Source organism: Papaver somniferum, chromosome 10 (genome assembly GCF_003573695.1).
Source record: "Papaver somniferum cultivar HN1 chromosome 10, ASM357369v1, whole genome shotgun sequence".
NCBI lineage: Eukaryota > Viridiplantae > Streptophyta > Magnoliopsida > Ranunculales > Papaveraceae > Papaver > Papaver somniferum.
The window spans coordinates 15,900,901-15,972,989 of NC_039367.1; the positions used below are offsets into that span (position 1 = coordinate 15,900,901).

The 72,089-nt window shown below is 36.4% G+C and overlaps 3 protein-coding genes and 1 long non-coding RNA gene across 4 annotated transcripts; 2 read left to right on the forward strand and 2 right to left on the reverse strand.

Moving 5' to 3' along the window:
- Positions 1-18,547: 18,547 nt before the first annotated feature.
- On the forward strand, positions 18,548-19,146 carry LOC113317714. Its single transcript, XR_003343892.1, has 2 exons — positions 18,548-18,579; positions 18,696-19,146. It is a non-coding gene; the product is annotated as an uncharacterized LOC113317714 (long non-coding RNA).
- A 24,978-nt stretch (positions 19,147-44,124) lies between these two features.
- Positions 44,125-44,689, forward strand: LOC113315350 (uncharacterized mitochondrial protein AtMg00240-like). The gene is made up of 2 exons (XM_026563640.1): positions 44,125-44,511; positions 44,621-44,689. Exons 1-2 carry the CDS (start codon positions 44,125-44,127, stop codon positions 44,687-44,689), a joined length of 456 nt encoding a protein of 151 aa, XP_026419425.1.
- Positions 44,690-45,080: 391 nt separating this feature from the next.
- Positions 45,081-47,089, reverse strand: LOC113315351 (protein CREG1-like). Its single transcript, XM_026563641.1, has 6 exons — positions 46,914-47,089; positions 46,452-46,487; positions 46,161-46,362; positions 45,852-45,930; positions 45,631-45,748; positions 45,081-45,421 (listed from the first exon to the last, which is right to left on the reverse strand). Exons 1-6 carry the CDS (start codon positions 47,087-47,089, stop codon positions 45,397-45,399), a joined length of 636 nt encoding a protein of 211 aa, XP_026419426.1. The 3' UTR covers positions 45,081-45,396.
- A 2,098-nt stretch (positions 47,090-49,187) lies between these two features.
- LOC113317603 (protein CREG1-like) lies at positions 49,188-52,084 on the reverse strand. The gene is made up of 6 exons (XM_026565762.1): positions 51,803-52,084; positions 51,108-51,143; positions 50,817-51,018; positions 50,041-50,119; positions 49,821-49,938; positions 49,188-49,514 (listed from the first exon to the last, which is right to left on the reverse strand). Exons 1-6 carry the CDS (start codon positions 51,973-51,975, stop codon positions 49,460-49,462), a joined length of 663 nt encoding a protein of 220 aa, XP_026421547.1. The 5' UTR covers positions 51,976-52,084; the 3' UTR covers positions 49,188-49,459.
- Positions 52,085-72,089: the final 20,005 nt, after the last annotated feature.

The window sequence follows — 72,089 nt, forward strand, 5'->3', positions numbered from 1 at the left end:
TGCTTTAGAATGACTACCCATGAAGCGAAGAAAATTACAGCGGAGAAATAATATTTGAAAATGCATGGAATATATTTTTAATGACTAGTAGAATTTGCATAATTAATTGGTGGAAACCGAAAATCCTAATAACCCGCTCTCATTTTGTTTACTGTTAGAATTATTATTATTTTATTTTGTTCGAAATTTCTGAAAATCGTTCAAACATCATCTTGTCGATTAGTTAGTTTTGATATTAATTAGTAGTAGTATTTCACACTCCTCGTGGGAACGACCTGTACTTGCGGTTGTTATGCTAGTTAGATACTGTGCACTTGCAGTATTTTATTGTAGGTTTCCGAGCCTACCAAGTTTTTGGCGCCGCTGCCGGGGAGTGGTTGCAAAATACTCTCTAGTTGATATCATTGTATATAGTTTATTTTTAGTTTTTATACATAATTTATTTTTATTTTTCTTTTAGATTTTCCTTAATTTCTTTTTACGCAGTTTGTTTGATTTTTTTTTGTTTAGGTACCTTAGTCTGAAGTGCTGCGGGCGAAAAGCAAGTATGTACTCGGCAAGCTTTTGCAATAGCCACTTGGAAGATCCGTTAGAGGTTTGCTTAGCTCATTTTGGATTTGGTTTTGATGATGATAGTGTTATTTGTGAAGACAATGCCTTTTTAGACTCCGCATCGTTGCTAGACACTAATAAATGGAACCCCAAAGTAGAACTTCTAGTTTTGTCTAAGTCTCGACTAGTTCCATCAGTCGAGAAAGATCCGACCTTGACACTTAAGCCATTAAGTTCTGAATTTTTTCGTCTTGATGATATTAATAATGAAACTGTTTTAGATGATAATGGGTCTATGAGTCGTGATATTATTGCTCCATTGAGCTCTTATTCCGCGGAAATTATTTCAGCTGATTTAGAACCTGATTTAGAGCGTGTTCCGCCAATAAAAACTATCAAACAATCTGAATTTGTTGCGTATGGGAATGATTTACTTATCCCATCGATGCATTATTTGAATATCACTTACAGTTTTCGATTGAGAATGAATTTACATACCGTTTTGGAGGTTTATAGTGTTCACAGGGACATATCTTCAGCTGATCGGATTAGTTGGGATGATCCTCAACTTTTTAGACTCTATATATATGATTGGATGTCTACTTTGGGGTACCAACCTCACCTTGTTTGAGATTACATGCTATTGGCAAGTAAGGAAACAAATACATTTCGCTTCATGGGAGTCAACCCATCAGATTTGTTCCCTCCACTCTATCTCTTATTTTTATTGTTTATTTTTGCATTTCCCATCTTAATTTCTATGTTGGATGACTGAATTACATTGAGGACAATGTAATGTTTAAGTGTGGGGGAGTAGTTAATTATCCATATTTTTGCAGGTTTTCACTTTTCTTAGAATTAAAAAGAAAAAAATCAATTGCATAGTATCTCTGTTTTGCTCGAAGACTATTAAAATATAAGTGTGGGGTTTTTGATAAGCATGTATATGCTACATTTTATACCCATATTTATATTAACTATGATACAATATTTTAGTGTTTTTTTAGAAAATACAAGTGAATTCGATCATCCAGCGAATAAACAGCAAAATGTGAGACTTTAATGGTGTTTGCGACGAAAATGAAAAATGTGGTTGGCTTGGTACTTCCATATATCAATAACCACAATGATGAAATGTGGTTGGCATGGTATTTACATGTATCAGCAACCACAATGATCAATTATATTGGCCTGGTATTTCTATATATCAGCAACACTTATTATGCTGGCCTGGTATTTCCATGTATCAGCAGCCGGGTTGGCCTGGTATTTCCATGTATCAGCAACCACAATTATGAAATGGAGTTGGCCTGGTATTTCCATATATCAACAACCACAATGATGAAATGAGGTTGGCCTGGTATTTCCATATATCAGCAACCACAATGGAAAAAATGACAAAATGTAGCTGGCCTGGTATCTCCATATATATCAGCAACATAAAATTGTTTCATAGGCGAGGCACAAACGCAGCAAATGAATTGAAATCAAAGTGGGGTTGGCACATGCAAACTGAAAATGAGAGTATTTTATCTTTCTTACTTTATTATAAATATATTCCACCGGGAAAGATAATTTATTTTTCATGTGAAGAATTAATTAAGGGATATTTACACGTGAGATTATTTTGGAAATAAATTAACTCTTTCTTCATTTGGGAGATTTTGTTAATAAGGAGAGATTGTTATTTCATTGGAAAAACGAGGTGGCAATACTATTTGGGGAAAGATACTGATGACGACATCAACTTGCATGCAAGATATTTTCATAGAATAATTTATTTTGATTCTTTGATCAATGAAATAAAACAAAGGGAAGGTTATAAGAAGGGGTGTCGACTATTTGAGAGGAGAGCCCGGCCACAAGGCCGGAAGTAGAGAAGGGTTTTGAAGTTTTGTTTTCTATTCTTCATCTTTCATTAGCTTGAGTTTTATTTTAATATGTTTATGGCTTTTGAGAAAGCCATGTCTAGTTAGAGTCATGTTAGGGTTTAGGTAGAAACCAATTTAATTGTGTAAACTCTACATTTATATGCTCAATAATGATTTGAATGACTAGTAGTTTTTCTTCATATGGCTTAGTAGTTTATTGCTCATGTGATTTTCGTGATTATTTATGCTTTTCAATTGATATGGCGTGCTTTGGTTAAGTTATTTGACGTGATATGCTTTAGGATTGATAGGTAATGCTTTAGAATCACTACCCATGAAGCGAAGAAAATTACAGCGGAGAAACAATATTTGAAAATGCATGGAATATATTTTTAATGACTAGTAGAATTTGCATAATTAATTGGTGGAAACCGAAAATCTTAATAACCCGCTCTCATTTTGTTGATTGTTAGAATTATTATTATTTCATTTTGTTCCAAATTTCTGAAAATCGTTCAAACGTCATCTTGTCGATTAGTTAGTTTTGATATTAATTAGTAGTAGTATTTCACACTCCTCGTGGGAACGACCTGTACTTGCCATTGTTCTGCTAGTTAGACGCTGTGCACTTGCAGTATTTTATTGTAGGTTTCCGAGCCTACCATATGGATACTCCAAGCATCATACCTTATGATGGAAAAGATGTTAATATGATTGTTAAGCCATCAATCATGAAGGAAAAAGAGAAATCTCCTTTGCCTCTAACTTTAAAAAGAAAAAGAAGGAATGCGAGGAAGCCAAGAGTTGTTCCTTCAAATTCTCAGAAGTTTTCTGGTGTTCTTGAAGAGTTGAAGGAAACAAGGAAGGAGATTCAGCAAATAAAGGCTCTTTTGATGAGAACTCTTGAAATTCAGAAGGCGCCTGGTTCAACATCATAAGCCTAGAAGGTTTGTTGGAATTGACTCATTTCTCCACGAACCTTATGTTCCCATGGTTGTTGACGACAAGGAGTTCGGGGATGATAAAGTATTCTTCAGAGGTCTCAATGTCTAGTAAATCTTTTTATGAGAATTTTTATTCTTGTTTTTGTTTAGAAGAATAACTAGGGTTTGAAATAGCCATTATTATGATTACACATAGCTAGTTTCAAACGTTTTCATCTTCAATGTTTTTAGATTTATTAATTTAAATTCTAAGTTATTCGGAAGATGATGTTTGCAATTTTAATCTCTATGGTTTTATATATTGCAAATTGTTATGGGATATGTGTGTTTGCGTCCGTGAACTATGATTGTCCCACACTTGTTCAAAAGTTATATTTATTATGTTGATATGAATGTATTGATAAAATATAGAATGAACTTTTGACAAACAAAAGTTAAAGCCTTTTATGTCACTAGTTTGATGAGAGAAAGGATAGAACTTTTGTTCGGAAGGATTAAGTATGTTATATGTCATTATGCAAATAATGATGAAAGATAGAATGAATCCTTGTATATTAGTCGATCTCCGATCCATGTCTTTGGGTATGTATTGTGTTGCTTCATAAGTTTCTTTATGGTTGAGCATAATCAATTGAATTGATCATTTTCATGGTTGTTTAGTTGTGTTGCTCCGTAAGTTCTCTTATGTCAAGCATGACCAATTGAATTGATCACAGTCTTGTGGTTAATTTAGTTATGTATTCCAATTGAATTAATCATAGGTTCTCGTGTGATTAATTTAATTGTGTATTTTGGATACAAATTCATGTTTTCATGTGATTTGGTTATATCCAAAGAAATCCTTCTTTTCTTGTAAAATCAAGGTCGCCTTTGTTGTTCATTTGGGAATGACATTTTACGGGGAAGAGTTCTTTTGAACTTGTGCTTAATCGCCATATCTTTGTGGGGATTACGGTTGTGGAATATTTTAGGGGTTATCTTGTATCTTTATAAACTCCTTGATGAATGCATTTAGCTTCGGCTATATGATTGCATATAAAATTTTTGGTATGTTAATACACCTTTGGTCATGAAGTACCTCAGTGGAAATTTCATTAGGATCCCACTAATTTTCGTACCTTTACCAATTTTATTGACAAACAGGGGGAGAATTAATGTGTAGTTCATACTAAAAATACATATGGTTTACGGATCATTATATAAGGGGGAGTGATTTTCATGTTGAAATAAAGTATTGACTAAGGGGGAGTGATACATATCACTACAGTATTGCTGTCAAAGTTGTGATACAATTGAACTTTGATGCTACATAATAATACTATGACACTGTATAACAATGATTGAGAGAATTTTTTTTCTCATTGTTATAGCTACGGATCTTCAAAAACTATGAGATTAAACTTATAACCTTTGGAATCATGGAGTACTTGGAAGTGACGAAGATTTTGAGTCGTGTTGAAGATGCCAAAGAGATCAAGCATGTGGATGAAGCTTCAATTTATTTATTTATTTTGTAATCCATATGTATTGATAGTTTTGTCACTAAAATTGAAAAAGGGGGAGATTGTTAGAGCATTGCTCGGTCGAACTCGCATGTGTTGCTATCTCAAGCATGTTTGTCTACAACTAAAGAAGCAAAAACCGTTGGGAATAATTTCCTGTAACTATTTCAAAAAATAAATATTTCCTTAAGGAAAATCTTTAAAAAAGAAATATTTCCTTAAGCAAAATCAATGGGGTTTCTAGCCTATTTATAGATGTCTCGGACTAGGACATAGATAGTGTAGTTGAGCTTAGATCTCTCGGCGTTCATCATTTGAAGATGGAGAACTACTAAGGGGACCTTGTGGAACTTCATCAACAAAAGGTATGTGGAGACTTAAACTCATCTACCACTTGGAAAGTCTATTTCTACTCTATCTCCTATATTGAGACATAAGTCGTGTTACGATATAGTTTTCTATTATGCACATTTGAGATTTCGAGCTGAGTTTATCTCGCTTATATATTTCTCGAAATATGTATTGGCAGGCTTTCGCTTTAGCCATATTCATCTTGCATTCATGACGAAAGTCCGAATAAGTTCAAATGAAATTGCCGAGTTACATCTAACATGGTTTGTGTGATACAATCATTTGGTGTTGCCTTGGAATGTTTCATTATGATAATTTCAATAACTTGAAAATTGCTTTGACGAAAAATAGTTTGGGAACAACAACTATATAACATCCTCTAAGAAAGTTTCAATGATTGAAATTAAGAGTTGATGATATAACCATCTTTGGATATAAGCATATATAGTGTGTTCGCACATTAGTGTATAATCCATAAACCGGGAACCAAGTGTATGCATATGTGTGTATACATAATTGGTAAAGGAGACATCATAAGTATGCGTACCCGTACGCATACTGGTAGAAGTTTTCGAACCGAAAATATCTGATGTGTTTAGGAATTACAAACTCCTAGACTAGTCACCTTAAGTATGCGTACCCGTACGCATACTGGCGGAAGTTTTCGAACCGAGAATTTCTGCTGAGTTTGGAAACTTAACAAACTCAAATCCGGTTACTTAAGTACGCATACCCGTACGCATACTTAAGCTGGTTATTTTGTCAAATCGGTCTGCTTATGAACTTAAACATTTAAATCTTAAGGAATGCAATCTTTTGCAAACCATGGCTATAATGTTCATGATTGATTTGAGTGAATGAAACCGAGTTGGTTTCAATTGTTTTTTCAATGCAATTGAACAACTCTTTAACTAGTTTCATTTGAGTCATTTGAGCTAGTTATGGAAATGATGAATAAGGTTAATATAAGAGCAAACATATGGCTAACCACGGTTAACTATTTGATCCAACATGAGTGTACACATTTGGGTACGGTTACATAAACCTAATTGAGGGTACATTTCATTTGTGTGTGACAAGCTAAGTTCGATCTAACGGTTGAAAGATATTAGCTTGGTTGAATCAGGTTTTTCATCTAACGGTCATTATTGAATGCTTTGTTACCAAGGTAACTTGGATTGCAAACCCTGATATGGAAACTATATAAAGGAGAACTATAACAACTGGGAAACCTAATCCTCACACGTCCTGTGTGATACTAGTTGTATTGCTATAGTCGATTCTCCTTTAACCTTAGGTTTCTTCTCGAGACCATGTAGGTTAATGACTTGAAGACTTCATTGAGATTGTGAAGCCAAACCGATACTACTTCTCTTGTAGTTGTGTGATCTGATCTTGTTGTTTCTATCGTACGAGTACAATTGTAAAATTGGCTTGAGATTTATTTCTCCGATAGGAAAGATAAAAAAGTAGTCACAAACATCTTCGTCTCATCGTTTGTGATTCCACAATATCTTGTTTCTCTAGTCGATTAAGATTATTGTGAGGTGATTGATAATACTAGGCTGTTCTTCGGGAATATAAGTCTGGTTTATCAATTGGTTCCTATTCACCTTGATCTATCAAAAGACGGAACAAAAACTCTTGGGTATTTCTGTGGGAGACAAATTTATTAAATCCTATAGACTTTTTTGTGTGAGACAGATTTGTTTATCAAGTCTTCGACTTTGGGTCATAGCAACTCTTGGTTGTGGGTGAGATCAGCTAAGGGAATCAAGTGTGTAGTATCCTGCTTTGATCAGAGACGTAAGGAGCGCAACTGTACCTTGAATCAGTGTGAGATTGATTAGGGTTCAACTACAGTCCAGACCGAAGTTAATTGGTAGTAGGCTAGTGTCTGTAGCGGCTTAATACAGTGTGGTATTCAAACTGGACTTGGTCCCAGGGTTTTTCTGCATTTGTGGTTTCCTCTTTAACAAAATTCTGGTGTCTGTGTTATTTCTTTTTCGCATTATGTTTTGTTATATAATTGAAAGATCACAGGTTGTGTGTTCTATCGATCAATTAGGAAATCCAACCTTTGGTTGTTGATTAAGATTAATTGATCCTTGAACATTGGTCTTTGGGACCGTTCAAGTTTACTCCTCTTATATTCAATCGGGCTCGCAGATTTCTATTTGCTGATTGAGGATTGAATTAAGAGTTAGAGATATTAAACTCTTTGATATACTTTATTCTAGATTGATTCTGATTGTCTAGTTGATTCTCTAGAAAGTATATTGGAGTAAGTCCTCTCAGATTGCCAAACGAATTGTTGGGTGTGGTTGTTAAACCCTGCATTTTCATATATGATCTTCATTGAAGCTGCTTCTAGAACTTTGATGTTGTCGCTTTCAAAATGCACCTTTGGATGATTCAGATGTCGGGACCAACGGATTGTTGCGGAAACTAACTGCTGCCCGATCCCTACATATGTTGTAGATTTCATTAAGAGGCTTTTTGCTCTAATCAAGGACCCTGTGTAATTGGAAGATATTAGAACAACTGCAGCAAAGTTCATACCAACAAAGAAGAGATACCAATACTTATCTTTGTAGGTATGTAGGATCTGACAGTATTTATGCTAGTTTCATATTCTTGATAACATGTGTGTTTTTATTTTAACAAACGTCAGCAATTTGATTTTCTCTTAGTTCCTAAAGGCCCAATCACATCTAGACTTTCAGATCCCTCACATGACAGTTGCCATGGATTCTGGATAATCCCTAGATAAATCAGTATCAATGTTCATTCTAGTAAACCAGTTAATAAGCCAGTTATGAAAATAAGTATTTTTATTAATAACCACCTCCATGTTAAAATCAAGACATTGCATCACATAATGCATAAAGGTGTGGGTTTAAGGTTTCTTCCTGCTGACTGCATTTTACAAAAGCTAACATATGGTTCTTAAAACGTGGCAAAAAATCTCTTCGCTTAATTTCTTATGATTTGATGCAGAGTGAATTGAGGGGCTATTATGCCAAACTATAATTTTTAAACTGGTTTACCTGAAAATCCTATGGATCTCTAAATAATGTAGCAAGAGATTTATGAAAATTAGAAGTTAAATTTATGAACATAGTTCTCACCGCAATAGAATATCAATGTCATGTGCGTAATTCTTTCAAAAATTACCTTAAAAAGTGTGCAATGCGTAATGAAACAGAGAGAACATTTGACAAAATATGTATAGACTTGAATCCGCAGGGCACATCTCTCAGCAAGAGAGATGAATAGAACTAAGAGAGATAATCCTATAAAACCCGAGCAGATCCCCATCTACCTTTACTATAAAAATTTCAGAAATCAGAAAATGAATAAACCACAAAAGTAAGTAAAATATACCAAATAAAGACAGACAATTAAGCTATTCAACGTTTCAAAAGTAATACCTTAAAGTGAATGGCACTGCTCTTTGTTTATGTTTGGATTAACCTATAAATATTATTAGAGCATTGCTCGGTCGAACTCGCATGCGTTGCTATCTCAAGTATGTTTGTCAATGTTAATGATCAAAACTATAAGTCTTGATTTCTAGTCTATTATAGCTAAGTCTCGGACTAGGATAGAAAGTGCAGTTGAGCTCAATGACTTCATGGCGATTCATCATACAAGTAGAAGAACTACTCAAGGAACCGGTGGAACTTCTCGACAAAAAGGTATGTGAAGACTTGAACTTATCTATCACTCAAAAGTATATCTACTCTATCTCCTACTCTTTGAGACAAGAAGTCGTATGCTATATATATAGACTTGGATTATACACATTTGGTATTTCGAGCCGAGTATACCTCATACCCGAGAATTTCTGCTGGAGTTTGTAAACTCTGCCCGGTAACTTAAGTCCGCGAACCTAGTCTGCGAACTTGAGAAGGTTATATATCTGAATATGATTTCTGTACTTCAACAGTTCAACTTAAAAAGACTAAGGAATGCAGTTTGCAAACCGTGGCTATAAAAGTTCATGAACCGATTCAAGTGAATCAAATCATCTTTGCTTCAATTGTGTCTTGTGTAGTACATAAGATTTCCTTGCAATTGAATAACTCTCTAACTAGTTCATTTGAAGTCATTTGAACTAGTTATGGTGAAGAAAAACATGGTTGATATGAGATGCTCATATGGTAACCATTTGGTTAACTATTTTTGAACCAACAAGTGCATACGTTTGGGTACGGTTAACAAACCTAGAAGCGTGCACTGTCAAGTGTGTGTAACAAGCTAAGTTTTCGATCTAACGGTTGAGAAATATTAGCTTGAATCTAAATCAGGTTTTCATCTAACGGTGAATATTTAATGCTTTGTTACTAAGATAACAAAGCATTGCGAACCCTGATTTGAAATACTATATAAAGGAGACATCTAGTATTGTGCAAAACTAATCCCCACACCTTACGTGTGATACTAGTTTGCTTGCTAGAGTCGATTCTCCTTTAACCTTTGGTTTTCTTATTCTAAAACCAAGTTAACGACTTAAAGACTTCATTCGGATTGTGAAGCCAGACCGATACTACTTTTATCGTAGTTGTGTGATGTGATCTTGCATCTTCTATCGTACGAGTACAATCGTATTGATTGGCTTGAGATTGATATCTCCGATAGACAAGATATAAAAATTAATCACAAACATCTTCGTCTCATTGTTTGTGATTCCGCAATATCTTGTTTCGCTACCATACGATTAAGATTGTTGTGAGGTGATTGATAACTCTAGGCTGTTCTTTGGGAATATAAGACCTGATTATCAATTGGTTCCTGTTCACCTTGATTATTATCAAAAGACGGAACAAAACCTTTAGAGTTTATCTGTGGGAGACAGATTGATCATTTGATAGACTTGTCTGTGTGATGCAGATTTGTTTATTGTCAAAGCCTGCGATTTTGGGTCGTAACAAATCTTAGTTGTGGGTGAGATCAACTAAGGGAATCAAGTGCGCAGTATCCTGCTGGGATCAAAGTCGTAGGAGCATAACTGTACCTTGGATCAGTGGGATATTGATTGGGGTTCAACTAAAGTCCAGTCCGAAGTTAAATTGGTGTAGGCTAGTGTCTGTAGCGTCTTAATACAGTGTGTGTTCAATCTGGACTAGGTCCCGAGCTTTTTCCGCATTTGCGGTTTCCTCGTTAACAAAATTTCTGGTGTCTGTATTATTTCAATTTCCGCATTATATTGTTTTATCTTTATAATTGAAATAATACAGGTTGTGTGTTTAGATCATCAATTATAATAATCCAACATTCGGTTGTTGATTGTCATTGATTTATTCTTGGATATTGGTCATTGGTACCATCCAAGTTATTCCTTGCATTTGATTAGAATTCGCAGTTCCTGCTTGAGTAAATCAAATCAAGAGAGAGATATAAACTCGTTGATATACTTTTAATTGATCGAGTCTTGTTGATTCTTTTAAAAGTATATTTGAGTTTTTCCATACAGATTGCTAAGCGAAATATTGGGTGGTGTTGTTAGACCCCCGCTTTTTCAATTGGTATCAGAGCAGGAAAACACGTTTAAGACCTTACAAGTCTGTGTTTGTAGCGATCTGACTCTATGGACAGTTGTGTTATCTCAGTAAACGTACCACCAGTCTTCGATGGCTCAAACTACCTATGTTGGAAAATTGTTATGCATACTTTTCTTCAATTGTGTGATTTCCATTCATGGGTTTATGTTGTTAATGGCTATGAGGTTCCCGTTGTTATAATTGAAAATGCTACCATGCCTAAAAACATCGGTACATATACTGCTGCTGAGTCACTTGCTGCAAAGCAGAACTCCGACGGTTTGAATGCCATCATGCATGCCATTACCCCAGATCTTTGACACCATGTGGATTCATGCTCCACGTCTAAAGATGCTTGGGATACTTTAGAAACTGTATTTGAAGGTAACTCCAGCGAAAAGGAAGCTAGGCTTCAAAACTTAACTCCGAATGGGAAAACCTTCATATGGCAGAAGAAGATTCATTCGATGAATTTTATCACAAAATGTATGAAATTGTTAATGCATCTTGTGCATTGGGTAGGACTATTCCTGAAAGGGAAATTGTGATGAAGATTCTCAGATCGCTGCCATCTAAATACGAATCTAAAAAACACGCCATCGTTGAGGGAAATAACCTTGATACTCTTTCGCGAAATACGCTTGTCGGGAAGCTTAAAATTTTCGATCGCGAACTTAAATCAAGAGATAAACATCACTTGTCTAGTAATCATGTTACTATTCCTGATGGAAAATCTCACTGTTCTAAATTGATTGATAAGAAAAATGAGAATTGTTTTATTTCTATATTGTCTCGGTTTATACAACAACTTAAGAAAATTCTTAGACAAAGTAAAAGAAAGTCTCAAAAAGAAGTTCGATCAATCAAAAAGGAAGATAAGAAAAACTGTACTAGCGAAACTGGTCTTGTGTGCTGTAAAAGTATTCATACTTCCAAAGGTCCAGATAATGAGGTGAATAAGATAACTAAAGCATGGATGAATACTCTTGATTATTGTCCTGAGGATGAAATATGTGATTGTTCTCTTAATCTCTTTGCTGAAAATCAAAATCGTGATTCTTATACGACATGTCGAATAACTCTGACTGTGTCTCATAAGTGGTGTCAGCAAATGTCACCTGGTAATGTATCATTCTCGAGTCATCTTGACAACAAGAGTGATACAGGAAAACAAGAGATGCTACCAAAACCCTCGATTTCCATGTGTAAAAATCAGGATCATGTTAGCACGAATGATCAAAAGCAGTCCTGCTCTGCTAAACGTTGTGTGCAGAAGAAGAAGAAATATCCTGTGAAATCCTTGTCCCTAAAAAAGTGATTTATAGAACGGTGCAGGATTTGCGCAAATCAACAATCAAGTTCTTCAAAACTGTTATTAAAAGGGAAAAGAATGATGTGCATAACATCAAAAACTTGGATTAACAATTTCTTCCACCCCTCACGAAATATATCCCAGTTCTATATTGGATTGGAATGATTATGATCTTTAATCTTGTTGTTCATGATTCTTTCATCTATCCCTCTTAGGCAAGAATCATGATTTTAGAGAGGGTTGTGTTGGAATGTGTCTGTTAATTCGGTTTTTGTTTATTCTCCTCTTGTACCGTTATTGTTCATGTACGGTTTCTGACTCTTTAGAAGACTTTTTCTGGAGATAATCAAATTCTGTTAGGGTTTGGTAAAAGGTCATTTTTGGAAAATTCTTCATCTTCATCTTCATTCCTTTAAAATGAAGTTTCTCCTCTTCTGGATGATCATTTCATTTATCTTCTCTATCATGTCCTCCTCTAGTCTTTCAAGCAAAGAAAGTGATGTATGGATTGTTCTGTTTCCCTCTAAGAAGATTCTTTTTGATTCTTCTGACGATGAGATGTGTTATGACAAGCGTATGTCCTCTTTTGTTGAGAATTCTTCTGTCTCACAGTTTGATAAGCTCTCGTTAACCATGAATCTTGTCTTGGAACAAGTATGTGCCCTGAAAAGTGAACTCGAAGCCTCTTCCAAAAGACTTGAAGAAAAGACGGATATTCTTGAATCTAGGATTGATCTAATCGAAGATGAGCTTGATGAATACAGGGAATATGAGAAGAATATTCAAAGTAAGTGAAATGATTCATAGAGGTTTAGTTGCCTAGTATGTCTTCTTTTTGGTTTAGTTGAAAGAATAACTAGTGCTTGAATAACAATGATTGTGACTACACATAGCTATTATTTTCATCTTCTTGTTTTTTAGGATTTATTGGGTTTATATTCTAAAAAACTTTGTTCGAAGGATGATTATTGCAGTATTAATCTTTATGATTCTATATATTGCAATGTTTTATGGGATATGTATGTTTGCGTCCGTGAATTGGAAGGTCCCATATTCTGTCAAAAGTAAAGTCGTCTGTGATTGGTATTCACGTACTGGTAAAAGAAAGAATAGACTTTTGAAAAATACAAAAGTTAAGCCTATATTGTCAAACATTTGATGGAAGATAGGTTAAAATCTATGTCTATCAATTGTCGTTATGCAAATACTGATTGAAGATAGAATGAATCCTTGTGTATTCCGCAGTATTGATCATCCCTGATCCATATTTTTATGTATTACTGTGAGGCTCCGTAATGCATCTTATGTTGAGCACTATACAACCAAGTTGTTTTATTAGCTTAGTTGGTGTTCCGTGAGATATGTTATGTCGAGCATATTGAACTAAATTAATCATATTGTTTGGTTATTTAGTTATTTCTCCGTAAGTTTTCTTATGTCGAGCAAAACAAATTGATTACTTTTGTCATTAGTTTGGTTGTGTATTTCTAATTAGATTAATTATGGACTCTCTTGTAATTAGTCGAGTTGAGTATTTTCGTGTCTCCATAAGTTCTCTTATGTTGAACATAATCAATTGAATTGATCACCTCTTGTTTTTAATTTGATTGCGTATTCCGATTGAATTTATCATGGGTTTACTTGTGATTAATTTGATTGAGTTTTTGGATATAGTAAATAAATCTCATGGTTTTTGGTGTCCAATAAAATCCTTCTTTTCTTTTGAAATTAAGGTCGCTCTTGTTGTTCTTTCGGGAATGACATCAAATGGGGGATCGTTCCTTTGAACTTGTATTTAATGGTAATATATTGAGGGGAGTGTGGCTGTGGAATATTAGAGGGGTTATCTTGTATCTTTAAACTCCTTGATGAATGCATTTAGCTTCGGCTTTATGATTGCATCTAAATTAGTTGGTATGTATTTTTTTTCTTTTTCCATGAAATGTCTCTCTCGGAAATTTCATTATCATCCCGTTTTTGTACCTTTGCCAATTTTATTGACAAAAAGGGGGAGAATTAATATGTAGTTCATACTACAAATATATATGTTTTTCGGATCATTATGTAAGGGGGAGTGGTTTCCATGTGAGATGGAGTATTGACTAAGAGGGAGTGATACATATCACCATAGTATTATTGTTGAAGTTGTGATACAATTGAACTTTGACGCTGTGTAATAATACTATGACATTGTATAACAATGATCGATAACTATGTTTTCTCATTGTTATAGCTACGGATCTTCAACAACGTGATGCTAAACTTACAACCTTTGGGATCATTGAAATACTTGGAAGTGACGAAGATTTCGAGGAATGTTGAAGATTAGACATGTGGAATAGGAGCTACTAAAGTTTCTTTATCTTTTTTATATTCCATATGTATTGATAGTTTTGTCACTAAAATTTACAAAGGGGGAGATTGTTAGAGCATTGCTCGGTGGAACTCGCATGCGTTGTTATCTCATGCATGTTTGTCAATGTTAGTGATCAAAACTACAAGTCTTGATTTCTAGTCTATTATAGCCAAGTCTCGGACTAGGATAGAAAGTGTAGTTGAGCTCAAGGACTTCATGGCGATTCATCATACAAGTAGAAGAACTACTCAAGGAACCGGTGGAACTTCTCAACAAAAAGGTATGTGAAGACTTGAACTTATCTATCACTCAAAAGTCTATCTACTCTATCTCCTACTCTTTTGAGACAAGAAGTCGTATGCTATATAGATAGACTTGGATTACACAATTTGGTATTTCGAGCCGAGTATATCTCACCTATCTATATCTCGAAGTATGTGTTGGTAAGCTTTTCGCTTCGATCAAGTTTATGTTTACCATGTGACGAAAGTCATGATATGTTTCAATCATCTTGAAAATTGCTTTGACGAGAAATGGTGTAACAACTGTATAACTGGTGGCTCTCTAAAAGAGTCACAAACTGATACCTGCAAGTGCACATGGTCTGTTGTAGTGAGTGTGCAAGGCAGGGTCGAACCACAGAGACTTGGGTGTGAATTGAAGTGATGAAGCAAGTGACAGTTAACAAGAAAAATCAGTGGTAGTGAATAAGAAACAGTGAAACAAAGACAAACAAACCAAGGCTGTTAGCCAAGGGCAGTGACAGAACTGAAAAACAGTAGCATGTAAAGCAAGTAAACAAGAACATGGTAGGGCTTTTGAATCCACATCTTGATCCTAAACTAAGGCAGATCCTAATCAAATCATGTTCTTGTTTCATCTCAGGGAATATTATGGATGATTTAACTAATCTTACTAACTTACCCCTAGCATCAACTGTCTTCTCACAGTACAGCTGATCACAGGCTTGTTTGCTCAACCAGTTATCTAGCAATCCGCATTAGTGGAAGGTTAATCCCCTAAGTTCTCTAGTTCACCCCTAGCATTGAGTGTCTTCTTACAGCACACTCAATCACAGGTGCATTTGATCACTAAGTTTACTAACTTCCCTACTTCAATTAAGCACAGTCCTTCAAATGGACTGAATCCTTAGCTACTCTCACTCTTACACCCCAAGAATCAGTTGTCTTCTTACAGCACAGCTTATCACAGGTGCATTCACTCAACTAGCCAATTATCAATCCTACTTAGTTTCAGCACTACAAGAATAGTGACATGAACAAGGACTATCCTAGCTTACAATTCAAGAGTATCATCTAACCCCTAGCAAATGGAGTTAGAACATAATGAAATTAAATGACAATGGAATTGAAATTGTTTAAAACATTGAACTGAACTTGAACTGAAATTGAAACAACATTAACAATTGAGGTCCTGGCTATTCCAGGCCTCTTGGTGGTGCTCTGGCTAATCCAGGCATGCAATACAAACATCCCACAGCATCTATTTATACATATAAGCAAAATCCCAAAAATCCCCCAAATCGGTGAAATTAGGGTTTGCCCAAAAATCCAAAATTCACTCACCTAACACACTGATAACAACCCTAATACGTGACCCATGCTTCTAATTAGACGTACAATCAATTTCCCCAAAATTCCCCAATTTATGGAATTAGGGTTCTTATAAAAATTTCTATTAAAATTTACCTAATCACTGATGACACTGGTAGATATCGACCCATGCCTCCAATTCTTCTCCTGATGCTCTAGCTACGTCCAATTGTCCATCTAACTCAACCTAATTTACCAATTTTCACACGTTAGGGTTTTGGAAGAAAAACGTGTATAAAAATGGGAAATTAGGTGGCTAGATTGGTGGTAATGATGGTAGTGGAGATGGGTTATGGTGTTTGGTTTATTTGAGAGGAGATGGTGGTGGTTGAGGTGGTGGTTGAGCGGGGCAGTGGTGGAGCAGGCGATGGAGAGGCTGTTGCAGTGAAGAAGAGGGGGAAGAAGATGGAGTTGGTCGATGGGAAGATAGCTTAGGGTTTGTTTGGGTGTAAAAGACCTAGGTGCTAGGGTGTTGAGCGAGGATAAGGATTTTTGATGTTTCACAAAGACGAGCCGTGGGATGATATCTTCTGAGACGGATCTAACTGCCAAATGGAGACAGATTACGAACGACCGTTGGATGCAAAAAAAACAACGAAACTAACGGCGCAAGATGGAGTTAGGTGCTGTAGTGTTAGACAGGATCTTCAGACTTTGATGTACTGACGATGCTGCGACCGTAGGATGCTGAGATGATCCAATCTGACGGCTAGAAAGGGAAACGGGTATGGATATAGGAAATGGATTTGGGTGAGGGTTTTGGGCCTTGGGTATGCCAAGCCCATATCTTCTTTAAGAACAATTCTTCCTCTTCAAGCCCATTTCTAGCCTTTTGATCTTGTGCACAACATTCTTCGCGGCTTCCTTGCGTAATTCCTCCCGGATTTTCACTACTTTTCTGCTCTTTTCCGCTGCGCTATTCATCCAAACTTTATTTGGTACCTAAGAATGCAAAATTAATTAATAAAAATATTTATTCTTGAAAACAATGAAAATACAGAATATGGGTTAAAATGGAGAATTAGAGCACAAAAGATGAGTTAAATGCCAAGAAAAATATATATAAATATGCACTTTTTAGCACTCATCAAATACCCCCAAACCTGAATTTTACTTGTCCTCAAGTAAAACAAAACTAAGGAAATCCTAACTATACCACTGTCGCTGGTCTCTCGAATGCATTTAGCGTATGCACTAAGCCTTTTAAACCACTGAGTGTCCCTAGTGGACGAGTGAAGTCTCGTGAAGGTTTGCTTAGAACGTACCTACAAAGAACGTTTTAGGCCAAAATATAAGCTCATATTCCATGAAATGTGACATGTGCAAGACAGTAGAAGCTCACAGCAAAATGGAGATGTCAATCTAGCTATCAAAGGCACAATCCTAGCACTGATAACAACTAAAGACACGTGATAAGAGTGTAAAGTGTATCTACACATGTTTCTAGAATGACCTGAAGTTATGACTACTAATCACCAAGAGATAGTTTTTAGGCTAAGAACCGAATTCTAAGCCAAGCTAGCTGTCCAGCTTTACGAGAATTGTGAATGTTCACCCACTGAGTTGGTGACATTTTAGTTTACCCGCGTTATACATCGATGGCTGCACCCTCCTTGATTATTACAAGACTATTTACTAGAAAAATATGACTCTTTACATGACTCTTATTTACATTGATTACTCTCTTTTATTTTTGGAACAAGAGAGAACTATTGTCTTTAACATGACAAAACATGGAATAAATACTTGATTTTTTTTTTTTTGTAAGAAATAACTTTGATCTTTACAACATAGTGACACTTTTGATACATGAACAAAAAGAAAAACATAATTACATGACTCTTAGCAAGAGGTGGCCCTTATCGAATGCATCCGGTCAAATTCTATGGTTGCTTTTCTTAACGTATCCTCCAACTTCTATCCCAGCCAACCAAAGAACAAGCTAGTCAAGTCTCATTCAGTATTCTAAAGTGATTGGCAATCTAACTTCCTATCAAACACCTTGAAGATCGAGGCTATACATGTATTGGTAGACCGTGCGCGTGCAAGTTTCTTATCACATGTGAATTGTGCTAGAATCAGGGTGCCTAAATATCTAGACTAAGAATCCTTATGTTTACATTAGAGCTGGAAAACAAGCCGAAACCCGCGGATAAACCCGTACCCGGCCCGTGAAAACCCTAACCCGGCTTGGATGGGTTATAAACAAGCCGGGTTAGGGTTAGAGAAATGGTGGCTTGTGAGAAAACGGGTTAACCCGTGCCGGGACTGTAAACCCGCGGGTAAACCTGTTAACCCGTGTACAATATATTAAGTTATTAACTTTCACCGTTGGATTATCTAGGGTTAATCATATCCCTACATTTAAAATATAAAAACACCAAAAACCCTAGCAGATGGATATCTTTTCATTTCTTCTTCGTCTTTCTTTTCTTTTTTCTCCCCACTTTCTTCTACTGCGGCTGCGCCTCCTCACCACCTCCATCATTTCTCCGGCTGTTGCTGCTGCTGCTAAGTTTCCTTCAAAAGCTGGTATACCCAATTTTCTATTACTTTTTAAGATGTTTTTTTTTGTATCTTTCTTTATAAAGGTTTCTACGGTCAGGGTTTTGTTTTGCTAATTTGAAGAAGATATGTTTGTCGAGCAGATGAAGATGTTTCTGAATACGAGAGAGAAGTGGGTGTTGTTGATCGAATTAATTGATGAGAAGAGAAGATTTCTTTTGTTCTTTCTCGTCTGTTGCTGAAGAAGAGCTGCGATTGATTCAGTGATTCATAGGATATAGATCTAGTGACCGTAATCGAAGTTGAGATGGGTTTATTTGGTTCGATTTAGTGGTGGTGTTATTCAATTCTTGGTTATAATCAAAAGAAGATGGATTTGAGATGGTATGGATCAATGGGTTTGTTCGAATTGATACTCACCTGAAGCTGCTAAATTTTGGTTTGTTAGGGTTTACTAAAATCATACGCTCTGTATATTGATTTGGCATGATGTTTTGGTGTCTGGGTTTTGTTAATATGTGCTGAAAATGAGAATTCTTGATTGAAATTTTGATTTTTGTTTTTTGTGAGAATGATTGATGTGGGTTTGTTTTGCATGTTTTTGAGATTTTTGATTACTACTTTTGCTTAATTAACTGTTTTGGATTTTAAATTTTGAAATTCATTTATGTTTGTATGAATTTGTAAAAGAATTAGATCGAAGTAAAATTGCTCTTGATTTTTGTCATATTTGAATTGTGTTGCAGCTATTGATCTGTTATGGTTAGAGATGGCAAACGGGCGGGCCGGGGCTGGCTTGTTACGGGTTACACGAGTACGGGTTACCACGGGCCAAAACCCGCGGGTTCATATTCTTCACGGGTGGTCATTTTTTCTACCCGCGCCCGTAACAGGTAAAGCTTGCGGGTTCACGGGTTACCCGGCTTGTTTAATTAAAAATAAAATAAAAAATTAATCAACTTAATTTATGACAAATTACAATTATCAAACACAAATTACAAAAATTAGACCTCAATACAATACCCATCAAAAATTCATTAAATCATTTCCAGGCCTTTCAACTCCTTCCCTGTAAGGCTGTAACACCTAACAGCCATCTAATCTCTTCATTTTCAGGCCTGTAACACCTAACAACCATCTAATCTCTTCATTTTCATCTCAATCCATCACGAGATTCACGACTTCAATCGCAGCAAGAACTCTTTCCAGTTGTGTTCTGTGCTCAAACTCAGACTCACGCCTATGATAATCACCAACACCAACACCTTCAATTCTATAACCTGCAACACCTCATGCCTGCACAACCCATTAGTAGCACCCCAAGCTTCACATCAACTCACACCACATCCGCAACATTCTCCTCTTTTCAGTTCTTCAAATTCAAACACCATAACTAGAGCTGGAAAACAAGCCGAAACCCGCGGATAAACCCGTACCCGGCCCGTGAAAACCCTAACCCGGCTTGGCTGGGTTATAAACAAGCCGGGTTAGGGTTAGAGAAATGGTGGCTTGTGAGAAAACGGGTTAACCCGTGCCCGGACTGTTAACCCGTGTACAATATATTAAGTTATTAACTTTCACCAGGTCAGTTTGTGGCAAGGTCACAGCAACAACAGCAGGGGCAACAACTTCAGCAACAGCAGCTCTGCTGCAGCACCACAGGTAACAGCAGCAGCACCATTTGGGCTTCACAGCAGCACAACAGCACCAGAGGTTTGTTCTCAGCCTCACAGCAAGGTCACAGTACCTGGTCACTCAACAAAAATGTCAAGGACAGCAAATAAAGGCAGTGAACAAGAACTGTAACGCAAGATTGACTGCAAGAATGTAAAGATGACTAATATGCAAATATGATATGCAATCACGACAGCAAGATGCAATGAGTATGCAATGCGAAGATGAATATGCAGTAATGAATGCAAGTTATGATGAGATAAATGCTTACACTAAATGATTATACTAAATGCAAGATATGCACGGGAATAGCTGCAAAAGAAAGCAAGGAAAAACAGCAACCACACAATGCCAAGTCCCCGGCAGCGGCGCCAAAAACTTGGTGGCTCTCTAAAAGAGTCACAAACTGATACCTGCAAGTGCACATGGTATGTTGTAGTGAGTGTGCAAGGCAGGGTCGAACCACAGAGACTTGGGTGTGAATTGAAGTGATGAAGCAAGTGACAGTTAACCAGAAAAATCAGTGGTAGTGAATAAGAAACAGTGAAACAAAGACAAACAAACCAAGGCTGTTAGCCAAGGGCAGTGACAGAACTGAAAAACAGTAGCATGTAAAGCAAGTAAACAGGAACATGGTATGGCTTTTGAATCCACATCTTGATCCTAAACTAAGGCAGATCCTAATCAAATCATGTTCTTGTTTCATCTCAGGGAAGATTATGGATGTTTTAACTAATCTTACTAACTTACCCCTAGCATCAACTGTCTTCTCACAGTACAGCTGATCACAGGCTTGTTTGCTCAACCAGTTATCTAGCAATCCGCATTAGTGTAAGGTTAATCCCCTAAGTTCTCTAGTTCACCCCTAGCATTGAGTGTCTTCTTACAGCACACTCAATCACAGGTGCATTTGATCACTAAGTTTACTAACTTCCCTACTTCAATTAAGCACAGTCCTTCAAATGGACTGAATCCTTAGCTACTCTCACTCTTACACCCCTAGAATCAGTTGTCTTCTTACAGCACAGCCGATCACAGGTGCATTCACTCAACTAGCCAATTATCAATCCTACTTAGTTTCAGCACTACAAGAACAGTGACATGAACAAGGACTATCCTAGCTTACAATTCAAGAGTATCATCTAACCCCTAGCAAATGGAGTTAGAACATAATGAAATTAAATGACAATGGAATTGAAATTGTTTAAAACATTGAACTGAACTTGAACTGAAATTGAAACAACATTAACAATTGAGGTCCTGGATATTCCAGGCCTCTTGGTGGTGCTCTGGCTAATCCAGGCATGCAATACAAACATCCCACAGCATCTATTTATACATATAAGCAAAATCCCAAAAATCCCCCAAATCGGTGAAATTAGGGTTTGCCCAAAATTCCAAAATTCACTCACCTAACACACTGATAACAACCCTAATACGTGACCCATGCTTCTAATTAGACGTACAATCAATTTCCCCAAAAATCCCCAATTTATGGAATTAGGGTTCTTATAAAAATTTCTATTAAAATTTACCTAATCACTGATGACACTGGTAGATGTCGACCCATGCCTCCAATTCTTCTCCTGATGCTCTAGCTACGTCCAATTGTCCATCTAACTCAACCTAATTTACCAATTTTCACACGTTAGGGTTTTGGAAGAAAAACATGTATAAAAATGGGAAATTAGGTGGCTAGATTGGTGGTAATGATGGTAGTGGAGATGGGTTATGGTGTTTGGTTTATTTGAGAGGAGATGGTGGTGGTTGAGCGGGGCAGTGGTGGAGCAGGCGATGGAGAGGCTGTTGCAGTGAAGAAGAGGGGGAAGAAGATGGAGTTGGTCGATGGGAAGATAGCTTAGGGTTTGTTTGGGTGTAATAGACCTAGGTGCTAGGGTGTTGAGCGAGGATAAGGATTTTTGATGTTTCGCAAAGACGAGCCGTGGGATGATATCTTCTGAGACGGATCTAACGGCCAAATGGAGACAGATTACGAGCGACCGTTGGATGCAAAAAAACAACGAAACTAACGGCGCAAGATGGAGTTAGGTGCTGTAGTGTTAGACAGGATCTTCAGACTTTGATGTACTGACGATGCTGCGACCGTAGGATGCTGAGATGATCCAATCTGACGGCTAGAAAGGGAAACGGGTATGGATATAGGAAATGGATTTGGGTGAGGGTTTTGGGCCTTGGGTATGCCAAGCCCATATCTTCTTTAAGAACAATTCTTCCTCTTCAAGCCCATTTCTAGCCTTTTGATCTTGTGCACAACATTCTTCGCGGCTTCCTTGCGTAATTCCTCCTGGCTTTTCACTACTTTTCTGCTCTTTTCCGCTCCGCTATTCATCCAAACTTTATTTGGTACCTAAAAATGCAAAATTAATTAATAAAAATATTTATTCTTGAAAACAATGAAAATACAGAATATGGGTTAAAATGGAGAATTAGAGCACAAAAGATGAGTTAAATGCCAAGAAAAATATATATAAATATGTATTTTTTAGCACTCATCAATAACGTCCTCTAAGAATGTTTCAATGATTGAAATGAGAGTTTAGATGACATAACCAATGGTGGACATAAACATTGTTGTGGAAACACATTTATATATAATTCATATTCCTTGAACCAAAGTTTGCGAACTTTGTTGATCAAGAGAACCGGAAGAATGACGTGAGCCAAGTCCGCGAACTGCTGAAGTTCTCAAACTCGAGAATTTCTGCTGGAGTTGAAAAACTACTTGCGTGAATCTAAGTCCACGAACTCAGTCCCCGAACCTAGTCCGCGAATCGGCGAATTTATCATACCCGAGAATTTCTGCTGGAGTTTGTAAACTCTGCCCGGTAACTTAAGTCCGCGAACCTAGTCTGCGAACTTGAGAAGGTTATATATCTGAAGATGATTTCTGTACTTAAACTTAAAAAGACTAAGGAATGCAGTTTGCAAACCGTGGCTATAAAAGTTCATGAACCGATTCAAGTGAATCAAATCATCTTTGCTTCAATTGTGTCTTGTGTAGTACATAAGATTTCCTTGCAATTGAACAACTCTCTAACTAGTTCATTTGAAGTCATTTAAACTAGTTATGGTGAAGAAGAACATGGTTGATATGAAATGCTCATATGTCTAACCTTTTGGTTAACTATTGTTGAACCAACAAGTGCATATGTTTGGGTACGGTTAACAAACCTAGAAGCGTGCATTGTCAAGTGTGTGTAACAAAATAAGTTTTCGATCTAACGGTTGAGAAATATTAGCTTGAATCTAAATCAGGTTTTCATCTAACGGTGAATATTGAATGCTTTGTTACTAAGCTAACATTGATTGCAAACCCTGATTTGAAAGACTATAAAAGGAGACATCTAGTATTGTGCAAAACTAATCCCCACACCTTACGTGTGATACTAGTTTGCATACTAGAGTCGATTCTCATTTAACCTTTGGTTTTCTTCTTCTAAAACTAGGTTAACGACTTAAAGACTTCATTGGGATTGTGAATCCAGATCGATACTACTTTTATCGTAGTTGTGTGATCTGATCTTGCATCTTCTATCGTACGAGTACAATCAGATTTATTGGCTTGAGATTGATATCTCTGATAGGCAAGATATAAAAAGTAATCAAAAACATCTTCGTCTCATTGTTTGTGATTTCGCAAAATATTGTTTCACTACCATACAATTAAAATTGTTGTGAGGTGATTGATAAATCTAGGCTGTTCTTCGGGAATATAAGACCAGATTATCAATTGGTTCCTGTTCACCTTGATTATTATCAAAAGACGGAACAAAACCTTTAAGGTTTATCTGTGGGAGACAGATTGATCCTTAGATAGACTTGTCTGTGTGAGACAGATTTGTTCATTGTCAAAGCCTGTGATTTTGGGTCGTAGCAACTCTTAGTTGTGGGTGAGATCAGCTAAGGGAATCAAGTGCGCAGTATCTTGCTGGGATCAGAGGCGTAGGAGCATAACTGTACCTTGGATCAGTGGGAGATTGATTGGGCTTCAACTACAGTCCAGTCCGAAGTTAGATTGGAGTAGTCTAGTGTCTGTAGCGGCTTAATACAGTGTGTGTTCAATCTGGACTTAGTCCCGGGGTTTTTCTGCATTTGCGGTTTCCTCGTTAACAAAATTTTAGGTGTATGTGTTATTTCAATTTCCGCATTATATTGTTTTATCTTTATAATTGAAATAATACAGGTTGTGTGTTTAGATCATCAATTAGAATAATACAACCTTCGGCTGTTGATTGTCATTGATTGATCCTTGGATATTGGTCTTTGGTAACATCCAAGTTATTCCTTGCATTTGATTAGAACTCGCAGTTCCTGCTTGAGTAAATCAAATCAATAGAGAGATATAAACTCGTTGATATACTTTTAATTGATTGAGTCTTGTTGATTCTCTTAAAAGTATATTTGAGTTTGTCCATACAGATTGCTAAGCGAAATATTGGGTGGTGTTGTTAGACCCCCGATTTTCAAATTTTATTCCAAATTATTACAGTTTCTGGGTGGTTGTAACGAAATTTTTTACAAGCATATTCATTGCAAAATATTACATCGATCTGTTCAACTTCACACACACTATCCATTTTCATCAGGTGGGAGCTTCTGAGCATCTTCTTCTTATTATATCTCATTGTTTCCATTATTTAAGTAATTCTAAGAAGCCTTCTCATATTTCTCACCTAAAATCAACTGGCAGTTAAATATATGCAAAAATGTAACTTAAAAAATGAGAAGTGAAAAGGCAATCATGATAGCAAAATATTATATCTCAGTTTCTGGGTGGTTGTAACGAAGACTTTAGATAACATCTTAACTGAAATAAAGAGCCCTTCATCTACATGTAGTTTGTCCGTTTTACACAGTATATGAACATAAACTGGAGCATGTATTCTGAAAATGAGAAGAGAAAACTGTTAGAGCAATGCTCGATTGAACCCACAAGTTTTGGTATATCAAGCTTATTGTCAATATTAGATAATCAAAGCTATATCTTGATTTCTAGTCTACTAAGTCAAGTCTACGTCTAGGTTAGAATTTGGTAGTTGAGTATCAGACATCACCCTCGAAGACCGAAGATCGACGAAGAAATTTGGAGAACTTCTGTATCGAGTATGTGGAGACTGAACCATTCTATTTTAGTCAATGTATTACCATTCTATCTTTCTGAGATGATGTCATATGACTTCTAATAAGTTTACAAAGAAGAAATTTCGAGTCAATCTTGTCTTGTTAAATATCTTGAAATATGATTCTAGCAAAGATGTTCAACGATCCTTAATAACATTAGTTGTAAACAATTTATTGTATGAATTAATTTGTGGATCAATTGAAAATTTCCCATACAAATGATTTTATCACGTGGAAACATTTCAAACATCATAAAAGATAAATATTGAACTATATGATATTTCTGCTCAGGGTAGGTTGGCGAACCAGTTCGCAAACCATTGATATATGAGTTGCAGAAATACAGGAGGCTTGGCTAACCAGTTTGCAAACCGCAAGTTCAAATGGGGACAGTTCATGAACCGTTGTGAACTGGATTTTGAATGTTCGGTTCACAAACCATGGTCAAATGAATTCTATAGTCTTGTAGGGTGCCAAATCCGGTTTACGAACCGTTGCAGCCTGACTCGAGAACAGGCCTAACGGTTCACGAAACGTTGTACCAACCGTCCCAGTAGATTTTAGCAAATGCTTAAAGATTATTTTTTAAATATGTTTAGCATTGCTGGAACTCTCTCAAACACTTCTAAGACTTAATTGATCACTTAAACACTTATGTTCATGCATCATGATTAAATTCCTAGGTGTTTAAATGAACATCAAATTGCTATAGTTCTTTGGCATACTTGTCAAACCGAACAATCATTATACACGGTTCCAGAACCTGTTCCTAGTGTATATTCTTCTATTGTATTTTCAAGACCTAAAAGTGTTTGCTTGATTCTCAATATCTTAGCTTGAATTCTAAGCAACCCGTGGTATTTTAAATCTATAAATAGAGATGCTCTTTCAACCGGAAAATTCAATCCCTGACACTTTGTGTCCTAGTTGATTCTAGAGTCGTCCTATATAGACCTAGGTTTCCAATAAGAAACATAATTAGGTCTATGACTAAAAGAGTTCGCACTGGGGATTCATGAAGCCAGGTCCAACTATATTTACCTTGATAGTTCGTGTATCCTGATCTTGCTTTTCTGTTATCGAGATTTTCGTAATCTTTTTCAAGCAAGATAGACAGTAATCGCAAAGTTCTCTTCATCTCAGACTTTGTGATTCCTAAAGATAGATATCTAAAAGCTGATCTTAATTCATATTTTGAAGATTTTTCTTGAGATGTGGTTAAGAATCTAGGTTGCTCTTCGGGATTCGTAAGTACCGGATTTGTGAGATTTGGTAGATTTGTCTATTACAAACAGGTTTATTCACCTAGATCTTTGATCTAAACGGAAATCATATAGGCTTATCTGTTAGAGGAAGATTGGTATCAAAAGTATTCACTTCGGCTGAAGCAACTCTTAGGCTATAAAGGATGTCAGCTAAGGGAATCAATTGCATAGAGCCTTGCGAGGTTCAAGAGACATAAGGAGCGTGAATCTAACTGAATCACTTGGAGGGTGGATCCGGTATCAACTACATTCTAATCCGAAGTCTGATAGCGGGCTAGTGTCTGTAGCGGCTTAACACAGTTTGGTATTCAAATATGGACGAGGTCCCGGGTTTTTTCTGCTGTTGAGGTTTCCTTGTTAACAAAACTTTTGGTGTTTTGTGTTTTTCCTTTTCCGTGTTATATTTTTTATCTTTAAAATTATATTTACGCAAGTTGTACGTATTCAGTCTAAGTAGATACGTCTAAAAAGACGAGGGTACCCAAATACACCACAATCTTTTTGTTCCAACCTATAAGTCCTCTTACCAAGTGTGATAGTCTATGGACTAAGTGAGACAATACATCAACTTCGGTATTCACACTTTGTGTGATCGTCTATGGATACGAGATCGAGACAATAAGACAATCAAGGTGTGCTACTTGATAATAGGTTCATACTTAACCAAACTCTATAGGTCACTATCAAGTATGACGGAGTTAACGTAAAATGCAATTTACTTTAATTATAATAAAACAATTATAATGCGGAAAAATAAAATAAATTGCATAGCAAGATTTTGTTAACGAGGAAACAACAAATGCAGAAAAACCATGGGACCTAGTCCAGAATTGAATACTCTCATAATTAAGCCTCTATACAAAATCTAAACCAACTTCGTATAGTTTAGACCAAACATACTATCCCTAACTACTTAGTTACCTCAGTATCCATGCGCTTCCGACTTCAAGAGTCACGCACTGGTACAATTCTTTTGGATTGTATTCCAAACAGTAAAGGAACAACAAATCTGTTTGGTAACAACTCCTTCGATTCTATTCAAGATAAGTATATCTTAAGTCATACGCAAAGGCTCTTCCGTTTAATCTAATAATCTCCTTTTCCTGGTTAGATCAATCTAACTTTAAATATCGAAATAGTCAAGTCTAAATTCGCAATTAATCAATATATATATCAAGGAGAAATTATAAAGCGATGCTGATCTCATGCAACTAATCAATCGAATAAATCCTATTCTAGTTGGATCTCATCCGATCAAGGTTTGTGCACACAATTCACAAGATACTAAAACTAATAAGAAATCTTCTTCATCTTCAAATTTTCTTTAATCTTCAATAACCTGTACAACACCACTTGAATCTCTTGTGATCAATCATGCACAGAACGGAGTCTGTTAACAATGGATTATCACAAGATATCTTTAGATCTAACAATAGTTCTAAAGATCTCGTCGACACTTCGATTTAGTTTGAGTGAATCTTATATCAGAAGAGAAGATTCTCAAGAATAAAAAAACTAGGTGCAATCAAAGTTTCAACAACCGTTAATCAATCAAATCAATAATCGAAATCAATTATCTAGTTTCCCACCAATGGTACTCGTAGAGCTTCTTGATCCCACAGATGTCTTTAAACGAGCAGTCGTAAGATATTTCACCTAATTATGATACTTTCCTCTCTGAATAGACAACTCCACCAGAAACAACAAGAAATGAAGTTTGCCTGGATTTTTGGATAGTTTGCTAGAAATGCAAACTTAGGTATTTATAGACCAAGGTTGTTTGGACATCAAGGAATTTCCAAAACGAAAATATTATTAAGATATGCAATGAGAGGCCAAATTTGGTTTTCCTGATTCCAATAAATGTAGTCCAATATTTTCCGAGATCTCTCATAGAAAATCTCCAATTAGTAAATGCACATTACTAATTTTTATTCTCTAGAGTTGTGCATTAATTGCTGATAATTAAAGCATATAAAACCAATAACCTTAATTAAAAGATTCTTATTTTGTTTAGGTACAAGATCACCTTGAGTACCAAGGAATACCTTTGAACAATAAATGATAAGAGTTAATGCTCATGTTCAAAGTATGTTTATATCTTTACACATCAAACCCTAATTCCGAAACTACACAAGTTCATGAAGAAAATATGTAATTCATGGAAAAACATATTTGCATCTTGGAATCGGTTCTACCACACTTCCAAACAAGTTTAGAATTGGTTCTACCAATATTCCAAGACTACTATGTTATAGGTCATATCAAGTCACAATGGTTAGTTGTGATCGGTCCTACCAAGTCACATACATGGGTTCGGATCGATTATACCAATCACATGGATCGATTCTACTTAAACATGGTACCTACTAGTGATCGGTCATACTAGTCACTAGGATCGTTCATACCAATTACAAGGATCGATCACACAACCTTTTATTATCAGTCATACCAATTACCAGAATCGATCACACCAATTACAATGAGCGATCATGCCATCTCATGGTGATTACTTATGATCGGTTACACCAATTACCAGAATCGGTCATACCAAATCATAAGTCTAGGTATTTTGATCGTTTATACCAAGATACATAACCTGAGTTAAGATCGGTTCCACCAACTCACACATATTGGTCATCCAAAGAATATGCAATGAATAGCCTGACCAATATACCTATTGATTTCCCTTTCAATTTATGAAACAAGTTCACGAATTTACTTATTTTAAACACATGTAAAACATTATTTCCTAGGATGAAATCTTGACCATTAACCCATACACATAATCATAAAACTACACACAAGATTTTGTCGATATCATATCTATGAAGTTCAAAAGATAAGCGTTATACTTCGTAATATAATTCCTTAATACTATGATCATACTATTATGACCATGTCTATCCACTAGAGTATTATTTATATACAAGATTCGCATGTTATGTTTTCTATATAGCACGACTTGAAAGATACATTAGGAATGGAAAAAACTTCAAGTCAATATTACTAACCTCAGGTGGAAGGATGATATCGTTGTTGTAGTTGTTACTTCTTCTCGTTCTTCAGGTCTTCGGAGTAGTACTTGTATGTCTCAACATTCCTAGACTTTATAGTCTAACCTAAACGAAGTTGACTCTAGTATTTAATCAACCGACTCTATATGAGGTTTGATACTAAAATATGACAACCAAACTTGACATACCAACGCTTGGTGAGTTCAACCAAGCTATGCTTTAACAACATGGTTTAGATAAGTGGATGAAAATCTATGATTAAAGGGTTTAGATGAGTGGCTAAATATCTCCGAAATAACCAAAGTACTTCAGACAAGCAAGAAGCTACCTAAGCAGGCCCAACAGACCACATGATTGAAGAACGAGTCCATAATAGGGGAACCATTGTATGAGTTTGGTCACAACTAAGAGCAAGGGATATGGGTGGTCCCCAAATGGAGACTAACTCTTTAATATTAAGGAGGACTCGATCAAATGAATAAGTAAACCCATTATGGGCAAAAATAAAAGAATCACTGTCTCCTGTGTAGTAACTTTTTTTGAAACCAGATGGAGGACTGTCTCCCGTCCAAAATAAATAAATAAATAAAATCATCCACATGGGGGACAGTCCCCGTGTGAATCTAAAAAACTACAAGACAGGGGACCATCCCCCGTCCAGTGCAAATATTTTGCTACACGGGAGACAATCCCCCAAATAAACTAAATTTTTTTTTCCAACACGGAGAACTGTCCCGCGTGTAGCTTTATTTTCCAGACGGGGGAGTATCCCCCGTCTAGTGTTACACACCAACCACTCGTTCAGTTGAACGAGTATTGGGGGGTGAAAATGGGATGTAAATGACCCATAATAGCCTATAATTAGAGAAAATTGGTAGTTCACTCCTTCAAATGAAGGAGTGACACTAACCATAGACCTTGATCTAAGGGATTCTTGATCAACTGGCCTATTGTTTGATAGGAATTTACTAATCTAGACTCATTGCACTATTTTATGGCTAATACGATGCGATCTGTAAAACTATTAGATATCCGTCCTGACCATGAATTGATGGAAAATAATAAGCTTATGCATTAAAACAATAAGAAGCTAAGTTGTTGACAGAGATGAACAATGGACAAAAAGTAAAATTATGAGTGTAAAAATTCTCTTTGTTACATGATACCACGCCATATTGGTAAAACCAAGTTTGAACGAGAGGAGTTTCTATAAATGTCATGCCCGCTTCATATATGATTTTGTATACCCTGGTCCTCTTTAAGGACACTGGCATATAACATATTCAACTATGCCGGTACATCTGTGCCAGTCCACTTAGTTATTATTAGGAAATATGCTATATTTGAGACCAAGTCTTGGTTCTTGATGACCAAGTGTTATTATTGTATAACTACCTTGATTATTATTGAAAAATACAAGACAGATTAAGAATTTGACATGGCATCACGAGCCTGGTTCAAACCCTAAAAAAAAGAAAACGAGTTCTCATTAAACGGAGATGTGAAAACAAGAATAAATAAAGGAGGGAGGAAAAAGGAAAGTACTGGTAGATTCGTCAAAGAAAAATCCTGTGTATTTTCTAGGATCGAGTGATGGTCCTGGAATTATTATTACCCCGGTTGTTTTGAAAGGAACCAACTATGATGAATGGGCCAGAGCCATTATAATATCTTTGATATACAAACATAAGTTTGGTTTTGTTGATGGCATAGGAACGGAACTGGAAGACCTTGAACAGTTGGAGGAATGGATTGTTGTTCATTCAATGGTTGTTTCCTGGATTAACAACACATTGGAATCTTCCGTCAGATCAACTTTGGGGGATTATGATGATGCTGCTCTTCTCTGGACACACTTAAAGAAGCGATTTTGTGTTGTCAGTGGAACCAGAATCTGTCAACTCAAATCCTCTTTGATTGAATGCAAACAAGGGAAGACTGAATGTGTAGCTGAGTATTATGGGAGATTAAACAAGATATGTGAACTGGTGACCTACATGAAAATACCACAATGTAAGTGTGGTCACTGCACATGTAATATTGAGACACGGGTGACTGTTTTGAGAGAAGAAGATTATCTTCATTATTTTTTGATTGGTTTAGATAGTACAAATGGCTTACTGCGTGAACAATTGTTGGAAAGAGATTCTTTACCATTTATTGATACAGATTATCAGACAATAGGCAATTCTGAACGCTTGAGAATGTCAGACATTCTTTTATCTAAAGAAGTGCAAGAAAATGTCATGGCCTTTAAGTAGGGCTGTTCATGGTCGGTTTTGGTTCGGTTTCTAGCCAAACCAAAACCGAAACCAATATTATTGGTTTCTAAAAATCTAAACCAAACCAATCCATTAACCATTGGTTCGGTTTCCAAATGATTCCAGTTGGTTTCGGTTTGTCCCAGTGGTTTTTGGTTAACCAATAATTATGTCAAACCAAAAAAAAATACACAAATTTACAGATAAAAAAATCGTAGTTGCCGATAGTATTGGTTTACACAAATATACAGACAAAAAAAAATCAAGAATAGTTCAAGCTTACTCTAATTCTAGAGATCAAATGAAGATATATAATATATCTTAATTTAGATATTGACAAATAAAAAAGAAGGAAGACGGGAAGAAAAAAGTCGAGTAGCAGCAGCTGTAGTTGGGGGTGGAGAAGGGAGGAGGCTGAGAGAAGGAGAAAGAGGGAGAGTATCATAATGAAATATTAGATTTAGGATTTCTATTTATCCTCTAAATTAATGGGTAGAATCTAATACTTTTAAATCGACGGTAGAAATTAAGTTTAAAAATTAATCGGTTCCCCAATGGTTTTTGGTTCGGTTTTCAGGTCAAACCAAAACCAAACCAGTAATGTCGGTTTTTCAACATTTTTTACCAAACCAATCCAAATCTAAATGGTTTGGTTCGGTTTCTTGCTTATTGGTCTGGTTCGGTCGGTTTCCAACGGTTAACCGACACCATGTTCAGCCCTACCTTTAAGGTATAACCTGACCAAAGAACAAACACTAATACTTATGATGCTGCAGTTTTGCAAACATTGTAACCGAGAAGGAAACTCTGATGATGGTTGCTATCAAGTGATTGGCTATCCTGATTGGTGGGAAGACAGACCACGTGGTGGTAGAGGATATGTCTGAAAAAGCGGGGGTATAACAACACCACCCAATATTTCGCTTAGCAATCTGTATGGACAAACTCGAATATAATTTTAAGAGAATCAACAAGACTCAATCAATTAAAAGTATATCAACGAGTTTATATATCTCTCTTGATTTGATTTACTCAAGCAAGAACTGCGAGTTCTAATCAAATACAAGGAATAACTTGGATGGTACCAAAGACCAATATCCAAGGATTAATCAATGGAAATCAACAACCAAAGGTTGGATTACTCTAATCGATGATCTAACACACAACCTGTATTATTTCAATTATAAAGATAAAACAATATAATGTTGAAATTGAAATAACACAGATGCCAGAAATTTTGTTAACGAGGAAACCGCAAATGCAAAAAAAACCCCGAAACCTAGTCTAGATTGAACACACACTGTATTAAGCCGCTATATACACTAGCCTACTCCAAGCTAACTTCGGACTGGACTGTAGTTGAACCCCAATAAATCTCCCACTGATCCAAGGAACAGTTATTCTCCTACGCCTCTGATCCCTGCAAGATACTGCGCACTTGATTCCCTTAGATGATCTCACCTACAACTAAGAGTTTCTACGACCCAAAATCGCAGGCTTTGACAATAAACAAATCTGTCTCACACAGAAAAGTCTATCAAAGAATCAATATGTCTTCAACGGATAAACCCTAAAAGTTTTGTTCCGTGTTTTGATAATAATCAAGGTGAACATGAACCAATTGATAATCCAGTATTATATTCCCGAAGAACAACCTAGAGTTATCAATCACCTTACAACAATCTTAATCGTATGGTAGCGAAACAAGATGTTGCGGAATCACAAAAAATGAGACAAAGATGTTACGTCTTTTGTTAACCGTACCCAAACGTATGCACTTGTTGGTTCAACAATATTTAACCAAAAGGTTAGCCATATGAGCATTTCATATCAACCATGTTCTTCTTCACCATAACTAGTTCAAATGACTTTAAATGAACTAGTTAGAGTTATTCAATTGCAAGGAAATCTTATGTACTACACAAGACACAACTGAAGCAAAGATGATTTGATTCACTTGAATAGGTTCATGAACTTTTATATCCACGGTTTGCAAACTGCATTCCTTAGTCTTTTTAAGATTAAGTTCAGAAATCATCTTCAGATATATAACCTTCTCAAGTTCGCAAACTAGGTTCGCGGACTTAAGTTACCGGGCAGAGTTTACAAACTCCAGCAGAAATTCTCGGGTATGAGAACTTCGCCGGTTCGCGGACTGGGTTCGCGGACTTAGCTTCACGCAAGTAGTTTGTCAAGTCCAGCAGAAATCTTTGGGTTTGAGAACTTCGGCAGTTCACGGACTGAGTTCGCAGACTTGGCTCACGCCATTCTTCCGGTTCTCTTGATCAAAAAAGTTCGCAAACTTTGGTTCAAGGAATATGAATTATACATAAATGTGTTTCCACAACAATGCTTATGTCCACCATTTGTTATGTAATCTAAACTCTCATTTCAATCATTGAAACATTCTTAGAGGACGCTATATAGTTTTTACACCATTTCCCGTCAAAGAAATTTTCAAGATGATTGAAACATATCATGACTTTCGTCACATGGTAAAGATAAACTTGACCGAAGCGAAAAGCTTACCAACACATATTTCGAGATATAGATATGCGATATATACTCGGCTCGAAATACCAAATGTGTATAATCCAAGTCTATATATATAGCATACGACTTCTTGTCTGAAAGAGTAGGAGATAGAGTAGATAGACTTTTGAGTGATAGATAAGTTCAAGTCTTCACATACCTTTTTGTCGAGAAGTTCCACCGTTTCCTTGAGTAGTTCTTATACTTGTATGATGAATCCCCATCAATTCCTTGAGCTAAACTACATTTTCTATCCTAGTCCGAGACTTAGATATAATAGACTAGAAATCAAGACTTATAATTTTGATCACTAACATTGACAAACATGCTTGAGATAGCAACGCATGCGAGTTCGACCGAGCAATGCTCTAACAATCTCCCCCTTTGTCAATTTTAGTGACAAAATTATCAATATATATGGAATACAAAAAAGATAAAGAAACTTTAGTAGCTCGTATTCCACATGTCTAATCTTCAACATTCCTCGAAATCTTCGTCACTTCCAAGTATTCCAATGATCCCAAAGGTTGTAAGTTTAGCATCACCTTTGTTGAAGATCCGTAGCTATAACAATGAGAAAACATAGTTATCGATCATTGTAATACAGTGTCATAGAATTATTACACAATGTCAAAGTTCAATTGTATCACAACTTCAACAATAATACTATGGTGATATGTATCACTCCCCCTTAGTCAATACTCCATCTCACATGGAAACCACTCCCCCTTACATAATGATCCGAAAACCATATGTATTTGTAGTATGAACTACATATTAATTCTCCCCCTTTTTTTCAATAAAATTGGCAAAGGTACAAGAACGGGATCATAATGAAATTTCCGAGAGAGACAATTCATGACAAAAGAAAAAAAATACATACCAACTGATTTAGATGTAATCATAAAGCCGAAGCTAAATGCATTCATCAAGGAGTTTAAAGATAAAAGATAACCCCTCTAATATACCACAGCCGCACTCCCCTCAAGATATTACCATTAAGCACAAGTTCAAAGGAACTCTCTCCCATTTGATGTCATTCCCGAAAGAACAACAAGAGCGACCTTAATTTCAAAAGTAAAGAAGGATTTTATTGGACACCAAAAACCATGAGATTGATTTTATATATCCAAAAACTCAATCAAATTAATCACAAGTAAACCCATGATTAATTCAATCGGAATACGCAATCAAATTAAACACAAGAGGTGATCAATTCAATTGATTATGCTCAACATAAGAGAACTTATGGAGACACGAAATACTCAACTAGACTAATTACAAGAGAACCCATAATTAATCTAATTGGAAATACACAACCAAACTAATCACAAAATTAATCAATTTATTTTGCTCGACGTAAGAAAACTTACGAAGAAATAACTAAATAACCAAACAAGATGATTAATTTAGTTCAATATGCTCGACATAACATATCTTACGGAGCACCAACTAAGCTAATAAAATAACTTGGTTGTATAGTGCTCAACATAAGATGCATTACGGAGCCTCACAGTAATACATAAAAATATGGATCAGGGATGATCAATACTGCGGAATACACAAGGATTCATTCTATCTTCAATCACTATTTGCATAACGACAATTAATAGACATAATCCTTGAAATAAAAAAAATTAACCTATCTTCCATCAAATGTTTGACAATATAGGCTTAACTTTTGTATTTGTCAAAAGTCTATTCATTCTTTTACCAGTACGTGAATACCGATCACAGACGACTTTACTTTTGACAGAATATGGGACCTTCAAGTTCACATACGCAAAAATACATATCACATAACAAGTTGCAATATATCATAAAGATTAATACTGCAAAACATCATCCTCCAAATATTTTCAGTTTTTAAACCAATAAACCTAAAAAAAAAAAAAGATGAAAAATAATAGCTATGTGTAGTCACAATCATTGCTATTCCAGCACTAGTTATTCTTCCAATTAAATCAAAAAGAAGACATACTAGGCAACAAAAAGAACCAAGAAACAAGATTTGAAACACCCTAAACCCTGTCAGCAACTAGAGATTGAACATGGACGAGTTCATCAGTTGCTTTCTTTAGTTTGTTCTTCAGAAAATCAAGATTCCTTGTTGCAATCCCGAGTTGTTCACGAACTACTTCAAAGTCTCTAAGAAGGTTTCCTACCAGCTGTGATGACATCTGAACTGGTAGTTTGTTTTCATGATCAACAACATGAAAGCATTTTATGGAAACTGGAATCAACTCATTAGTTTTTCCTTTCTCGTCTTCATCAATCTTGTTGCTTCTATCCATTGTGCACACGCAAAAAGAATTCAGTAGAATCTTTTGACCTTATGGAACACGGTATTTAAGGTATTCCTAATAAACCCTAGGGACCGTAAAGTCTGTGTGGGTTTGGTAGGTGTACTTTTAGGTTAAAGCCTATGTGATACCCGTAGAAGCCCAATTGCACGAAACAATTTTGAGATTGAAATTCCGAGAGGCAGACAATAGGAACAAGAACTCTTAAAAGAAAATAAAAAGACCTTTGACAAAGAACACAAAACAACCTTGACAGCTTGCTCAATACAACTTTCTTGAGACTCATGAGCATCCTTCTTTAAAATAAAAAAGAGGGATGCAGTCTAAAGCAGTCATGGTGTAATAAGATGAGCATCTTGCTCATCAATATTCACTTCTTCTTCTTTTTTATTTTCACTGGTGTTGAGAGAAAACCTATGTGTCATATCAAAAGAAGTGTTATCAAGAGAAGATATAGGAGTACCCGAGTCAACTTCTTTCCATGTTTTCTTGATGCCCCATTTGAGTCTGTTTACGCTGATTTTCAGATCTGAGACTCGATGGTTGATATGTATGAAGTCTGGAACGGAAGTCTTGGTTCTGCAGCCTTCTTCAGGGAGAGATGAGTAATTCAACTTTTCTATCTTTCTCCTATGCCTTTTTCTCTTTGCAGGGTTAGACACTTTTTCACCATTCTTCCTTCTTACAATGTAGGCATTTTTTGAATTGAGCATACAATTAAGAAAGTATTTATCACGGTACATCTCGTGAGTGTTAAAAGTTCCTTTTCCAACAATGTGTGTCACCGGTTTAATAACTTCCTTAGAAATCCATGTAAGAATGTTATGAATCTTTTCATTCCTCAACCGAAAGCGACATCTTTGCTCAGAAGGACCTTTATTCCCGCAATAATAGCAGAAAGGAATTGGTTTTGACCGATATCTTGTGAGCAATTTTAGAATAAGTTGAATCCTTGTTTTTAGAGCCATTGCAAACTGTCAAAGGTTTTTCACATGGAGAATTATCAACGGCTTTAACAAAATTAATCTTACTAGTTTTTGGAGCGTCTATTCCTTTATAGCCCAGACCACGTGTATCACGATGTTCTTTACATGATCCAATCATAGAAGACAACTTTGTAGAGCTAGAATTGAACCTTCTCAGATTCTCTTCTAGTAATTTTAGTTTATCAAGAGCATCTGCAAGGTCAAATTCCAAGGATTTTTCTTTGGCGAGAAGACTGCGCTCTTTGTCGCTAAAACGTTTTTGTTGAGAGTCATATCTTTCTTCGGTTTCTGCAAGTCTTTCTTTCAACACGAAGAGATTTCGAAAAAGATTATCACATTCAATTTTTTTTGTGCGGACATCTTCTTCACGATCTTTAACGATAGATTGTAAGAGTTCATATCCACCATCATATCCTTTAAAGAGTTTTCTCAACTTTCTGTTTTCTTGACAAAGAGGACCCATGTATTTACTCAAGCAGGTTGTTGACTTCTTTTCTTTCAAGGCACGATCAAATAGCATGATATATTGAGAGAGTTCCTTATCAATACTTTGTCATTCTTCTGAATCACTAAAGATCATCCAACTGTTCCTGAAGAGATTTTTCCAGTCGAAGGCAGATTCAGTCAATGGACAATTTTTGAGTTTTTCTCAGAAGTTTCAACCCTTTGAGACTCACGTGAGTGGCTCTAAACTGGTGTTGCATTATCAGAGATGTACTTATCATCCATAGAGTCAGATCGCTACAAACACAGACTTGTAGGGTCTTAAACGTGTTTACCTGCTCTGATACCAATTGAAAAGGCGGGGGTCTAACAACACCACCCAATATTTCGCTTAACAATCTGTATGGACAAAATCGAATATACTTTTAAGAGAATCAACAAGACTCAATCAATTAAAAGTATATCAACGAGTTTATATCTCTCTCTTGATTTAATTTACTCAAGCAAGAACTGCGAGTTCTAATCAAATACAAGGAATAACTTGGATGGTACCAAAGACCAATATCCAAGGATCAATCAATGACAATCAAAAACCAAAGGTTGGATTACTCTAATTGATGGTATAACGCACAACCTGTATTATTTCAATTGTAAAGATAAAACAATATAATGCGTAAATTGAAATAACACAGACACCAGAAATTTTGTTAACGAGGAAATCGCAAATGCAGAAAAACCCCCGGGACCTAGTCCAGATTGAACACACACTGTATTAAGCCGCTACAGACACTAGCCTACTCCAAGCTAACTTCGGACTGGACTGTAGTTGAACCCCAATCAATCTCCCACTGATCCAAGGTACAGTTATGCTCCTACGCCTCGGATCCCATCAAGATATTGCGCACTTGATTCCCTTAGATGATTTCACCCACAACTAAGAGTTGCTACGACCCAAAATCGCAGGCTTTGACAATAAACAAATCTGTCTCACACAAACAAGTCTATCAAAGTATCAATCTGTCTCTCACAGATAAACCCTAAAGGTTTTGTTCCGTCTTTTGATAATAATCAAGGTGAACAGGAACCAATTGATAATCCGGTCTTATATTCCCGAAAGACAGCCTAGAGTTATCAATCACCCACAACAATCTTAATTGTATGGTAGCGAAAAAAGATGTTGCGGAATCACAAACAATGAGATGAAGATGTTTGTGATTACTTTTTATATCTTGCCTATCGGAGATATCAATCTCAAGCCAATCAATCTGATTGTACTTGTACGATAGAAGATGCAAGATCAGATCACACAACTACGATAAAAGTAGTATCGGTATGGCTTCACAATCCCAATGAAGTCTTTAAGTCGTTAACCTGGTTTTAAAAGAAGAAAACCAAAGTTTAAAGGAGAATCGACTCTAGTATGCAAACTAGCATCACACGTAAGGTGTGGGGATTAGTTTTGCACAATACTAGATGTCTCCTTTATATAATCTTTCAAATCAGGGTTTGCAATCAATGTTATCTTAGTCACAAAGCATTCAATATTTACCGTTAGATGAAAACCTGATTTAGATTCAAGTTAATAGTTCTCAACCGTTAGATCAAAAACTTAGCTTGCTACACACACTTGACAATGCACGCTTCTAGGTTTGTTAACCGTACCCAAACTGTGCACTTGTTAGTTCAACAATAGTTAACCAAAAGGTTATCCATATGAGCATTTCATATCAACCATGTTCTTCTTCACCATAACTAGTTCAAATGACTTCAAATGAACTAGTTAGAGAATTGTTCAATTGCAAGGAAATCTTATGTACTACACAAGACACAATTGAAGCAAAGGTGATTTGATTCACTTGAATCGGTTCATGAACTTTTATAGCCACAGTTTGCAAACTGCATTCCTTAGTCTTTTTAAGTTTAAGTTCAGAAATCATCTTTAGATATATAACCTTCTCAAGTTCGCAGAATAGGTTCGCGGACTTAAGTTACCGGGAAGAGTTTACAAACTCCAGCACAAATTCTCGGTTATGAGAACTTCGCCGGTTCGCGGACTTAGCTTCACGCAAGTAGTTTGTCAACTCCAACAAAAATTCTCGGGTTTGAGAACTTCGGCAGTTCGCCAACTGAGTTCGCGTACTTGGCTCATGCCATTCTTCCGGTTCTATTGATCAACAATGTTCGCAAACTTTGGTTAAAGGAATAGGACTTATACATAAATGTGTTTCCACAACACTGCTTATGTCCACCATTGGTTATGCAATCTAAACTCTCATTTCAATCATTGAAACATTCTTAGAGGATGTTATATAGTTGTTACACCATTTCTCGTCAAAGCAATTTTCAAGATGATTGAAACATATCATGACTTTCGTCACATGGTAACATAAACTTGATCGAAGCGAAAAACTTACCAACACATATTTCGAGATATAGATAGGCGAGATATACTCGGTTCGAAATACCAAATGTGTATAATCCAAGTCTATATATATAGCATACGACTTCTTGTCTCAAAGAGTAGCAGATAGAGTAGATATAATTTTGAGTGATAGATAAATTCAAGTCTTCACATACCTTTTTGTCGAGAATTTCCACCGGTTCCTTGAGTAGTTCTTCTACTTGTATGATGAGTCGCCATGAAGTCCTTGAGCTAACTACACTTTCTATCCTAGTCTGAGACTTAGATATAATAAACTTGAAATCAAGACTTATAGTTTTGATCACTAACATTGAAAAACATGCTTGAGATAGCAACGCACGCGAGTTGGACCGAGCAATGCTCTAACAATGTCAGAAGTGGTAGAGCTGGCGGTCATGGTCGAAGTGGTTTTGTGTCTGGAAGAGGTAGCAAAGGATATGACAACAACAATCATATATAGGAAAATAACTTAAATGTACCAGTATCTCGGCAGTCAACTAGTATGACATCTGCAGATGGAACTGGTTTAGTTGGAGTCACAACAACTCAGCTTCAACAAGTTCTTGACTTTTTGAACTCAAACAAATCGAAAATTAAATTGCAAGGTAAACGGAATCATGCTTCCTGGATTGTGGATACATGGGCTACGAATCATGTCACATGTAATTTAGATGTCATGATAGAAGTAAAGGATATTAAGACATATTCAGTAGGTCAGCCAGATATAAAGTATGCGAACTCTGATAAAATTGGAACATTGGTTCTTCCTGGTGGTTTGAGGCTTGATAATGTTCTTTATGTTCCTCAAATAACATGTAACTTAATCTCGGTTACACTGATAATCGATGAATCAGTTTGTGCTATGCAATGTACTAACAGTTTATGTCTTCTACATGACCGGTTGACCAGGAAGGTGATTGGAGTGGGTGAGAGATAAGTTGGACTATATTTTTTTCGTGGCGCAACTCCAGTTAAAGTGCTTGCGGTTAGTGGGGATTCGCATGAGCTGTGTCATCCAAATTAGTTAATATAGTGTATCGGTATCGTATAGGCTCGGTCCGATACACCTATACAAAAGATTACGTTGATTTTTATAGGTGATACATCATTAAGGCCAAAAAATTTAAATATTTATAAATTTTTCAATCTAAAATTTTTGGTGTCATATGATACATTAATTCTCAAGATTAAAAGCTTCACTGTACAAATTCAATCATATTCCAACATCATTACTGAATCAGATTGAGTTTTCAAGGGTATAGAGGAAGGATATAATTATGAGGAAAGGTTTTGTTTATAAATTTTAATATATAAATAATTTATTCTACCAAATTACTCTTGCCGATATTATCAGTGTACAGGTAAACCCGATATATCGGTTTGTATCGGCCGATACGAGCGTTTTTATCGTTCCATCCTTGTATCACCGATATTTTAGATATCGTATAGTTTTTTCCGATACACGATAAAAACCTATAATATCGGTCGATACAACCGATATTGACTACCTTGGTGGCATCAAAGAATGGGACATCCATCGGAGAAAGTATTACAAAAGATACCAGTTGTGAGTAGGTTATCTAGGAAAAATAATAATGCTTGTGATATTTGTCCAAGAACAAAGCATCGTAGAAGTAGTTTTCCTGTTATTCAGAGTAAAGCTAGCAGTATATTTGATTTGGTTCATCTGGATTTATGGGGGCCTTACAAGAGACCTTCGTCTTGTGGAGCTCATTATTTTTTAACAATAGTTGATGATTTTTCAAGAGGTGTGTGGATTTATTTGATCAAAACTAAAACTGAAGTTGAATCGATATTTCTTGATTTTATTGCTCTTGTTAAACATCAATTTCACAAGGAAATCAAATATGTTAGAAGTGATAATGGAACAAAATTTAATTCTTTGCATGGATATTTTAAGTCTACTGGGATAATATTTGAGACATCTTGTGTTGGTACACCCCAAAAAAATGGGAGAGTTGGGAGAAAACATCAACATATAATGAATGTTGCGAGAGATTTAAGATTTCAAGCTAATTTGCCAATACAATTCTGTGGGAATGTGCATTGACTGTGGTATACTTGATCAATCGTACACCAACACCTCTTCTTGATAACAAGACTCCATATGAAATTATGTTTGGAAAGTTGCCTCCATATGGTCAGTTGAAAGTGTTTGGGTGTTTGTGTTATGTACATAATCAGAATAGTAAAGGTGATAGATTTGCAAGTAGATGAATGAGATGTGTATTTCTTGGGTACCCGTTTGGTAAAAAGGTGTGGTAAGTTTTTGGACACAAAACAATTTTTAGTGTCAAGGGATGTGGATTTTTATGAACACCAGTTTCCATATATGAATACTAATAATGGGCAGTCAACTAATATTGTTCCGTCAAGTAATGAAGCATGTTGGAGTGATGACGAAGATAAAGAGAAGTTACAGTTGTCTAAGAAAGTTATTGAACATCAATTGTCTGAGTCACAGCAGCAACAAGGCAGTGATGAATCTCAGATTGGTATTGGGTGTGAAACAGAAGAGGGAAGTGTTCAAGAACAATTTGAGGAGAATGAACAGGATGCTTCACCTGATCTTAATGGTAAGGATACTTCATCTGAGGTAGTTGTAGATAATAACATCAGTGAGATGGGTAAAGACAATGTGAGAAAATAGTCCATCTTCCACTCCACCTACACAATCATCGGCCTCAGGTATGTTAGTTGTGATAGTTTTTCTACAGTACATAGAAAGTATCTTGCAGCATTAACGGCTGGAAATAAGCCAAAGACCTTCAAAGAAGCCATGAAGCATCCAGGCTGGCAAAAACCCATGGCTAAAGAAATACGAGCATTAGAGGAACATAGGAATTGGAGGAATTACCCCCAGGAAAGAAGGCATTAGGATGCAAATGGATTTATACAGAGAAGCGTGATGAAAATGGTAATATGATACGTCTCAAAGCAATATTGTTAATTTTTGGGAATCATCAAGTTTAAGGATTAGATTATAATGAGACTTTTGCACCAATGGAAAAATGACAACAGTTCTTACTTTTCTAACTGTTGCAGCGGTTAAGAAGTGGGAAGTGCATCAAATGTATGTTCATAATGCAGTTCTTCATGGTGATTTGGATAAAGAAGTGTATATGAAGATACCTCCAGGATTTTCCAAGGGGAATCCTAATATGGTTTGTAGAATGAAGAAGTCATTGTATGGCCTAAAACAGGCAACTAGGTGTTGGTTTGCAAAGTTATCAACAACTTTGAAGAATTATGGCTTTAAACAGTCATATTCAAATTACTCTGTTTTTAGTATGACAAAGGGAAAGATGCAGCTTAATGTCCTAGTTTATGTTGATGATTTGATTGTGGCGAGAAATGATCTGGTTGCACTTCATAATTTTAAAACATACTTGGGACAATGTTTTAAGATGAAAGATCTGGAGAAGTTGAAATATTTCTTAGGATTAGAGGTGGCTCATTAAAAAAAGGATTCTACATATGCTAGAGGAAATATGCATTGGATATTATGACGCAGACTGGGTTATTGGGAGAAAAACCTGCAGAATTTCCAATGGAAACGAATCATCAGCTAGCATTGGCAAAAGGCAACATACCAGATGATGTGGAAAAATATAGACGATTAGTTGGTCGTCTGATTTATTTGTCAGTCACAAGACCAGACCTTGCTTACTCAGTGCATATTTTATCTCAATTTATACAACAACCAAGAATGGAACATTGGGAAGCAGCACTTCGTGTGGTTAGATATTTGAAAAAGAATCCAGGACAAGGAATTCTGATGCGTTCTGATAGTGCTCTTAGTTTAAAAGGATGGTGTGATTCAGATTGGGCAAGCTGTCCATTAACTAGACGTTCATTAGCAGGTTGGTTTGTCCTTCTTGGCTTCACACATGTATCTTGGAAAACTAAGAAGTAACATACAGTTTCTCGTTCCTCAGCGGAAGTAGAATACGGATATATATATGGTTGCATTAACATGTGAGTTAAAGTGGTTGAAACAGTTACTTGGTGATTTAGGAGTTCATCATGCTCATGGGATGAATCTCTTTTGTGATAGTCAATCAGCTTAATATATTGCTCAGAATCCAGTATTTCATGAAAAAACAAAACATATAGAAGTAGATTGTCATCTTGTCAGAGATGCCATTACAGGGAAGATTATATCGCCCTCGTATACTTCTACAACACTGCAATTGACTGATATTTTTACAAAAGCTTTAGGGAAAGCTCAATTTCAGTTTCTTTTGTCCAAGATGGGTATTCGTAACCTTCATGCTCTATCTTGAGGGAGGGTATTAGGAAATAGGTTATATTTGAATGAAGGAATTGAATTCCATGAGAATCAAGTCTTGTGTCTTGATGAGTCTTATCATTGTATAAATATCTTGATTATTATTGAGAAATACAAGACATTGAGAATTTGACGGTTATCTATAGGAATGGACAATTCTAAGATAAATGTATTCGAAGAGTTTTTTCGATTTAAGATAAATGTATTCGAAGAGTTTTTTCGATGTAATAGTTACAATTTTTTATGTCATGTACGTTGACACACAAATAGTATACAACAAAAACAGAGATGAATACAAGTCGAAATAAACAGTCACAGAGCAGAATCAACTGTCGGTTGCACAAAACACAGATAAAGATAAAGGAAAATAGGGACAAATATTAGAGAGGCCCACATTCTGCGAGTAAGAATCTGATTCAACAATATGAACAACGTAGGTATTTTTCGCATCAATCTCGCTCGACAGATGGAAGTCGAGATGGATATTCACATCACAGAAGCAAGTTGGCTTCTGTAGAAGACAGATCCCAAGTTTTTAGAATAAGAAATTGAATTAGAGAGACAGCAAATAAGTGATAAGTTGTGAAAAAATAAACATTATAAATTTTAGTATCTTATTTTCATTTTATTTCGGGGCACTGATAGATCAAGAAATGCATTAAATTTTGTTGTTAGCAACTATTATTTTGGTGTTAGTATTCATATTACCCGTGTACTCACATTCTTGGTCGAAGGTACTGAGCAACAGTGATAGGCTTGGCACCACCGAACCAGTTGACCAGAAATATATCCTCAATTTCCAACTTAAATATCTGGAAGTTGTGATCCTTAGGCCAGTCTGTGCACCAGAAGAAATATGGTCAGCCAAATATAGACGCCAGAAAACATAAGATATCCTAACCATCTAACTAGAAATTAACAGATTGAGAGTTGTGTTTTACATTTCATTTCTGGGTGTGTTGCAAATAAGACTTCTTTAGCAACGCTAGCTTCTTTTGAGTTAATATCCACTAGCTTTAACTGATACATAAATGAGAAGTTAAGGTGAAAACTCGAAATTAGCAAAATGAAAGAATGAAAGTTCTAAACATAATCATGCATCTCTCAGAAGATGAGGTACTATGATCTTAAACTAATGATTTCTCGACATTTCACCTCCATATACAATGGTTAATACAAACACGGATATATATAGAGGTAAAAGAGTTGAATTATGCAAAATTAAAAATGATTTTCAAGTTTTAACAAACCTTTCCTGTAAGAGTAAGCTTAGCACAAGTTGGATTTTCAGGATCCTTCTTCCCACAAGTTCCAATAGGGAATTCGCTAACTGCGAATGAAGATCTCGCATCTTTCATTGCATTTCTCGGAGTAGGATCAAGGCTTGACTTATAAAAATATGGGATGCCATGGCCCTTATCAAGTAATCCATCACTAAATAAGACAACCTTCCTGGGTATCATCAACTAACTATGTCAAAACCAACCATTTGTTTCCAGAGAATACCAAACTAATCACTTTCAAAAGTCAAACTAACTTACCCGAATGGAGCTCCTCCAAGGTCAATCGAAATGGTACTGCATGGACAAACAAGTTTGCCACGTATCCTTAAATTTTCATTATAAAATACTCCCTCCGTTTCTGGAAAAGAAATACTTTCACTTTTTCAATTTAACTTATTTTTAGGCTAAAATGAAAAAGTGAAAGTATCACTTTTCCAAAAACAGAGGAAATAGCATTTGATTACTTCGTGGGCAAAGTTAATCAACATCAGAAAAATTTGCACGCACAATTTCTGAAATGGACTGAGTTTCTTTCACAACTAGTCTTCAGCAATGTGGGGGAAAAAATATTCTTTGATGTATGGGTCTCATAAAGCTTGAATGAATCCATATGATTTAGGTGAGGACTACTGTATTTGGTGGATGATCATCAACTTAATTTCATATAATAATTTGCAACTTTTACGAACAGTCCATAGGGGGTGAGAGAGATTTTATTACCTTAAAACGCCCCAGTTGTTCTGAGAGATCAACCATCGAGCAGTAGCAACAGCGTCTTCATGGTCAGGTTTGTGTGGGACTAAAAGTCCACGCCTTCCTGCTTCTGCAAATCCTATGCAACTACCAAGAAAAACAAGTGCAAAACATAACAACACGCTAACTCTCAACTTATCCATTTCCGACTTCAGAATCTATCTATCTGCCTATATGTATGTATACAAAACTCGATCAGGTAGATGATACTGCCAATCTAACAATGTCAATGAAGTCTCTGAAAAGACAAATGAATGGAGCGTGAAACTGGATTAGCAACAGGCCAACTGGGTCTTCGAATGAAGTATTTAATTACATACTTGAATAAAAAACACTACAGATGAGTATCTTGAGACTTGGCGAGATGATGGGTCCCTACACATGACAAAAGGGGACATTTCACCTTCCGCATCACACCTGTCAATCCCAATCCGGTAATGCTCCCGATTTCCTCTTACTTTTCAATATACATATATATATATATATATATATATATATATATATATATATTATGTACGTCCGGTTGAGTGATACATCTCTTTGATCTATTTTGCATTGAAATAGAACACAGAACATGAGTAAGACGATTTTCATAATAACCGGATTAAGCTGTATGTCCAATGGGTAGTTTTCATTGCATAGCTATTGTTAACCACTTGATCATTGGTGGTCGGCCAGGTCGTGTTTAACAGCATGAAATTAGGTGCAGTGCTCCAAATTAATTGATTGATATTTTCAACTTTAAATTTTTTGAATTAAGACCAAATTGGATAAAAGAACTGAAGTTAAGTACTAAAACAATATCTACTACTTGCACAGATTTACATCTTAGCACCATATGTTGCACCCAACAACATGTTCACATCCCATGTTTCTGTCTGGTAAGGAGTGGTTGCCTGGATCTGAATCCAACTTCATCTGCTGGGCATGAAGTCAACTTAAAATCAGATAATTTAGTTTAAGTATCTTCTTGGATCCATTCTGTTAATTTATTTCTCTTCTTCAAATCATTTACTTGTTATTATGGCATTTGAAGAGATCTTTGTTAACGGTGCCACGGGGTTCATAAGAGCAAGTCTTATGGTGGAATCCAACCTATTCCAAGTGTGGAAAAACCATGGAATGTCAAGTCTAGTGGTTTTTAAGTTGGGGTATTTCACGGAAAATCCAAGCAAGGTTCCACGGTTTCGTGGAATCCATTTGAACGTCAATAAGAATAGCGTTAAAAAAACGCTATTAAGAATAACGTTTTTTTTTTATCCGTAGATTTAAAATGAGTTGTTGAAATCTAACGGCTGAGAAAAAAACGTTATTCTTAATAGCGTTTTTTTAGCGCTATTAAGAATAGCGTATTTCACTATTCCACCACTACACTTGCACTTCCATCCACAATTCCAAATGCTGAGGTGGCGTGAAAGATGGAACTCTTCCACCATAAGACTTGCTCTAACTATGAGTGATCCGCAGCATATTATATCTTTTTTGTTGCGGACAACAATGAACATTGGCCACTAAGAATTGAGGGAATTTGCAGCAGAGGTTAGTTCTAAAAGAAGGGAAGCCCATGCTGTTTTCATATACAAAAACGGAGGGAGGGTTTCTTACGGGCACTCTATTTGTTTGCCGTAGTGCAAAATATGCCTTCCTAACCAACTTGCAATAGATGTAAATCCTCTGACTAGATAGGAATCTTTAGCTAAAATTATAAAGAGAAGAGAGGATTGAGATATGATCCCATGAATCTCAGGACTCCTTAGGTTTGTGTTCGTTGACAAAACTTAGGGGGCTGAACCAGGCAATGAGAGAAGACCCTAAAAGCATTCTTGTTCTCTCCTGCTTCTTACTGCAGTATGCAAAAGCTAATAAAGAATTTGAAAAAAACGGCTTCAAGAAGTCGAAAAATTAAGCAAAATATACGGCTCTTAAATGCAAGGCAAAAATCATCTCTTTCCTGTGAATTGGGGGGCTATAATTTTTAAACTGGTTCGGGTTCCTAAATAGCTAGATATTTCTCAGAATTAGAAGCTGAAATTCAAAACAGCACTCCCTTGACAATGGAGGTTTTATATGTCGAAGTGTGTAATGCTTTCAGAAAGTCTACAAAACAAGTGTGTAATGCTTTTACAGAAGAAACTCATTTGACAAAGTAACATGGCATTTACAGCAACAAGACATCAGAGTAATACATGATGGATCTGCAGGGCCAACAGGGGTACAACACATCTCAGCAAGAGAAGAACGGAGAGAAACCCATATGAGAATGTTCCCATTCACTTTGTTGTCCATATGTAGGATCAGCATGTTACAGGAGGAATCAACAATTTTAATATGTATACAAACAGTTTCTTCAGTGTAGTATTTACAATTGGGTTTTTACACCATATACAATGAAAAAAAATTGTATAAAACACAAGAAATGAACAGATGCCAAGATGTACATTCACAGAAGGTGCAGAATCAAGTATCAATTGCACAAAACATGGATAGAGATGAAGGAGAGTCAGGATCGATATTCACAGCACAGAAACAGAAGCAAGTTGGCTCCTGTAGAAGACAGAGGCCGGCATTCTGCGAGTAAGAAGATGATTCAACATTATGAACAATGTAGATATTTTTCGCATCAATCTCACAAAACACGGATGGAAGTCATATGGATATTCACATCACAGAAACAAGTTGGCTTCCGTATAAGACAAACCCCAAGTTTTTGGAAAAAGAAATTCAATCAGAGAAAGAGTAAATAAGTGGCAAGTTGTGGAAAAGAGCATTATAAATTTTATTATTATTTCATTTCAGTGAACTGATAGACCAAAAAATACACTGGCTTTTGTGGTTAGCAACTATTATGTTGGTGTTTCATACTCATGTACTCACATTCTTGGTCGAAGGTACTGAGCAACTGTGATAGGTTTGGGACCACCGAACCAGTCAATCAGAAATATATCCTCAATTTCCAATTTAAAAATCTGGAAGTCGTGACCCTTAGGCCAGCCTGTGCAACCAAAGCAAAACGAACAGCCAAATATAAAGTCAGAAAACATAAGATATACAAACCATCTAACTAGAAATTAGAAAATTGAGAGTTTTGGTTTACCCTTCATTTCAGGGTGTTTTGCGAATAAGGCATCTTTAGCAAAACTAGCTTCCTTGGAGTTAACATCCACTAGCTTAAACTGGTATAGAAATGAGCAGTTTAGGTGAGAACTCAACTAGCAAAAATGAAAGAATTATAGTCTTAAACGTAATCATGCATCTCTCAGAAGATGGGGTACAACTAATCCTTCACTCAGTCTTAACATATATCGCCAAAAGTATAAGATAAGCCAAAGGAACTAACAATGTTTCTTAACATCCCTATATAAAATGAAACAAGTGAAATCTTTAGTTCCCAATATAAACATAAATCAACTGTGAAACAAGGAAAATAGCTAAATGCAAGACCATTAGTTCTCTCTTCATAACCACCATGCGCATGCTAATAACTTTACCAATTACCATCTGGTTTCATGAGTCCAATTATACAGTGCTTAGATCTGCCATAGTAACATCCAAATAACCACGACTATATGTTCTTGTCGATTCAATGCCTGGAGGTTGCAGTACATGGATACGGACATGGGTATGGTATGGGATCACGTCACTATCAGCGGAGAATAAATACTTGGAACTGTTGAACAAATCCTGATATATTTAAAATAGTTGCACTTAAATGATCTTAAACTATTTACTTTCTCAACATTTCATCTCCTTATACAATCTTGTAAATGCCTCATCTCAATGGTTGATACCAATACAAACACGGATATAAAGTCGAGCAGTAAAAGAGTTGAGTTCTGCAAAATTAAAAGTGATGTTCAAGTTTTAACATACCTTTCCTGTAAGAGTAAGTTTAGCACAAGTTGGGTTCTCCGGATCCTTCTTCCCACAAGTCCCAATGGGAAATTCACTAACTGTGAATGAAGATCTTGCATCTTTCATTCCATTTCTGGCAGTAGGATCAAGGGTTGTCAAATAGAAATATGGGACACCATGACCCTTATTTGGTAACCCATCACTAAATGAGACAACATTCCTGGGTATCATCAAATAACTATGTCAAAACCAACCATTTTTTCCCAGTAAACACCAAATTAATTACTTTCAAAAATCAAACTAACATACCCGAATGGAGCACCTCCAAGTTCACTTGAAATGGTACTGCATGAACAAACAAGTTTGTCATATATTCATAACTTATTTTCATAATAAAACAACACTTAATAACATCCTGGGCGAAGTAAACCAACATCTGAAAAATTTACAAGCACATTTTTTTAAGCGGACTGCGTTTCTTACCCAGCCAAAATCCAGTGCTAATTTTCGGGAGTAATGTCTCATTCATTTCATTGATAATTCCAAAATTTGTAACTCAAAATCTAAAGTTCGAACCATTCTTTCTAGTCACTGTATAATCTAATCAATAAATTTTAAAAAATGGATGAGTTGATTCCCCCAGACAAATCTATTTATAGGATTGAAACAAAATCACCAATACTAATGAAATCAAACCACCAACTAAGTTAAACTAGATCATAAAACCCATTTGATAATGAAATTCATTAATTCTCCCCTCAGAGAAACCAGTTAGAAGTTCAATCCAGCAATTTAGAACACACAACTAAATACAATCAAACCACAAGAAACAAAACAACCCATATGTTAAAGAATAGAAAATAAAAGATACCCAGACCACCAATTCAGTAAATTAACTAACATAGAATCTCAAATTTAGTCTGTACAACTTTCCAACCAATCAAATTATTTTCGTACAATTTGCAACTTATACAAAGAGTGAATAGGAAAAGAGATTTTCTTACCTTAAAACACCCCAATTGTTCTGAGAGACCAACCATCGAGCAGTAGCAACAGCATCTTTGGGATCAGGTTTCTGTTGGACTAAATGTCCACGCCTTCCTGCTTCTGCAAATCCTATCCAACTACCAAGATAAACAAGTGCCAAACAGAACACACTAATTCTCAACTTATCCATTTCTGACTTCAGGATCTATCAAGTTTACGACGGAAAACAAAGAATGAAACGCGAAACAGATGAACAATTGTGTCTTTGAGTGAAGTGTTTAAATACTTTGAATAAAATACGCTGAGAAAGGTATCTAGAGGAGATGATGGGTCACTACACATGACATAGGGGGGCTATCACGTTGGGCATCCCACCTGTCAATCCTAATCCGTTTCTGTACGGATACATGGCGTATATCGGAGTATGTGTAGCATGCTCATGACACACAACGGAATAAACCTAGCATAGGTGTGCTGCCGCCTGTTGCCATTTGAGAATATTCAAGATGCATGAAAATACGGAGAAGTATCTTGCAGTAATTATTTATAGTAAATGCAGTGGATCCGATTTTCTCAGTAATTCCTAGTTATATTTTTTTGGGTCTTATTATCTTGTAGCCCTGTATACATTGTTAAGGAGTAATTAATAACCCACTTTTATCTTGGTTTTGCTGCTTTTACAACTTTTTTATTCAAATTTCGTGATAAGAGTTAATGAAAAATGACTTGAATACTTGTAAGTATGGGTTTTTAGTCAGTAATGTTTCTTGTGAAACACAAATCTCGGGTCATGCGATTGGTCATGCGACATTGACTTAGTCAAACCTTAAATTCTCCTCTCCATAATTGAACATCAAGTTTCAATCTCTGCAAATCTGTTTAATTTTAATGTTTCTCATTAGATTTTAAGAGGTTTTCATATATTTATTGTATCTTTTGATGATAGTTTTAAGCAATTCGAGTTTTATTTCTTATGACCTAATTTTTTTAGGTTTTCATTATCTGATCTTTCAATTCTCTATCTGTATCTAGATTAATGAGTCTTTTAATCTATTAGAATTCTCTGTATCTTTTGTTTTAACTTTATTTTGTTTTTGTTTCGATTTCCTAAAGTTTTCTCCTTTTTTGTGTTTATTCTAGGTCATGAGCTAATAGAGGTGCAGACATAGAGTTTCATATAATCATCATGAGAGTCACAAAACAAAGAGGTTCTTGAGAAGTTCTTTTGGTTGAGAAGATGGGTCTGCTATTTCAATGGGTATGGTTAAAAAATTAGTCTGCTTCTCTGGGAGTGAGTCACTGCTGATAAGTTTGATTAAAAGGGATTGCTTTATTTGTAGAATCAATCTATAATTCACTCTGAAGTGTTTCTGAGATCCTGCCTTGAGTAGGGATTTGATTTAGATACAGTTGTTTTTTCTGTTAGTTTAATGGATTTACTTAATGAAACAAAAATATTTTGGATAAGGTTTATTGGGTGTTACTTTCAATACTCTACATGATACAGCACTGCAATACTGTTTTCTAGGGATTATAGGTTTTATTCTCAGATGGATGATGCGTGTCGTAACCACAACAAATTAATTAATATTTTTCCACCTAATTAACAAGTAATATAGTGTAGTCAAGTTCGTTCCCACGAGGAGCAAGAGGTTTTAGTTGTTTAGTTGTCACAAAAAGAGGGGATTGATTTAGATTTTAAAAACAAAAGAAATTAAATAAAGTAATTAAAAGTTTAAGTTGAAATCAATAAGAGAGATTAGATCAAGGAGTCATTCTTCGTTGCAAAACAATGATTCAAGTTATGTTCTTTTCCAATTTTTTTAGTCACAGATTATCACCAACCGTAGGTAAAGCAGCTAGCTCAGTGTTAAACCCCTAAATCCCTAGTATCACCGGATACGGAAGTTCTCGACTACCGGATTCTATTCACCAAACCACCTAGTAGTAGCTCACTCAAGATGTAATTTAGTTAAACGCATTAAGATTTATGAATTTATTAGGTTGATATTAGTAGTTAGACTCTTAGCTCAAGATCTACTTTCTAACGTTGTTTCCACACACAATTGCTCCACGGAATCCCTCCGTAAGGTATCGTGTTTGCTACTTATGTAAAGAGTCAAGAAACGATTACTTATCCCCTAGCTTTCACTAGCTTTATATCAATTAACAAATCAATTTAGTTGGCCTCCTAAACAATCTATCAATCAACCATGAATGTATAAACATTCTTATTAGTAAAAACAAACGATAATCATGTGAAAAACTTCAAAGTAGATTTAAAAACAAAACTCAAAACATGTTAAGAACTAGGAATTCATCCTCAAGCAATAAGAAAATTAGCTACTCATGTTTTTGAAATTCACACAAATAATTAAAGGGAGAATTTTTAAAGTTCACACAAATAATTAAAAGACGAATTTTGAAAGCAAGCAAAAACACAAGTGTTGTGTGTGTAGAGAGGTGTGTAGAAGTGTGGAGAACTTCTCTATTATAAGCTTCAATATCCTTGCAATCCTCTAAGGAATAGAATCCCTTTCCTTTTGTAGCTCAAATTCCAAATCCTTGTCTTTGTAAAACTCTTCCATATTCTCTTTCCAAACTCACACCAAATTCTTCATCCAATTCCAAGTCTAAGTCTTCACACCCATGAGAAGAATCCACACAGAAAATCTGTTATTTTGGTCGCCGGGAAAATCCTCGAGATCACCGGAAATCGGCCGGAAAAGTCACCGGCGTCCACCTAAAATGTCACTACCGTCAACCTGAGATGCTTCTCCGTAGACGGAATATTCCGTCCCGTCGCCGTTACAGTTAACTGTCAAACTAACAGTCTCTGTTAGTCAACCGGGTCAAGGAAGAGGAAGTCAGACGCCGAGTCAGCATCTTACTTGGTCTTATGGGATACTGACTCAACTGAGACACAAGTTGGATCGGCCATCGCCGGTCTGAGTTGACTCGTCAGGGTAGAAAATCCGACAGAGTTTTCTCTGTCTCAGGTGTATTTCCAGGCCAATTTCAGGCCTATTTTTTTGGTCTTCTCCTGTTAAGAACCTAGCATACATCTAATGAATCATTCATTCTAGCAATTTATCAGCACAACAACTTCAATTAGCCACAGCTGCACCATCAACATCATCCTGCGACCACCATCTTAACCCATATCAGCACAATTCTTCCTCCATTCCTGTACCGCAACAACACCAACCATTACTATCTCACAAACCCATTACAAGAACCACAATTTCCTCCTTGTTTCAGCAGCAACACCATCATCAATTTTAACCACAAATTCCCTATTCAGTTCAATCAATTACAGAGACCGAATCACCAGATTCATCATCTTCTCAACATCATAGTGAGCTTCTCTTCCTCTTCAATCAATACAAACTCGAACTGAGTTTACCCATCTTCAATACCCCGAGATCTATTTCTATCGATGACAGTGATTTCATAAACTAGCTTCACTTTGTTCTTCACAGCAGCCGTCAATCTTTCCTTACTGAATTTCTCGATCTGGTCTCAACACCAACAGTAGCTACTTCCCCATCCGATTAACAACAATAACCCCTTTCTGATATCTCGAATTTCATCTCAAGAACAACAACAGATCGAACCCATCTTCTTCTCAATCTGCTTCTCAATCAATAACCCAATTGAACTCTCAAATCACTCACAGATTCAAAACACACGATCCCGTTTCCCTCTTATTCACAGTTCTTCATCACCTTTCACAATTCTGCTCAATCTCATCAGTTATCCTCATTTATTCTATCGATTTCTTGGTCTGTGCTTTGGTATTGATAGCAGCAGTTGTTCCTTCCCTTTCTTTATTTCAGGTGCAAATGAATGAGATGCAAATCTCGATTTTAGGGTTAGGTTATAAATGGGGCGGATTCTGGGACCTGGTCACTTCTGATAAGGGTTAGCCAAAGTTTCCAGCCTCTTATCCTCAGCTGATCTGTATTTAGTACTCCTTCAAATAGAGTTTCCCCTTAACATTGACTGGACTCCAGATAGTATTCGCCCCTGAAATGACATTTTTGCCCTTTTTGCTCAAATTGGGTGATTTCTTCTTCTTTTCCTCCGTGCGACTCCAAAATACCTAAAACACTCAAAAAAAACATAAAATACAAAATTCACAAGAAAAAAATAGCAAAGAAAGCATAACTACTATATAGTAAATTAAATGTTTTTAGACACCTATCAAATTCCCCCACACTTAGACTTTGCTAGTCCTCGAGCAAATCAAACTAAAATCCACTCCAATTTCAAAGCTTTCCACCGTGGCAAGCATCCAAAGAGATATGAGGACATAGAGTTTCTGCATGCTAGTAATAAGAAGTTAGAAATACTAAAGAACATATTCTCATTCTTAAATGTTGAGTGAGAAATAACCACACCATAATGAGAGAACGCATGTTTGAGAAGCGATCAATAAGCATTTCGCCTCGACTTCTGCCTCACCAAAAAGGGTTTTATGAAATTGTACTCAAAGGACATACTTTTATGGTTCTCACATGTGTGCAGGTAGGAATGAAGAGAGAATTTCTGCAACACGTTGAATGGTGGGAAGGACAACTTCCGAAATATTTTAAAAACCCACATCTTTTAATATTTTGAAAAACCATTTTTCTGACGATCTCTAAGAAAGGAAATCAACCACTATTATCGAGGATGTGATTACTCACTTACCTTCACATCCGATTGCCAATTATGATAACACCACTCTCACGGCATCCAATAGAAACATCTTCGACTCCTCGTCCTCATCTTCTTGGTCTTCGTCTTTGGTTCCAACTATTTATGATAAACTCTTGAACTTCATAGATCCTTGACAATTTGTAACTCTTTACCTTAAAATCCTTGTCGCTTGAAACTTCCTTATAGATTTTCCTTCCCCGCGGCTTATTAAATAAAAGATAAAAACAAAAATTTCTCTTGCCATCATTTTTTTTTTAATTTACTTTTTTTTTAGAGACAAGAGAAATAAAATACAAAACAAAGTGAAAATAAAAACAAACCATGGCCGTGGGAAAAGTATTTTACCGCTTGATTCTTCACAACTTGTATCGTCTCGAAATCATAAACTTCAATAATTCTCACCTTTTGCTTTTCTTTTCTCTTGTAAATAAGTATTCAACATGTATATGTAAAAATACGCTCATTATATGTTGATTTATTTGGATATGAAATTTACTCTTTTCTTGTTCCATTGCTTGTAAACCTTGAACATTTTCAACTTTCCTTGTAGATTTTGATGTCGCTCCCTTGTTGATGATGATGGTGTTTCTATGGACCCGTTGTTGTCGAGAGAGAGAATGATGCTAACTGCAAATCGAACTACAAGAAAGAGGCTTTCATCTATAGACGTCACCCTCATGATTGACAAAATTAGCACTCAAGAGATCAAAGAGTAGTGCTTCTATTGGTGGGAGGTTGGGTAGCTCACCATTCTACCCGGAATTAACGTACGGTGACACACACTCAAAAGAAAGCTCTTTAGTTATTTATAAAGAAATCTGGTCGGTGCCTCGCATGATATAAATAGGGTAGTCTCCACTAATGATTGATCAGAAACTCTAATAATGCATGTCTCTCTGCTCCTAATCTGTATCACCGACATGATTAAATCCATTATTTAACACTGTAACAAGCAAGAAATCCGAAAGTAGTTCCCTAACACTTCCAAGTTCAGTTATGTCGGTCAGAATTCTCTATGTAAACATACCTAGAAGTATGCTAGTGACTCTAAAATCTCTAAAAGTTGGAGGTTTTATGCAATTTTTTTAAATAAATGCTTAATCACTCCCCCACGCTTAAACCTTACATTGTCCTCAATGTAATTGAATCGTCCTATTAAAGTCAAGGTGGGAAATCCTAACATGATATGGAACAAGAAAAATAAATAAATAAACAAAACAAAAAGAAAATAAAAAGTAAAAGGATAAGAAATACAAAACCTATGGGTTTCCTCCCATTAAGCGCTTGTTTTAAAGTCGACGGCCCGACTGGGCTCTTGCTTCACATTACTCCTTCAGAGGGAGTGAATCCTCAAATGAAAGTTCCTTAACATTCACATATGCGATGTTCTCGTAGTATGGCTTCAATCTATGGCCGTTGACCTTGGAAACCGAGTTGTCTCTAAGACTAGTAATTTCAACTGCACCATAAGGAAAAACATTAGTAACAACATATGGTCCAATCCAACGGGACCTTAACTTTCCAGGAAATAGTTTAAGGTGAGAATGATATAAAAGGACTTTTTGTCCCACTTTGAAACTTTTCCGAGAAATCATCTTGTCATGAAAAAGCTTGGTCTTTTCCTTGTAAATCCGAGCACTCTCATAAGCATCATTACGTATCTCCTCTAGCTCATGTAGTTGTAACTTTATTTGCTTTCCCGCTTCATCATACTCCATGTTGCACTTCTTTATCGCCCAATAAACCTTATGTTCAAGTTCAATCGGAAGATGACAAGCTTTACCATAAACCAACCGATATGGAGACATTCCAATTGGTGTCTTATATGCCGTTCTATACACCCAAAGTGCGTCATTAAGCTTAAAGCTCCAATCTTTCCTTGTAGTATTCACCGTTTTCTCAAGAACGGACTTGATTTCCCGGTTTGAAATTTCCGCTTGTCCACTAGTTTGTGGATGATAAGGCGTACCAATCTTATGTGTAATGTTGTACTTCTTGAGGAGAGCGTGGAAAGACTTCTTGAAATGTGAGCCTCCATCGCTTATCACCACTCTTGGTATACCATGCCTAGTGAATATGTTTTCTCTTACAATATCACAAACAACTTGAGAATCATTAGTTTTGGTGGCTCTAGCTTCCACCCATTTCGAAACATAATCCACCGCAAGAAGTATATAAAAATTTCCATTTGAATTGACAAAAGGGCCCATAAAATCGATTCCCCACACACCAAAAATATCAACGGTGAGGATTGGTGTGAGTGGCATTTGATTTCGAGCACCTAGATTGCCCGTTCTTTGACATCTATCACACGATTTTTAAAAAACATGTGCATCTTCAAACAAGGTTGGCCAATAAAATCCACTCTCGAGAACTTTGAGAGCGGTACGTTTAGAACCAAAATGGCCACCACAAGCGAGAGTGTGACAAAAAGAGAGAATAGATTGAAATTCGAAATTTGGCACGCACCTTCATATCATTTGATCCACGCCATATTTCCATAAGTATGGTTCATCCCACACATATTGCTTGGCTATTCTTAAGTTTCATCTTTTGGAAGTTAGACATTTTATTAGGTACCTTCCTTGTTACCAAGTAATTCACTATATCCGCGTACCAAGGTGTAGAATTTTCCAAGGAGAAAAGTTGTTCGTCCGGAAAGCGGTCTTGTAATGGAAGTTCTTCTTGAGTCATAACAAGTCTAATGAGATGATCTGCAAAGGTATTTTCCACACCTTTCTTGTCTCGAATTTCTATGTCGAACTCTTGTAGCAATAGGATCCATCGGATTAGCCTTGGCTTAGCTTCTTTCTTCTTTATTAAGTGTTTAAGTGCGGCATGATCGGAATATACAATAACCTTTGTGCCCACCAGATATGATCGAAACTTTTCCAATGCAAAAACTATAGCCAATAACTCCTTCTCCTGGTAGAATAGTTGATTTGTGTATCATTAAGGGTCCTCGATGCATAATAGATAACATGGGACAATTTGTCCACTCTTTGACCCAAAACGGCTCCAACCGCATAATCACTAGCATCACACATTAATTCAAATGGAAGATTCCAATACGGTGATTTGATAATTGGCGCACTTGTCAACATTACCTTCAATTTGTCAAAGGCATCCTTGCATTCCTTGTTGAAGTCAAAAGGTACCTACTTTTGTAATAACTTGCACATCGGCATGGAGATTTTGGAGAAATCCTTGATAAACCGCCTATAGAAACCTGCATGGCCAAGAAATGAACGGATTTCCCTCACCGAAGTGGGATATTGTAAGTTTCTTATTAAATCTATCTTTGACTTGTCCACTTCGAGCCCTCAAGAGGACACGATGTGACCAAGTACTATGCCATAGTTTACCATAAAGTGACATTTCTCCTAATTAAGGACAAGGTTTGTGTCTATGCATCGTTTAAGAACTAGTTCAAGGTTGTCTAAACAACTATCAAATGAATTTCCATAAACACTGAAATCATCCATAAATACCTCGATGATGCGCTCCACATAGTCCGAGAATATACTAACCATGCATCTTTGGAAAGTAGTCGGTGCATTGCAAAGACCAAACGACATCCGTCTATATGAAAACGTTCCAAACGGACAAGTGAAAGTGGTCTTCTCTTGGTCCTCCGGTGCAATAACAATTTGGTTGTATCCCGAATAACCGTCCAAGAAACAATAATAAGAATGCCCCGCTAACCGCTCCAACATTTATCAATGAAAGGTAAAGGAAAGTGATCCTTTCGAGTTGCGGAATTAAGCTTTTGATAATCAATGCACACTCTCCAACCGGTTTGAACTCTTGTAGGAACAAGTTCATCGTCTTGATCTCTAACAACCGTAACACCGGACTTCTTTGGTACCACTTGTACCGGACTAACCCATTTGCTATCGGATATTGGGTAGATCACCCCCACATTTAGCAATTTGAGTATCTCTTTCTTCGCAACATCCATCATGGGAGGATTAAGCCTACGTTGAGCATCATGTACCGGCTTCACGTTCTCTTCCATTAGAATTCTATGCATGCACATGGATGGACTAATGCCTTTGATGTCCGCAATTGTCCACCCAATAGCCGTTTTGTGCTCTTTCAAAACTCTAAGCAAACGGTCTTCTTGTACCTGTGTGAGGTTCTTTACAATAATCACCAGAAGCTCATCTTCATCTCCCAAGAAAGCATACTCCAAATGTTCCGGAAGTGGCTTCAATTCTAGCTTAGGCGCCTTCACAATAGATGGTACAAGTAATTGATCATCCATGGGTAAAGAAATATATGAAACATTACCCTTTTTAGCTTCTTGCACTGCCGTCAAGGCACCACACATCTCCACCAATTTCTTGGAGATTTCAACATCCAAATTAGACAACCCGTGGACGTCCAATTCAATGCTCTTTTGCAACACCACCTCAAGTTCGTCCTTTCGACTCAATTCCACCATTCGTTGCGCTAACGAACTAACCACATCAATGGAGTAAGCGGAATGCACATCACTTGGGTAGCGCATGGATTCAAATATGTTGAAGTGTATTATCTCCTTATCGAATTCCATAGTAAGTGTACCCTTGTCAACGTCAATCTTCGTCTTTGCGGTCTTCATAAATGGCCTCCCAAGAAGTAAAGAAGTAGATGACTGATTCTCATTGTTGTCCATATCCACCACGAAGAAATCAACCGGAAAAATTAGCTCATTCACTTGCACTAGCACGTCTTCTACAAGTCCCTTAGGATATATGTTAGACGTGTTTGCTAATTGGGTAATAACTCTTGTATCTTTCAAAGGTCCAAGATTCAAGGTGTCATATATATATCGGCCGATATTACACTTATGGAAGCTCCCAAGTAAAGTAAAGCGTGTTCAAACATTTTTGTACCAATAGTAATTGGCACCGTGAAATCACCGGGATCCGTGCACTTTGTAGGCATCTTCTTCAATAGCATAGCCGACGCACTCTCGCCAACTTTAGTAATTTTATTATCAAGCAACCTATCCTTCTTTGTGCATAATTCCTTCATGAACTTAGCATACCTTGACATTGTCTTGATGGCCTCTATGAATGGGATGTTGATTTCTATCTTCTTGAAGATATCCATGAGTGCCTTGTCTTGAGCTTCTTTCTTGGACTTAGCAAAACGACTAGGAAAAGGAGGTGGAGTAGTGAAACTAGGAACCGGTTCCTTGGATTGGTCGGTTGGTGTTGAATTCTCCTTTGGTGCGACTTCCTCCTTGTCTTTGACTACCTCTTCACTAGCTTCTTCATGATGACTTGGACTCTCCACTTGTCTCCCACTTCTTAACGTAACCGCATTAACATTCTCTCTTGGATTCACAAATGGTTGTGAATGAAGCTTTGTGGATGCTTGAGATTTCAATAGATGCACATCGGTTTCCAATTTTCCCATTTGGGTTTCCAAAGCCTTAATGGCCGATTCATTCTTTTGTTGGATTTGTTGTAACATAGAAGTAATACCTTGCATGTCTTGCATTAACGCATTGAGCTTGTCATCACTCGAAGAATCACGCTCCTTGACTTGTTGTGGTTGGAATTGTTGTTGAGGTTGGAAGCGTGATTGTTGGAAACCACTTTGTTGCACATATGGATTAGGAGTCGCCGCTTGCTTGTTGGCATAACTAAAGTTAGGGTGATCCTTCCAACCGGGATTGCAAGTATTGGAGTATGGATCGTACCTTGGCCTTTGATTTGGATATAAAGCATTTACTTGTTCGGTCTCATCATCCGGAATAATTACCGCGACCATTCGTTGCATTACCCTTTCCATGCTCCCCATCCTTTGTTCAAGGTGTTATGATGAATCACTAACTTCATGCACTCGCCTAACCGTTGTTTCTTCTCTTGTGTAGAATTGTTGCGAGTTTGCAGCCATACTTTCAATCAAATCTCTAGCTTGGGTCAACGTCTTGTTCATTAGTGCACCACCACCTGCAGCGTCAAGAAGAGATCTATCACTTAGGTGGAGAGCTTCATAGAAGTATTGGAGTATCATGACGTCACTGAATTGATGGTGTGGACAGCTTGCCACCAATATCTTGTATCGCTCCCAACATTCATACAATGACTCTCCCACATTTTGCTTCATACCACAAATCTCCTTGCGAATTTGAGTAGCTTTTGAGGCAGGAAAATATCTCTCGAGGAAAAGTTTCTTCATCCCATTCCATGTGGTGATACTTCCGGAAGGAAAATAATACAACCATTCCTTAGCATTGCCCGCCAAAGAGAACGGGAAAGCTTTCAACATTGCTCCATCCGCATTAGTCTCCGGTGAAAGCATAGCCATGACTATGGTAGAGAAGTTCATAAGATGTTTGTTTGGATCTTCATTCACCATGCCATGAAACTTTGGTAACTCTTTAATCAACCCCGGCTTGATCTCGAAGGTTGAATTAGTTTGGATACACCACTGTTGTGTATCGAGCTTGTGAGAAGCTAGATCCTTGAGTGTAAGATCAGCCATTTCTTCTTCGTCTATATCGTAATATGCGAACTCACCAGATGAAGAAGGAGGAAGCGGAGTGTTAACCGCTCGAAAGAGGTCCTTTAGTTGAGTGCCGGATCGAAGATGTATACCAATTGGACTCGGTTTGCCCTCTTTAAGCATTCACCAAAGATATAGTACTTGAAACAAGATTCTCGAAAACTAAGTTAGATACGATATAGAATCTAACAAAGCAAGAATAAAGCAAAAAGAAAAATAAAACAACTAAAATTGTCCGCTGCTCCTCGGTAGCGGCGCCAAAATTTGATGCATGTCGTAACCACAACAAATTAATTAATATTTTTCCACCTAATTAACAAGTAATATAGTGTAGTCAAGTTCGTTCCCAAGAAGAGCAAGAGGTTTTAGTTGTTTAGTTGTCAGAAAAAGGGGGGATTGGTTTTAGATTTTAAAAACAAAAGAAAGTAAATAAAGTAATTAAAAGTTTAAGTTGAAATCAATAAGAGAGATTAGATCAAGGAATCCTTCTTCGTTGCAAAACAATGATTCAAGTTATGTTCTTTTCCACTTTTTATTAGTCACAGATTATCACCAATTGTAGGTAAAGCAGCTAGCTCAGTGCTAAACCCCTAAATCCCTAGTATCACCGGATACAGAAGTTCTCGACTACCGGATTCTATTTACCAAACCACCTAGTAGTAGCTCACTCAAGATGTAATTTAGTTAAACGCATAAGATTTATGAATTTATTAGGTTGATATTAGTAGTTAGACTCTTAGCTCAAGGTCTACTTGCTAACGTTGTATCCACACACAATTGCTCCACGGAATCCCTCCGTAAGGTCTCGTGTTTGCTACTTATGTAAAGAGTCAAGAAACGATTACTTATCCCCTAACTTTCACTAGCTTTATATCAATTAACAAATCAATTTAGTTGGCCTCCTAAATAATCTATCAATCAACCATGAATGTATAAGCATTCCTATTAGTAAAAACAAACGATAATCATGTGAAAAACTTCAAAGTAGATTTAAAAACAAAACTCAAAACATGTTAAGAACTAGGAATTCATCCTCAATCAATAAGAAAATTAGCTACTCATGTTTTTGAAATTCACACAAATAATTAAAGGGAGAATTTTTAAAGTTCACACAAATAATTAAAAGAGGAATTTTGAAAGCAAGCAAAAACACAAGTGTTGTGTGTGTAGAGAGGTGTGTAGAAGTGTGTGGAGAACTTCTCTATTTATAAGCTTCAATATCCTTGCAATCCTCTTAGGAATAGAATCCCTTTCCTTTTCTGGCTCAAATTCCAAATCCTTGTCTTTGTAAAACTCTTCCATCTTCTCTTTCCAAACTCAATTTTTCATCTAATTCCAAGTCTAAGTCTTCACAACCATGAGAATAATCCACACAAAAAATCTGTTATTTTGGTCTCCGGGAAAATCCTCGAGATCACCGGAAAACTGCCGGAAAGGTAACCGCCGTCCACCTGAAATGTCACTACCGGCAACCTGAGATGCTTCTCCGTAGACGGAATATTCCGTCCCGTCGCCGTTACAGTTAACTGTCAAACTAACAGTCTCTGTTAGTCAACCGGGTCAAGGAAGAGGAAGTCAGACACCGAGTCAGCATCTTACTCGGTCTTATGGGATACTGACTCAACTGAGCCACAAGCTAGATCGGTCATCGCCGGTCTGAGTTGACTCGTCAGGGTAGAAAATCCGACAGAGTTTCCTGTGTCTCAGGTGTATTTCCAGGCTAATTTCAGGCCTATTTTTTTGGTCTTCTCCTGTTAAGAACCTAACATGCATCTAATGAATCATTCATTCTAGTAATTTATCAGCACAACAAATTCAATTAGCCACAGCTGCACCATCAACATCATCCTGCGACCACCATCTTAACCCATATTAGCACAATTCTTCCTCCATTCCTGTACCGCAACAACACCACCCATTACTATCTCACAAACTCACTACAACAACCACCATTTCCTCCCTGTTTCAGCAGCAGCACCATCATCAATTTTAACCACAAATTCCCTCTTCAGTTCAATCAATTACAGAGACCGAATCACCAGATTCATCATCTTCTCAACATCATAGTGAGCTTCTCTTCCTCTTCAATCAATACAAACTCGAACTGAGTTTACCCATCTTCAATACCCCAAGATCTATTTCTATCGATGACAGTGATTTCATAAACTAGCTTCACTTTGTTCTTCACAACAGCCGTCAATCTTTCCTCACTGAATTTCTCGATCTGGTCTCAACACCAACAGTAGCTACTTCCCCATCCGATTAACAACAATAACCCCTTTCTGATATCTCGAATTTCATCTCAAGAACAACAACAGATCGAACCCATCTTCTTCACAATCTGTTTCTCAATCAATAACCCAATTGAACTCTCAAATCACTCACAGATTCAAAACACACGATCCCGTTTCCCTCTTATTCACAGTTCTTCATCACCTTTCACAATTCTGCTCAATCTCATCAGTTATCCTCATTTATTCTCTCGATTTCTTGGTCTGTGCTTTGGTATTGATAGCAGCAGCTGTTCCTTCCCTTTCTTTATTTCAGGTGCAAATGAATGAGATGCAAATCTCGATTTTAGGGTTAGGTTATAAATGGGGCGGATTCTGGGACCCGGCCACTTCTGATAAGGGTTAACCAAAGTTTCCAGCCCCTTATCCTCAGCTGATCTGTATTTAATACTCCTTCAAATAGAGTTTCCCCTTAACATTGACTGGACTCCATATAGTATTCGCCCCCGAAATGACATTTTTGCTCTTTTTGCTCAAATTGGGTGATTTCTTCTTCTTTTACTCCGTGCGACTCAAAACAAACATAAAATACAAAATTCACAAGAAAAAAATAGCAAAGAAAGCATAACTACTACATAGTAAATTAGGTGTTTTTAGACACCTATCAATGGATCTTTGCTTGAGTTTCTTCCTTATCTAACTGCGTTAAAACTTGTGTTAGTTTTATAATTGTAATTAAGAAATATTTCTTATTTTTAAGAGGATTGAAGTTTTTTTTTTACAGCTTTTATTGGGAATATAAGTAGAAGAGTGGCTCTCACAGAAGTTTAATTACATTTGGCATTTTATTTCTTTAAACTGCACTGTCAGATGGGAATCTTTTGAGAATTTGGAATAAGTATTATGGTTCACTTAGCTTCTGCCATTAATTGTCAAGTCATATTGCAAGAGTAGTCTTTTCTTCTCAGTAAGCATGCTGCACATTTACTCACCTTTGTATTGTTAATCAGCTGTGATTGAAGTTAAAGTTAAATGGGTAAGTGCAGTTTCCTCTCTTAATTGTCATGTATGTATTAATGAGTTGTCTAATTCTCTCCTGCATGCTTAAGCTCTTAAAGTTCCAGGATTTGGTTCTTAAAACCTTAGCAGTGAGCCTACTTATATCTTCCCATTTCCCCTTGCTTTCTCCTCATACCTCAGTTTTTCTTTACTCTCTGTACCCTTTAGTTAACTTTGAAAATGGCAATTCCTGCTGATCAAGTTAGAGTACTTGATTTGGATGAAGATGTTGAAGAATTCCCTTTTAGATTTGCTGCCCTACTTTGTGATGACACTAGAAATTATCATAAGACTTCTGTCAAACACTACCTTAATAGAATTTGGACTATCAACTCTCCAGATGCTAAACCTTACATTTAGGGTATGGGAATCCAGAATCTTTTTGTTGCAATGTTCAAGAAGAATCAAAATAAGGAGATAGCATATGCTGCAAGACCAACCTTGCTTTTTGGTCAAATGTTTGATGTCCAGCAATTAGGTGCTCTAGAATCCATTTTTGATTTAGTCTGGGAGAAAACCTTGATGCCTGTGCAGATTAACATTCATTCTGATTTGGTAAACAAAGGTAGGGTTAGGGAGGTTTTAGATGAGCTTGGGGATTTTGTTTCAGCAGATTCTCCTGCTGGGAGTTTGTATGAAGCTAGACTAATGGTTCCTTTGAGAACCCCTCTGACTAGGAAAGTGGTTTTCAATTCTATTAAGAGGACTTACTACATGAGAGCTTTCTACCCTAAATTGCCTTTTCGTGCATGTTAAAAATGCTTTGTTTTATATCACAATGAAGAAAAGTGCAGGGATACCCAGATGCGGATTTTTGTGAGGGCACTGCCGGTTCCAACTTCTCGAGCTACTCATGTTGCTGTTACGAAGGTTATGGAAAGCTCGGAAAAAGGTGAAAGCTCAAACTCGAAGAATGTTAGAGTCCCTTCTTCTGTTGTTGTTGAAGATGCTTCTTTGGAGCATTCAAAGCCTTCAGCTTTTTCGCTCAGCCTTCAGCCTGCAGCATCCCTTAGAGGCACTGGTTATTCTTCTTTTTCACCTTTATTATCATATGCTTTTCCTAAGTATTCTCCCTTAACCATTAGAGAGCCGGTTAGACCTGAAACAACTTCAGCTAGAAACTCTCATTCCCACTTGAAATTTGCTGGTTTTGCTCAGTCATATGATAGGTTAACTTTTGACTTTGATGGACTTACACATGATAGGAAGGGTAAGAGAACTAAGACTTCTTTTGAGTAAGTTTCACTTGGAAATAGCTCTGCATCTTATACCTTTGCAATGATGCCTACTCCTTGTTGGCCTCCGATCTCATTAACAGACGAGATCTATTAGATCTCATTAACCTAATTTTTTTAGGTTTTCTTTATCTGATCTTTCAATTCTCTATCTGTATCTAGATTAATGAGTCTTTTAATCTATTAGAATTCTCTGTAGCTTCTGTTTTAATTTTATTTTGTTTTTGTTTTGATTCCCTAAAGTTTTCTCCTTTTTTGTGTTTATTCTATGAGCTAATAGAGGTGCAGACATAGAGTTTCATATAATCATCATGAGAGTCACAAATCAAAGAGGTTCTTGAGAAGTTCTTTTGGTTGAGAAGATGGGTCTGCTATTTCAATGGGTATGGTTACAAAATTAGTCTGCTTCTCTGGGAGTGAGTCACTGCTGATAAGTTTGATTAAAAGGGATTGCTTTATTTGTAGAATCAATCTATAATTCACTCTGAAGTGTTTCTGAGATCCTGCCTTGAGTAGGGATTTTATTTAGATACAATTGTTTTTTCTGTTAGTTTAATGGATTTACTTAATGAAACAAGAATATTTTGGATTGGGTTTATTGGGTGTTACTTTCAATACTCAACATGATACAACACTGCAATACTGTTTTCTAGGGATTATAGGTTTTATTCTCAGATGGATCTTTGTTTGATTTTCTTCCTTATCTAACTGCGTTAAAACTTGTGTTAGTTTTATAATTGTAATTAAGAAATATTTCTTATTTTTAAGAGGATTGAAGTTTTTTTTTATAGCTTTTATTGGGAATATAAGTAGAAGAGTGGCTCTCACAGAAGTTTAATTGCATTTGACATTTTATTTCTTTAAACTGCACTGTCAGATGGGAATCTTTTGAGAATTTGGAATAAGTATTATGGTTCACTTAGCTTCTGCCATTAATTGTCAAGTCCTATTGCAAGAGTAGTCTTTTCTTCTCAATAAGCATGCTGCACATTTACTCACCTTTGTATTGTTAATCAGCTGTGATTGAAGTTAAAGTTAAATGGGTAAGTGCAGTTTCCTCTCTTAATTGTCATGTATGTATTAATGAGTTATCTAATTATCTCCTGCATGATTAAGCTCTTAGAGTTCCAGGATTTGGTTATTAAAACCTTAGCAGTGAGCCTACTTATATCTTCCCATTTCCCCTTGCTTTCTCCTCATACCCTCAGTTTTTCTTTACTCTCTGTACCCTTTAGTTAACTTTGAAAATGGCAATTCCTGCTGATCAAGTTAGAGTACTTGATTTGGATGAAGATGTTGAAGAATTCACTTTTAGATTTGCTGCCCTACTTTGTGATGACTCTAGAAATTATCATAAGACTTCTGTCAAACACCACCTTAATAGAATCTGTACTATCAACTCTCCAGATTTCAAACTTGCTAAACCTTACATTCAGGGTATGGGAATCCAAAATCTTTTTGTTGTAATGTTCAAGAAGAATCAAAATAAGGAGATAGCATATGCTGCAAGACCAACCTTGCTTTTTGGTCAAATGTTTGCTGTCCAGCAATTAGGTGCTCTGGAATCCATTTTTGATTCAGTCTGGGAGAAAACCTTGATGCTTGTCCAGATTAACATTCATTCTGATTTGGTAAACAAAGGTAGGTTAGGAAGGTTTTAGATCAGCTTGGGGATTTTGTTTCAGCATATTCTCCTGCTGGGAGTTTGTATGAAGCTAGACTAATGGTTCCTTTGAGAACCCCTCTAACTAGGAAAGTGGTTTTCAATTCTATTAAGAGGACTTACTACATGAGAGCTTTCTACCCTAAATTTCATTTTCGTGCATGTTAAAAATGCTTTGTTTTATATCACAATGAAGAAAAGTGTGGGGATACCCAGATGCGGATTTTTGTGAGGGCACTGCCGGTTCCAACTTCTCGAGCTACTCATGTTGCTGTTACGAAGGTTATGGCAAGCTCGGAAAAAGGTGAAAGCTCAAACTCGAAGAATGTCAGAGTCCCTTCTTCTGTTGTTGTTGAAGATGCTTCTTTGGAGCATTCAAAGCCTTCAGCTTTTTCGCTCAGCCTTCAGCCTGCAGCATCCCTTAGAGGCACTGGTTATTCTTCTTTTTCACCTTTATTATCATATGCTTTTCCTAAGTATTCTCCCTTAACCATTAGAGAGCCGGTTAGACCTGAAACAACTTCAGCTAGAAACTCTCATTCCCACTTGAAATTTGCTGGTTTTGCTCAGTCATATGATAGGTTAACTTTTGACTTTGATGGACTTACACATGATAGGAAGGGTAAGAGAACTAAGACTTCTTTTGAGTAAGTTTCACTTGGAAATAGCTCTGCATCTTATACCTTTGCAATGATGCCTACTCCTTGTTGGCCTCCGATCTCATTAACAGACGAGATCTATTAGATCTCATTAACCTAATTTTTTTAGGTTTTCTTTATCTGATCTTTCAATTCTCTATCTGTATCTAGATTAATGAGTCTTTTAATCTATTAGAATTCTCTGTAGCTTCTGTTTTAATTTTATTTTGTTTTTGTTTTGATTCCCTAAAGTTTTCTCCTTTTTTGTGTTTATTCTATGAGCTAATAGAGGTGCAGACATAGAGTTTCATATAATCATCATGAGAGTCACAAATCAAAGAGGTTCTTGAGAAGTTCTTTTGGTTGAGAAGATGGGTCTGCTATTTCAATGGGTATGGTTACAAAATTAGTCTGCTTCTCTGGGAGTGAGTCACTGCTGATAAGTTTGATTAAAAGGGATTGCTTTATTTGTAGAATCAATCTATAATTCACTCTGAAGTGTTTCTGAGATCCTGCCTTGAGTAGGGATTTGATTTAGATACAATTGTTTTTTCTGTTAGTTTAATGGATTTACTTAATGAAACAAGAATATTTTGGATTGGGTTTATTGGGTATTACTTTCAATACTCAACATGATACAACACTGCAATACTGTTTTCTAGGGATTATAGGTTTTATTCTCAGATGGATCTTTGTTTGATTTTCTTCCTTATCTAACTGCGTTAAAAGTTTTGTTAGGTTTATAATTGTAATTAAGAAATAATTCTTATTTTTAAGAGGATTGAAGTTTTTTTTTTACAGCTTTTATTGGGAATATAAGTAGAAGAGTGGCTCTCACAGAAGTTTAATTACATTTGGCATTTTATTTCTTTAAACTGCACTGTCAGATGGGAATCTTTTGAGAATTTGGAATAAGTATTATGATTCACTTAGCTTCTGCCATTAATTGTCAAGTCTTATTGCAAGAGTAGTCTTTTCTTCTCAGTAAGCATGGTGCACATTTACTCACCTCTGTATTGTTAATCAGCTGTGATTGAAGTTAAAGTTAAATGGGTAAGTGCAGTTTCCTCTCTTAATTGTCATGTATGTATTAATGAGTTGTCTAATTCTCTCCTGCATGATTAAGCTCTTAGAGTTCTAGGATTTGGTTCTTAAAACCTTAGCAGTGAGCCTACGTATATCTTCTCATTTCCCCTTGCTTTCTCCTCATACCCTCAGTTTTTCTTTACTCTCTGTACCCTTTAGTTAACTTTGAAAATGGCAATTCCTGCTGATCAAGTTAGAGTACTTGATTTGGATGAAGATGTTGAAGAATTCCCTTTTAGATTTTCTGCCTTACTTTGTGATGACACTAGAAATTATCATAAGACTTCTGTCAAACACCACCTTAATAGAATCTGGACTATCAACTCTCCAGATTTCAAACTTTTTAAACCTTACATTCAGGGTATGGGAATCCAGAATCTTTTTGTTGTAATGTTCAAGAAGAATCAAGATAAGGAGATAGCATATGCTGCAAGACCAACCTTGCTTTTTGGTCAAATGTTTGCTGTCTAGCAATTAGGTGCTATGGAATCCATTTTTGATTTAGTCTGGGAGAAAACCTTGATGCCTGTGCAGATTAATATTCATTCTGATATGGTAAACAAAGGTAGGGTTAGGGAGGTTTTAGATCAGCTTGGGGATTTTTTTTCAGCAGATTCTCTTGCTGAGAGTTTGTATGAAGCTAGACTAATGGTTCCTTTGAGAACCTCTCTGACTAGTAAAGTGGTTTTCAATTCTATTAAGAGGACTTACTACATGAGAGCTTTCTACCCTAAATTTCCTTTTCGTGCATGTTAAAAATGCTAATTCGGACTTTGGTTTTGCATCAATTGCTGAGAATCATATTGAGAACAATGGGGGTCTGTTAGAAGCAGCCATTCTTGAGCATATGTCTTTATTTATGCTTCCTCCTGAACCTGAAATTACTGACGAAGAATTCGAAAAAGAAATCGATCTCTTGATGAAAGACTCTGACTCTATGGATGTTGAACCCTCTTTGGCTCATGACCTTGTAAGTTTTATAATACTTTTCCCTCATTTTCTTCCTTATTTTTGCTATTTGCTTCACCTGTTTTTAGCACTTTGGTTGTTTTCTATCCAATTTTTGTTATTATCTAGATATCTCTGTGTTTTGTTTGTCTATTTCTTAACCATGAAGTTCTTAAGCTGGAACATGAATGGTTGTTGCTCTGATAGGAAGTGGCTGCATATTCTGAGTCTCTATA

Coding starts and splice junctions, on each gene's coding strand:
- LOC113317603 (XM_026565762.1), bottom strand. CDS start 51,975: ATGGATAAGTTGAGAATTAGTGTGTTCTGTTTGGCACTTGTTTATCTT. Junction 51,144..51,802: donor AACAATTGGGGTGTTTTAAG/GTAAGAAAATCT, acceptor TTGTTCATGCAG/TACCATTTCAAGTGAACTTG. Junction 51,019..51,107: donor CTTGGAGGTGCTCCATTCGG/GTATGTTAGTTT, acceptor GATGATACCCAG/GAATGTTGTCTCATTTAGTG.
- LOC113315350 (XM_026563640.1), top strand. CDS start 44,125: ATGACGCAGACTGGGTTATTGGGAGAAAAACCTGCAGAATTTCCAATG. Junction 44,512..44,620: donor TCCTTCTTGGCTTCACACAT/GTATCTTGGAAA, acceptor TGGTTGAAACAG/TTACTTGGTGATTTAGGAGT.
- LOC113315351 (XM_026563641.1), bottom strand. CDS start 47,089: ATGGATAAGTTGAGAGTTAGCGTGTTGTTATGTTTTGCACTTGTTTTT. Junction 46,488..46,913: donor AACAACTGGGGCGTTTTAAG/GTAATAAAATCT, acceptor TTGTCCATGCAG/TACCATTTCGATTGACCTTG. Junction 46,363..46,451: donor CTTGGAGGAGCTCCATTCGG/GTAAGTTAGTTT, acceptor GATGATACCCAG/GAAGGTTGTCTTATTTAGTG.